Here is a 72,089-nt window from a genome sequence, read left to right as displayed (position 1 = left end):
TGTGCAACGGCCTTGTATGATGAAGCAGGGCTTTGCTTTGCGAAAAAATTTATCAATTTGAAACTTTTCTGCCCGACAGTGACTATTTACTTTGTTGGCCGCCCAGCCCCCAAAATGGAACGAAGGCCGACATTTTATTTACATTTTTTTCCTAATGGCCGGCCTGGACCGGCCGGGAATGAACCGGCCGTTCAGGAGTTGTCCCGCTTTTCCCAATGGCCAGCACGTCCCTGTTTTTGACACTGTCAGAACTCAGATGTCCCACTGCTCTTAATATTTAGGAGCAGGCAAGGCAAGAAGCACCAAGGTAGGATGGCTCCCAGCTGAAGACCCTGCAGCTGGGCACTGGCAGAGTTGCGTCAGGCAGAAACACCTTGCGGGTCCAACATCAACATGTCAATGAAACTGGTACCACGTACTGTACTTCCTCTGCAGATGGTAGGCTACCCCCTTAGTGTACACCTGGTCGTTGTAGCGATGTCCAACCCTCTGTGTAAGACAGTGCCAAAGAACAATAGCTTGTCTGAAAATTCCAGATCTGTAAGGGTCCATTTGGTTCCTAGCTATCAACCAGCCATCTTTGAGAACCACCGCTCTATTTAACCCATAAAGTAATTTTATGGGACCCTAATGGACATTTGCCTGGCAGAGTTATAGGTAAAAACACTAATCGGCCTTTTTATAGCGCCACCATGAGGCTGATTTGAAAATGTTGAAGTGGAATTTCTTCCTTGGCCTATTGGGAATGTGCATGCACAACTTGCAAAATTGCACGCAGTATTCATGATTTGAGGCATTTTGTTCAAACTGAACCAATCCTGCAAACTAATCTTGGCCAATCAGGATGGAATATCAAAAATCAGACAGATCCATGTGGATCACATAACTGTGGGGGTAATAATAATAATAATAATAATAATAAAACTTTATTTGTATAGCACCTTTCATGACATGAAATGCAGCTCAAAGCGCTTTACAGAGCAGAAAATGAAGCACAAGTGCTTAACAGAGAAAAAGTAAAATAAAAATAAAAAATACAGAATAAAAAGAAATAATTAAAATGATTACAATTAAGCAGAGAAATAACAATTTCAGAACAGTGCAGACGTCAATTAGCAGCACAGGGATTTAAACATTTAGCTAAAAGCAAGAGTAAAGAAATAGGTCTTGAGCTGTGCTTTAAAGCTATCCACAGAGGCTGCCTGTCTTAGGTGTAGTGGGAGTTTATTCCAAGCTGTCGGTCCGTAGAAGCAGAAAGCTGCTTCACCATATTTTTTATATGTCATTGTTGGCGCCTCAAGTAGGTCTGCACTAGAGGACCTGAGTGGGCGGGTTGGAACATATCTATGCAGGCAGTCATAGAGGTACGAAGGTGCCAGACCATTTAGAGCTTTATAAACAAGTAAAAGTATCTGTAGGAGTACTATCAAAAAATGAGTTTAGCAAAAATCGGCCTCATGGTGGTGCTAGAACAGGCCCATGTGAAAAATGTGGGGCACAGGTTCTGAATTGCCATCCAGGGAGTGTGTTTGCACATTTTGGCAGCGACCGGGCCAACGGCGCCGGAGATTAGCTGCTAACAGACGGACGGACGGATGCATGGACACACGGACGGACGGACAGGGTGCAAAACATAGTCTCCCCATGCCTTTGGCCTGACGGAGACAAAAACTCCTGGGGACTCGTTTCCATTGTGGTCCTCTGGGTCTATCCTTGGCCCCCTTCCCTCTACAACAACTTGTTTGGTCGACAATAGCAGAGTTCTAAGCTCACAATGCGCTGCAACGCGAGTCCAATTCCTCGTACCATTAACATATTCTGATTTTGATGCTTAATACATAACAAAATAACAGCTTAAGAAACAAACCAATACAAACCACTGATCTGTGATGTTTACAACATTGTAAATACCGTATGATCCTATGACCAGTAATTTAAGGCTCAGTACTGTTTAAAACCGAAACCAGTATAATTGGATTTTTTATAATAATTGCATTGGTTTAAATAGACTGACTAAATAGGAATTTAGAAATCTGTTTATATTTACTGAGGTGGCATTTTTATGAAGTGTCTGGACAATTCCATGGTTGTAATACAAGAGAAAACATTGACAAACACACTTCAGTTTGTTATACCTGACCACTATTCAGTTTGCCTAATCGCTGCTGACAACCAAAGGACACGCTTAGCAAACGTTTTCTTTATCTTGTGTGGTCAAATGGAATCATTGTCTGGACTCAGTAGCTTTACTAAATAGAACCAGTAATTACCCTAATGGTACTACTACTTATACTTACCAGGGTAAATATTGGTACTATTTATTTAGGTTAAATGTTGATACTAGATGGTGTGAAGTCATTCCATCATGTATGAAACAAGCCAACAAAACTCAGTTAGTCTGTGGTGACAACTATTCAGTTTGTTAAATCAGCGTTCAGCTCCTGTTGTTATGAGTCAAGCTGAACACTTGACTGAGCATTACGATAGGAATTCGCTCCATTCTGTCATTCGTTCAGCCACTAGGCCCAGGGGCGTCACAACGGGTAGGAAAGTGGGACTGAGTTACTAGGGCCCAAGGTGGAGGGGCCCTAGTAACTTTAGCTATTGAAAAAATAGCAGATATACAAGCTCACAGCGCGGCACCGAGTGCCGCGCTGCGAGCTTGTAGATCTGCTATTTTTTGAAAAGTCGTGAAAATTGTGTGCAAATCTTTGAATATGTATTTTTTAAGCGAACATTTGTAACTCAAATTTTGCTTCTGGGGGGGTCCCTGGAACTAAATATTTTGAAATGGGGGTCCGTGGCCAAATACACATCATCTTGGGGGTCCTTGACATGAAAAAGTTTGAGCACCACTGACATGGAAACATATGTTTCTTGCACACATTTTCACAATTTTTCAAAAATAGCAGATGTACAAGCTTGCAGCGCGGCACTCGGTGCCGCGCTGTGAGCTTGTATATCTGCTATTTTTCAATAGTTAACATTCATGTGGGGCCCACAGTGAATCCCTGTACCCAGGGCCCAGAATTTGGTGTGACGCCTATGACTAGGCCCCAACAGAAACCAGCAGACTCCACCATGGTGAAGTGCTACAGGTATAGGCTGTCCATGGGGCCGAGTGGAGAATGGTGGCTCTGGGCCACTGAATGGCCATATTGAGCTGTATTGTAGCTGTATTTAGATGTATTGAAGTTGCATTGAGAAGTACTGAGCCGTATTAAGATGCAGGGTAGCCGTATTGAAGCCGAATCTAAGATGCATTGAGATGCATTGAGGTTGAATTGAGATGTTTTGAGCTGTATTAAAACGTATTGAAGGTGTGTGGAGGCTGTATTGAGATGTATCAGAGCACAGCTAATTGAAGCTGAGCAGCGGGGAATGTCGAGCATTGTGGTTGAAAGGGATTCTCCGTGCTGCAGCAGCACTGCATTGTGGTTAAAAGGGGATCCTCCATGGTATTGTGGCTAAAGGAGATTGTCCACGGTGAAGCCACAAAGACCAGCAGCAACAGGAGAAAAGCCATGAGGAGCAGCAGCGCTTGAGCTGCCAGGGGTGATGTAAGTCTGTTTTTGCTCTGTGTTGTCTGGCTGAGCGCTCGGTCCCAGCGAGGGAACAGGGGTGAGATTAAATGTGTCCTAATGTGTGGCCCAGTCCAACCTCCCTATTTAATGTGTGGCCCAGTCCAACCCTCCTATTTAATGTGTGGCCCAGTCCAACCTTTCTATTGTCATTAATAAAAGCTCTTAATGCTGAGTGGCAAGACCTTTGGAAGGGGCTCCGTTTTTAGAGAATAGTACAACGTGGCCGTAGTCCGTCTGTTCTAAGCCTGTGAGTAGCTGGAGTCAGACAGCATCATGTCAGATGGTCACATGCATAGGCAACCTGCAAGGAGAGTTCAACTTGATGGCTTCTGTTGGAGCCCATCTTTCTGCTGGGATTTCTGTCAATTCTGTGGGTGTTGGCCTGTTGGTTTGTATTGTAGTTCATTTGTTCTCAGTGGTTCCTATTGATGCATATTGATTTCTGTTGATTTCTAATTCTATTATAGTGCATTGTTTTCTATTTGGTTCTACTGGTTAATGTTGGCTTAAGCATACTTCATGTAGCACAATGGTGTCACTTGCCAAAAAGAACAAATCTACAAACTATTAACGCACTGCGTAGCTTGTATCATGCAATGGAGTATATACAGTAAATTAGGCTTTAATCAGTAGTAGACCTTGGTTTATAGGTCCTCAGTGAAGCACTAGCTGTATATGTTGCATTTTATGAAGTAGGAGGCTTCATTAGTGGCATTTCTTGAAAAGGTGATTTTACTGATCTTACTGTGTTGTGTGCTCTTGCCCTAAAACTGCTGTATGGAATGCATCAAATAGTTTTAATGGGGTGCAGCTGATCTCGTTAATGACATAAAAGTTGTGTGGTGCATTAATCAGATTAAATAAAGCAATTCAGCCAAGTGTTTATGCTGCATGGACGCCAATGGCCTAGTCAGCGACTCCCCTGTTCGATTCTCTTGAATCAAGTCTCCAAATCCTGGTCAGCATTTGATTTGTGTCCAGGATCATTGCTGTTATTTGTGTAGTGAGTGGCTATGCTCACACAGTACAGTAACAGCACCCACTGAGTCCACTTGTAAATGATCTAATACAAACTGTAGAATGTTCCTGTACCTTAGGATAAATTTCCCAACTGTAGACCGAGAAACCTACATTCAAGCACCCCCAGTTTGATATGCTCTAGGACTGGGCAACAGAAGAACCCTCATTTGATTTTGTTTTGTTGCATCAAATGTTATTTTAACTCAGATCGATAACGGTCCATGTGGTTCCTAATATCAATCATTTAGCTGGGGACCCTCTGGAACCCCCTCAAGGACCCCACATTGAGAACCAGTGTGCTACTGTAGCTAGACCATTCATTCTGACTTATGTCATTGTATGATAGATTTGACAATGTTGCATCCCAAAAGATAATAATGTTACTTTTTGAATTTCAAGAAACTATCGATCTAACAACCTAAATAAAAAGCCATGGCAATAATAATAATACTGTGTTCTGATTTACACCGATTAATATTTCAATGATCTGCTTGCCCTGAAATCATAAAAACAAAACAAAAACAGCTATGAAGCCAGTGATTGAATGAATGAATGAATAATTTATTGAGTTGTTAATTGCTTTGGCAGTACTTCTGTTTGGACAGATAAAAATCCTCTGCTCACTCTTGAGGTCTGGCATCATGGTCACGTCAACAGCGTCCCTCATTTGGTTTGTTATCAGTAGCTGCAGAACAACAGTCTGTGTGACAATAAGGATGTATAATGTTAATTATTCTGTATAGAGTACTATTCATTAAGTATAGAAAAGAGAACATGTTTCTCCATGGAATTCCCCTGTTTAAGTAAAGGTGTCGAATCAAATATTCAGCGCCTCTCCCATATGAGGCTCTCTCTTCTTTTGGATTTCGCTTTCACGCTTTCTCTGTCTCCATTTCACTCTCTCTCTCTTCTGTTGTCTCTCGTTCTGTCTATCACTCTGTGCCATGTTTTGACTTGTCTTTGGAAAGGCAGAATGCCTGTTTGTCACAATGCGATCCAGGCATGATTACCATGCAAATGTATTTCATTAGGCTGTAAATGATTAACAATGTGATGGTTTTTAATTAGAATGTAAATGGTGATTATTTCTATGAAGACATCAACAGCTGTCAGAAAGGACTGTGACAGCCAACTGTTGTTTCTCTCTATCTCTCTCTGTCTCTCCCTCTCTCGTTTCTCTCTGTCCTTCCTTTCTACTCCCTTCGACTGAATGGACGGGCGCTCTTTCATTCATCTATAAACAGTTTCTCTCCTTTTCCTCTGTCTGTCCTTTTGTCCCGTCCATTGTTTGTGTTATTCCCTCCTCGTCTCTCCTTTCATCTCTCCATCTCTGCTCTTTCATTTCTGTCATTACGTCTGGGGACTTGGGGAGACCGAGGCAGGAAAATTGAGTTCACTCACACGCGCCGCACACGCACACACTCACGCACACTGAAATTGAGTTCATTCAATGAGCATCAATTACTTCTGGGGAATACGTTCTCATAATGAATTGGAACAATGGCAGGTTTGATTCTAGAGCTAGATTTATGGCAGTTATTCTTTGTTTGTGATAACCAGGAATAGTCTGGTGACCACCGGAGAGACGGGTGACAGCCGGAATGTAGACGGCACCTGGGAGCAGTATGGGTTAGCGCCCCAGCCTGTGTCTTCCGTGAGGAAGAAGCCCAACAAACCCACGGTTAGGCCTTTAGGAGGGCCATTCAAGCCGCAAACGGAGCCTGCAGCACCACCGTGGGCCAGTTGGAGCCTGCAGTACCATTGTGGCTAAAGAATCCACCACTCCTGAATAAAATGTCTGGTACTTGGAGTCTGGCCCTCCCAGTCTCGGCAGAGTAGTTCTGGAGCGGCGGATTGTATGGCCCCGTCTTTCCCTAATAGGACTGACCTGTTGTAACATCACATTGTTGACTCAATGGCCAAGACAGCCTGTTCTGGCAATCATATATGGAGATCCCTAGCCTCGGAAACCCAAGCTTATTTTGGCGATCGGAAGAAAAATAAGCCTGGGCGATCGTGTTAAAATCACTGTTGAAGGAAGTGTAGAATTTCCCTAACCAATCAGAGTGCATTGTTGACGTCATGACGCAGCAGCGTTCTCTGCGCTGAGCAGAGGAGCAGAGTGGGGTGGGGGGAGGAGAACACATGCTATTGGCCAGAGACTCCCGGAGAGCCCATCTGCCAGCATAAACTGTCCACGTTAGCTCAGAGTTGGAGATCCCTGATGTCATCAATATTACGCCCACATTTGGCAATGCCCATATATGGACGCTCTATATGGCCAAGAAAGAATTCATTTGCAAATCAAGACCGCTGACTATCATCACCTGGATATCCATTTATGAAGATCACAACACTGACTTCATCAAAACCTCTACATCTGATTCCAGATGATGTCAGGCCAACCACACTAATAGAATCCCTTTTATTCCCATCAATATTAAGCCCATATCTAGGAATGCCCATATATGGACATATTGTGTCAGTCTAACCAGTGCGGTTAACACAACACAAGTCACACTTGCAAATTAATTCCGTCCTTGTCCCTTTTATGCTCATACATGGAGATCCCTGTCCGGATGTCACGCATATCTGGGAATGCCCATATTTGGCAATGCCCATGCTGTATTTAGCTGTCCTGCTCTGACATCACAGTGATGACTCGACCAGCTCAGCAGAAGGGTATACATACCAAAGCAACCACGCGCACGCGCCCATGCGGGTGTTTTACTGGTGTAATATAAATATATATATATATATATATATATATATATATATATATATATATATATATATATATATATATATATATATATATATATATATATATACACATGAGCGTGGATGCTCATGTAATTATCAGAATACGTACTGTAGTTATTGTGTTTGGTGGTGGTGGAGGGTTGGAGCGTGGGAGGCAGAATGGACAGAAAGAAGGATATGAAAACTTTCTTTTTATTCTGTCACTTTTTGTCTCCTTTACTTATTTGATCTCTCCATCAGGAAGACAAGCAAGGTGGCTGGTGACAAGATGTTCTAATGAATAGAGTGATGCACAGCTGGGTCCCTTTACTGACCCATTTCAAATGGTCAACAAGACATCTCAAGATTCAGTTGACAAGAGTCAGCAACTGTCTACATTTGAAAGATTTCAGGCTTAAAAGTTTATGCTCTTTTTCACGGCAACACAGACAAATATGGCGGAAATATGAAGTGTAGCCTATATTAGAGGGCTGATACAGAATTACAGATGTGGGAGATGGGATAGAAGCGTGAAAGAAATCCACATACAGTACATGTGCGTTGTTCCATCAACATTTATTTGATTGGAAGTGCCCCAAACTACCGAATAACACATTAGGTGAAAAGTTGAGCCCAGCCCTTCACTGAGTGAAGAAGAGGAGATCAAATGAGAGAATGGGTGTGACCTGAATAAATAGTACGTACTGGTGTGAAACACTGTACTTGACTGTGTATTACAGCCAGATTATCATCTTTCTACCAAGCTTAAAAGTCATGCTGAGTTTTGGTAGAACCTTGGGCTGTTTAGCCACTGTACCTGGACATGATATATACTGTAAGTAAAAATGTAGTCAGTCATATACTCAGGGGCATCACAAGGGGAGACGGGGGGACGACTGAGTTACTAGGGCCCAAGGTGGATGGGCTTGGAATTATTTTATACTTTAGCTATTGAAAAATAGCAGATATACAAGCTCACAGCATGGCACGAATGCAGCGCTGCGAGCTTGTAGATCTTCTATTTTTGAAAAGTTGTGAAAATGTGTGCAAATCTTTGAATATATGTGTTTTTTAAGCGAACGTTTGTAACTCAAACTTTGCTTCTGGGGGGTCCCTGGAACAAAATATTTTGAGATAGCAGTCCGTGGCCAAATACATATAATTTTGGGGGTCCTTCACATGAAAAAGTTTGAGCACCACTGACATAGAAACATTACATAGAAGGATTTGAAATATTCAAAGACATGCACAAATTGCTTCTGTGCTTTGGGGTCGAGCATACAAAACAGACCTCAAAATCACACTTTTAGCACATACTGAAATGATGCCAAAATAAATGTGATAAATATGTATCCTGTTACTTTAAAGTGAAATGGTATTCATGTTGTCATACCATTGAAAGACGTTCTCACTTGTGTAATAAATACACAAGTGATGATGCCAGTAGGCAAGATGGGGGAAAAAAAGAATACCAGGATTACCTTTTGATTATATTGACAGAATTTGTTGCATTCATTTGCAGTATGTGCTATGTATTCATTCTTATATTGTGGCCAGGTAACAGCTCTTCTGACTCACCAGCGTCGGCAGGTTAGCATTCACCAGCGTCAGCAGGTTAGCATTTCACCAGGTTAGCATTCACCAGCGTTAGTTTTACTGAGGTCAGGGTTAAGGTTAGGTTTAGGTGTATCTCCGTCCCCCAACTTTCGTCACCTCCGCGCAGCCAATCACAAGCTTCTGCTGCCTTAACCCAGTTGCTTTTTTGATACACTCGGACTTAAAGACCTGCAAAAAACACATACTCTCAGACGCATACCACATAATACCAGCATATACAGTAGGCACCTGCCCGTATGATGATGTTCACACACTCTCATACTGTATAGAGTTCTCAAATTCTGCCCAAACCCGACCTGACCTTTTAGGACGGTTAGGGCCTGCCCCAAAATGTATGCATATTAGTAGGGCTGGTCTGGGCCTCGGGCTCAATGAAAAAAGAAAAGATACATTTTATTATTTTATTTCTTACTTGTGATAGAGTTCTCAAATTGTTCCCGAACCCGAACCAACGTTTTCGGGCCGGGTAGGGCCCAAAATGTATGCTAATTAGTCGGGCCGGGATGGGTCTCGGGCCGGCCCAGTTAAGGCTGGGCCTTAATTTTCAGGCCCGTTTTGAACTCTACTCTCATAATGAGCGGGGCTAACGTAATGATTTTGTCGTTGCTGTTGTCTCAGTGATGGAAGGTAGAAAGTTGTCATTCATCATTCTCAGAATGCCTGTTGATAATTAGAATTCCCATAATAATGCCATTTGATAAAGATAGTAATTGATAGTTGTTGCCCCAGTGTCATTAAGCAGCTATGGTTCGTCTCAAATCTAAAGGAATGAGCCTCCTTAGAAAGTATCCACCAGTCATTTGTCTTTGATGCTCTCACAAAACACCTCTCTATCTCCCCCTCTCTCTCTTCCTGGTCTCTTTCTCTTTTTTCCAGTTTATTCTCATTCCCGTCACTCTCAGTCTGTATCTTTTTCTTTGTTTTTCCACTTTCACTCTCTCTCATCTCTCCGTCTCTCCTCTGTTGCTTTCATCTTGTGGCAGGCATCAGGTCCGTTCCTCTCTCCCTCCCACATTTTCTTTTCCAGCCCTTTGTCAGGTGAACGAGGAGAGGTTGACCCCGTTCTCATTTTCAAACTGCTCACCGTCCAATGGAGGACAGAAAGGAACGACAGATTGAATGAATGAATGACAGTGCAGATGAAAAGAGTTTCCCATTCAATACCGCTCTGCTCCTGAACCCACTGATGTGTATAAAATGATTTGGGCCTCTCTGAGGCTGATTGTGTGTCTTTGTGTGTGTATGTGCGCTTCGAACTGAGTGTATTGCGTGTGTGCGTGCGTGCATGTGTGCGTGTGTGCGTGCGTGTGTGTGTGTGTGTGTGTTCTTGTACTGCTATCTTGTGAGAACCAAATGTCCTAATAAAGGTAGCAAGTTGAGGAAAATTACAGAAAATTAGGATATTTAGCTGTTCCTCACTTTTCTAGAGGCTGTTAGGGCTTGAGTTTTGGTTTGGCGGTAGAATCACGGTTTCTGTGTTGGGATGTATGCATGTAACCATAAAGTTCTGTTGAAGGTTCAACAGAAGGTGTTGAGCTCACTCATATTAAAGCTTGTATGTGTTGACACCAGTGTAAAGGCCCATTCCCACTGGGCCAGATAACAGATATCTGGAGATATTTCTCCAGATATTTTTCAATGCAAAGTGGATGGTAGATACAGATAAAAAAAATATTTGCCACAGATAAAAGTATCTGTGGCAAATATCTGTGGTAGATTTTTTTTTATCTGTATCTACCATCCACTTTGCATGGAAACATATCTGGAGAAATATCTCCAGATATCTGTTATCTGGCCCAGTGGGAATGGGCCTTTAGACTGACATACCGGTACTGTACAGTATGTAAATCTTAATGCTTCTAAACTGTATGAAATTAAATTCCTTGTTTAATTTTGTTTTCTTGTGACGATCAGATCTGGGCATCATGCATTTAGCATGTCATTCACAAGATTTACGAAGATTTTAAAAAATAGCACAAGAAATTGTATAAGCTCATAAACCATCGCACTGCAGTGGGCTGTGAGCTTGTAGATTTCCCTTATTAAAAATAAGAAGAATATAGGGTTTAAGAGGTTAACTCAAACCATACCAATGAAATATAAACCTCTCATTATATACGGCTTGCTGTTGATTATAAAAACAACCAATTAAACAATAATACAATCTTTTTCAAAGTTGCAAAACGTGTACACTACAAACTGCGATTAAAAAGAGATGAATCACAAACAAAAGCTTTGATCTGGTTTTACATTCAGTGGTTTGATAGTCTGTCAGGGATATCTGTAACAAACCACTGCTGTGTCAGAAAGATCATAATACATACTGTACTTCTGGCCAAATAGGCCTAATAACTACTGAATAGTATGCAGTAGGCATAACAGCATTTATTATACTATCTCAATTATTATGGAATACACTATCTGCACAATGCCATGCAATATGCTTACATAAAAAATAACATTAATTAAAAACAATCCCATTAATCTCAATTCTCAATACATAATCTGATAATAATGTCTATAATATGCCCCATATTTATTACACGTGTATACCATTTTACAGTTCAACGTGGGTTTGAGTTAGTTAGTTCCAACTTCCTATCAGTAGATAATGTGAGCTTTCTGACACAACGTGTTTTGGTTTTCTATGCTACAGGGAACTGTGTTCAATAATTTCGACCAGTTCTGTCATTCATGGCTGTCTAAACAGGAAAATAATCATTTGTAGATCATATAATGAGAAAATCAGATCTAGTGTACTGTAAAACATTAAGGATGTGGTTCTTCAACTTCTTAAAAACATAACTGATTATTATTTATCAATCATGGGTAAATGAACAGCAGTTTCTAGGCATTTTAAAGATGGAGTTACAAGTAAAGTGGCCCCACCTGAGAATGTCTTCACTGTTCATATGTCAGAAGAAAAGCTCATCTACAGTATAGTCAGTGTGTTTAACAGGGCTTAATGAATACAACCATGTTTTTTGTTTTGAAATCAAAACATTTTAGGTGTCTGCTTAAAAATGGGAAAGGCCAACACTAGACTAGATACTCTTGCACACAGCACATGTACTGTACATTCTTTAGTTCATGATAGTGTGTTAGAAAAGGACACCTGTTGAAGGTACTTTATGATAGAATATTTTCAGAATTGTAATTGAAATTATTTATTTTATTATAGAAACATTCCAGATTTCTGGAGAAGACAAATACTTTACAGTTTGACATAACAGATTTGTAAGACACCCTCAAATATATGTTTTTGTTTCTAAGCAACCAAAAATGTGTTTGTTTCATGTAGCATTTGTTGGTTCTCAATAGGGCGTCTTAATTTAACGTAAGCGCTTTGGATTTGTACCGAAGAGAGAAAAGTAATTTTCTCAGACAGACAGTACTCTTCAGTATAGAATCAGTGCAGTCCAGTTTACAGATCAAGTCCAGGATCTTTACAAATACCAAAACATATATATCACCAGAATCCACATTGTGTACAGAATCCGGTCCATGATTTGTTTGGAATCTGATGATGGAACAAATTCCAAGTCAGTTCACTTAATGTTTCATAAAATTATTTTCTTTATATTTCAGTGTTTATTCCTCATGTTTTAACATTATTAAACATTTCTTTTACATACAAGTGCCCAGATACAAATACAACAACATGACACAAGTTAGCAACTGAAGACAGAGGTAACAGAGGTCATTTTCCTTCCAAAACAATATTTCTATGGATACTTTACAGTTTGTTTTTTATCCATTCACCGAGTTCATCATGTCCAGAACGCATTCACCTTCCTAAAGTTGGTACCGGCTTGTCCTTCAAGGGTCAATAATCAAACAAACAAGTGTCCCAGTGCCAATACCTGCAACCCATAAAATATCTGCCAACAGTGAGTTGGAAGAAATAGGCTGTATCCCACTTGGACCAACTTGTCCGATTGACACATCTTGATAAGGGTTAAACATTTTAAATCATAATAAAATAAGGGACACTCAGGAAATAAGAGGGTTTTGGCAGCGAAGGTAGCCGTTAACTAGTCCACTTACTGTAACACGTTTACTAACCACTGGCCAGCTCTTCCTCTAATTTGGCAATGCTATTAAATTGTCTGTAGCTCAATCAATGTACCACAGATTAGTGCTATTTGTACGTTTGCCATCTGGTTCAAAATTGTCCTCATTAGCCAGGCAGAATATTAATGTGTGGTAATGGAGGTAATGTAAAGACAGACCCCCCCAACAGCTTTCATCTTGTCCAACTTCATCTTGCTTAGATGTTTCTGTGACTTGTTGTGATGCTAAAGGAAAACGTCCATAGTTCTTCAGTTCCCCTCTTGCATGTCTGACAAATTTGGCTTGAAAGTCTCTCTCACGGTAAGTGTGAGTCTTTGTCTAGACATTCAGGCTTTGGGTGAGAGGGACTTGTGCCACACATCTTGCATTTTCTCAGCCCCTGCTTTATTTTTTTGCTGTACAGTCTGTCAGCAAGTCTGACATTTTCTTCTTTACATTTTAAGCAGTTTATCTTTAAAGAGCTCAGAAGGAGTTTGAGTTCAGAATGTATTAAAGGTTGATGGCCCATAGACTGTACTCAATTAGGTTCAACCCCCAACGCTACCAATAACATCACAGCAGGAATGATGTTACAACAAACGTGGCCACTACTGGCATCACTGTAGGCGTGGCCAGTACTGTGACATGTCTCCTTCACCTGGAACTTGGACTGGAACTGAAACACCAGGGGAAATCAGACCTGAAAGAATTAGTATAATATGGGTAACACACAAAAATAAGTATGTTTTTGATCAAGACAAAATGGCATTAAATTCATATTTTTACTGCAAACTGTTTTCTGGTAAATGGATGTGTCCTTCCATGCACAACAGACACTGTACTTGCTTGATTATTTTTGTGTTGATTCATTTTATTTTAGTATGAGAAACGGCAAATCTTGTCTCCGTCCGTGTAGGGTTTTTGACATCTTTTTGGGTTTGACATCATGCTCTGACATCACTGTGATATCAAGGGAACCACACTAATAGAATCCCTTTTATGCCCATATATGGATATCCCTGATGTCATCAACATTAAGCCCATATCTAACAAGACTTCATAGGGGAATGCCCAATGCCCATATATGTAGGCCACATCGGCCACATACCACACTAACAGAATCCATATATGGCCAAGACAGCCCATATCTGTATAGCTGGTTCTACAAACAGGGATCTCCATATATGGGCATAAAAGGGATTGTATGTATGATGTCAGATGTCATAGACGTCATAGGACTTTCACATAACGAATAACTGAGTAAGCATGTTTGGGGTCTCACAGCATATCTCCATATACAGTACATTGATCTCCATATATGGGTACCAGGGGTCTCCATATATATGTAACAGGTCCGATAAACATCACTGGCCAGATGGCCAAGACATGGCGCCAGATGGCCAAGACATGGGGCGCCCTTAGGCGTCTTACAGATATTTGTACTGTAAGTCATGTAATAAGTGCTGTTAAATGTTACCTGTTGATGCAGAGGTCATTGATTGGCTGTTGAGGTGTGGCTGCATATGGGGTGGAGTGTATGTGTCATAACTCCTCCCATTTAATGTTGGACTGGTAGGCAGCATGCAGGAATAAGAGCTTTGACTTGATGCCTGAAAATGTAAATTAATATATGTCAATACTTCATTGTACGATGGAGTCACATGTCATAAAAAAGGTTGCATGTCTCCATTACGACATGTCTCCTTTCCGACACTAACTCTATACCTAACCCTAACCCTAAACCTAACCTCTATGGAAGTGTTGCCACTCCGACAATCATTGTCGGAGTGGCGACATGTCGGAATGGAGAGTGCCCCATAAAAAATTGCAGATATTAGGAATGCATCGAATGGGTATTACTATTTATTGGCCGATACCAAAACTAATTTGGGTGGTTCTGTTGACCACAGTTGGTTACGGTATTTTGAGCGGTGGTAAACCGCTCCTAAGAGTGGCTGTGCGTGTGTCTGTAGCCACTTTTCCTCAGCGTTTTGCCATAGCAATATGTGTGTGCGTAGCCATATTACATCATATTACATCACCAATTATCTGTAGCCACTATCTGTAGCCACTTTTCCTCAGCGTTTTGCCATAGCATAATGTGTGTGTGCGTAGCCATATTACATCATATTACTTCACCAATTATCTGTAGCCACTTTTCCTCAGCGTTTTGCCATAGCAATGTGTTTTCCTCAGTGTTTTGCCATAGCAATATGTGTGTGTGTAGCCATATTACATCACCAATTACATCCTAGACCTATCTGTAGCCACTTTTCCTCAGCGTTTTGCCATAGCAATGTGTTTTCCTCAGCGTTTTGCCATAGCAATGTGCGTGTGTGTGTGTGTAGCCTGTATTACATCACCAATTACCAATTGATGAAGACGTTATGCAAGCACGACCACCGCTCACTTCACATTGGGTGTGATTTTTAAATGTATATAAACTAGAATTCCTGAAAGTAAATGTACTTAATTATCTTTTCCTCTTTTTTCCCCCTGATAAACAATGACATTGGTCTCAAACAACATACTGTATATAACTGTCTGGATTTCCATGGAATTTTCTGTACACCGTCATTCGGAAGGATGCACCCAAACTGATTTTGGTGACAGTGCACTTGCACATAAGATGTTTCAAAATCGAATCGACAGATCACCATCAAAGTTGTTATTAACTGGAAGGGAAGACCACTAGTACTGTAGGGCATTCAGACTTAATTCAGACTTACTTGCATAGGCAGGCTAGTTGCCATACTAAAGCTGGGTATGGCTGGTATGCTGTAGTTGTTGGACAGAACTGATTCTGTCCTCCCCAACATGGACCCCGATGAGAAGGAAACTGAAAGGGTTGGTGAACAGAGACAGAGAAGGGACACAAATAAGATGTCACTTTTCTCAGAGATTTCCCTTAATAGCCTAAAATGGCTAATGTGTTTTGATAATTTATTTATGCTTAGGTGAAGAATTGAACAATTTGTGGTATTGCATTGAAAATACATAATTATATTTTTGCTGGTTCCAGTACCTGGTGTTGCAGGCTGTGGTAGTGGTTGGTACACATTTGTATTGAAGCTACTACTAATGGGAATGTGGTTTGAGGAGTTGGAGACCTGGCGTCGTTGATTTCTCAACTTCTCCTCTCTCCTCCACTTTGCACGTCTGTTGGAAAACCACACCTATACACAACAAAATCATGCGTGTTAATCTGAGACCTTTTCGGGTCCATTTATACTAGTCGGGCTTACATTGCTGTTCTAATACACAAACGTGCCAGCAGCCCAGCACTAATGAAACTGGCTCTGGCACATTTGTCTGGTTTCCAGTTTACATTACAATTGTACAATCTCTAAGTTAATGACACAACAAAATAATAACAATAATGGTTATTGCAACGGCTAAAACTTTGTTTGATTTTAAACTTAACAGCTTCAGTTTCAATAAGTGTCAACATTCCATCCAGTTCATTAACACTGGGCCCATACTTAAGCAGTTGAACAACTGACATAATCTAGAAGAGTTATTGATCGACCGATTGCATATTGATAGCAATAGAATAAACCTACCTGTATCCGTGCCTCTGGCAGATCTATTTTGGCAGCAAGTCGTTCTCTGGCAAAGACATCTGGATAATGAGTTCTTTCAAATTCTGAAACAAAAACACTTTGTTAGGTCATAATTAGTTTAATATGCAATTAATATGTAAATAACCCAAAGTTATAATTTAATATACTACCAAATCTTTCATATAGCAGTTTAATATGAACTCTATAGAGAAAGCTATTGTGAGATTGGTCACTGTCACATATGTTAATGTGACGCTATCTTAGGCTGCATGCAGGCAAGACAAGTTTGTTTGTATTGCAGATTTTGACAACAACGTAATTCAAAGTACTTTCACAAAACATTAAGAACAGAGAATCATTATAAAAGGGCATTTGAATACAATTACATCTCAATGGAGAGTAAAGAATAGAAAACAACAAATTAGCTGAAATAAAACATGGAAATGAGAGCAGCACAAGAAATGAATACAAAATATCTGTAAATGCTATGGCAAAAAGAACATAATTTCCGTTTGATAAAAAAAAAACTCAAATCTTTATATTACAATTGCTTCTAATTCAGGATCCAAATGTTATCATGTTCACCTTTCTCTAGCGCCTCTATCTGGTCCTGTGTGAAAGAAGTTCTGTTTCGCTGAAGTTTCCTCTTGAGCTGAAGTCTCATCTGAGTCTCTTCTGTATCTTCTCCATTAGAACTAACTGAATTAGTGTTTTCAACTCCCCCTGTCTGAGTACAATCTGGAGAGAGAGAGAGAGAGAGAGATTCAGAGACAAGAATTCCCATAGCGTATGAGCAAGTGTTAAAAAAAGTTAACTTCCTAACTTAGAAACTATTAGCAGCTGATTAATTGCTTCAAGGACCCTCATATAAGCTTCATTAATAATAGTGCTTCACAGCCCAACTCTTCTTCTGTTCATTCTTTTCAAAATGAATCCAGTTTCAATCAAGTGTTTGCAGAGTAGAGCCTTTGAGACCTCTTGAATGAAAAGAAGAGCTGCTTTGCCCTGGCTGTAACACAATGACGAGACACTTCAAGAATCAAGCGCATGGAGTGCTGCTTGTACGTAAAAATGGGTGTCCGTCTGTCCTGTGGTCTTCAGTTTGGAGTTATTGAAATACTTCTGAGGCACTAAAAAATATAATAGATTTAATCAAAGTTAAAAGACCGATGTGTTTCAGTCATTAAGGCCTTCATCAGGAGAAGTTGCCGTGATAACCATGATGATGATAACCATGAGTTATACTTCATGGTATGATGACATTGCTCGGTCAACATGTTTAACAGACACATGGAGCTGCCTCAGGACTCTCAGGATCTTGCAGTACAGTGTGTCCTCCCAAATACATACAGACCTCACCCTGCGATACAACAGGCCTGTTCCCTGTGCCTGTCAACCACCTGCTGTCAAACGCCATGAGCTTCACTGCAAAATTCACCTCACTGTTCATTTAACTGTCAGGATTTTTGATGCCCTGTATAACTCTTCAGACTTGAAAAGTCTACTCCCCAAAAATGGCCCACTGCCCAGCAGCACCCTCCTTCTTAGCAGTCACAATTCACCCTTTGTCATGTCCCGCAGGTTGTCCCGCCCCTCTTCGCACCCATTGGTTGCTGTGTCTTGGTGGGACAAAAGTCCTTTTTCTCCATCCTCTACCATTGAAATTCAGTTGCTTCTTATTGTTATTTTGTGTATTCAATTCTCATTTAAAACTTGGTTTCAGTAAAAAAGGAGCCTCTCAGGTGCAGTATAGTGATTGTGCATGCATGTTTTTAAATGTTATTATTTATCCAAAAATTACGTTTTAGCAAATTCAACATAAACAAGGCGGAACCAGGGCGGGACAAGGCAGATAGAGCCTGCTGGTTGGTCAGTCAGGGACCAATCAGAAGGCTGACAAAGGGTGGTCCACTGGTCCACCTCCATGACTCCACTAGGACATTAGAATAACTCAAAATATTGTTTTCCCCCAGCCTGGTGAAGGCGTCCGTACTCGGAACTCCACATATAGGGCAGCTGAACTCCTGATATTAGGCCCCGGCCAAACAATATTTTCATAGCCTGATTGTCAGACTGAAGTGAGACTGATTCTATGGTCTGGAGCCAGGCCATTTTCTGTTTTCTTCAAAGCACACTTTTTGCTACTACTACTCCCAAACTATTATCTCTCGACTCGAGTCATGTGATCAAGATGTATCAGTCAGATTTGTCAGATTCCATTCCAGTTGGCTACGACTGCCTTCCAAAGTTTGCAGGCCCTGGGTATGGGCAACCCGGCCTGGCGGACAATATGACATTTATTTGAATGTTTTTTTTGGGGGGGAAATTAAATGAAATGGGGGGGAGAGATGGGGAGTGACACGCGGCAAAGGTCGTCCGGAACGGGAATCGAACCGGCAACGCCACCAGGCATCCATGCCTATGTGGGCATGCCTAAGTGGCATGCGCCTGGACCAGTAGGCCAGCGGGCGCCCTCTTAAATATATTTTAAAGTATGTACTTTAGAATACTTAAGTATTCTTACAAGAAAGTACTCCTTTAACTCAAGTACAAATTTGACTGAGCAACTTTCACTTGAGTGGTTGAGTAATTAGGAGTATCTACTGTAACTTAGACTCAAGTAGTGGGGTTGAATACTTTGCCCACCACTGCATGGTAACGACTGTACTAGACCATCTTGGACTGAATCAGTGAGGGAGATGGCAGAGAGCTCCTTCACTGCGGTTCCAGTTATTCCCACACTGTGGTCTCAACCCTACTGCCCCAGAATAACACAGCTCTTCATGCCGTACAAGAGTTCAGCAGTGTGGTATGGGGGTGTACATCTCTCCCAAACGTCTGATTCAATTCAGACTCAATATTGATTCACTCAACTGACAACATTCACATCAAATGATTCACAAATGTTCCACAAAATGCAAACTGCCAAAGTAGCCACACATTAGTAAGCTTTTTTGCCCACTGGCACAACACCACAAAATATATACTGTAAATCAAAGTGATGGGATCTCCTGTAGGACACTTGGATCTTCTCATCAACAGCCTGTGATTTATTCATGTGTGTCTCTCCCATCATGAAAAATAATGGCATCCACATAGTGGATGTTATAGCTTGTAAATGAGTAAAAAACATAATAGTAAAGATCACCATGTAAGCTATGTTACATGTGGTATATTGGTATTATCCATGCTTGAGAATATGCCTGGGGTCTTGATACAAACAACAAACCATGACCTGTGCAATATCCAAACCTTTTATAAGAATGCATGGCAGTTTAGAATGGTAATCTAGCTTAGAATCATATTGGATGCAAGGCTGACTCGAGCTCCCAATAGAGTGTACATCATCTGTGGTGCTAGCCTAATTATTCATTATCCCCAGTAGATCAACAGTGACTGTGGAAAACAGAATGAAGGCATTGCTTAGTGTCACACTCAGTCAGGCGGAAACGGAGACAAATGGGACGAGACCGCACATGGCTGCTGCAATAGGCAGCCTTTTCACACACCCACACAAGCAAACGTCTGCACACACATAAGAGCGCACGCTTGCATGCACGCACGCACGCACTCACGCACGCACGCACGCACGCACGCGCACACACACACACACACACACACACACACACACACACACACACACACACACACACACACACACACACACACACACAGAACTGAATATGGTACAGGAAGGTTTTCTGGGAGAAATACAGTCAAATGTTTCATGTTTGATAATTAATAGACATATAGTAGTACTGGAGGAAGAGTGGCAGAGTAGAGGTACAGTAGTAGTAGTACACAGTAAAATAGCATAGAGTTAGTGCCAGTGATTGTTAAAGTGGTTCAGTCAGATAACTCACGAATATAATGAACCAATATAGAATGAATGGACCAATATATTTTATTATTGTAACATTTATTATTGTAACATGTGAATGCGAGTGTATATTATGTAATATTTAATGTTGGCGTTCAGGCTCTACTACATTTTCTCCCTGCTCAGCACAATTAGAAAACCATCATTAACCATTAAGAGCAGGGATATGTATATACATATATATTATATAATAACAACCCCCCCATGGGGAACAGAACTAATAGCAGAGCCCACTGGTGGTCCCGGGGTGGCGGTGGGAGCAAACAAAGCCTAACAACCAGAGGCATACTCAGAGGAACGCTGGATGAGCACAGGCTCAGGTGACCAAAATACCCGCCCAATTGGTCAGCTGATTGCCACGTCAGCGTATGACGTGTGGGTCTTGCACAACACTGAACACACCCACATAGGGCAGCACAGTGTGAACCTCTCGAGTATATCTGCCTGAACCAAACTTGAAAGCTACGCATAATTTTTAGTATTATTAGTGATTATTAGTGATTGTATTATTATTACAGGAAACAAGATTTTGTGTTATCCTTTTAGCATCATTGTAAAATCGTACTACTGTACTTTTTGCAAATTGTTAATAAAGTATTCAATCAATCAATCAATCGATTAGTAATAGTGGTAGTAGTATTTAGTACTAGTGATAGTAGTACTGTAAGAAGAAGATTTCTTACCAGAATTTGGTAGTGTTGTCCCGGGGTACCATCCTGACCGGCCTCCCCAGTTTGTCTGTCCATTGAGCATCCTGAGTTTGTCAAACATCCCATCAGCCCCAACTGTCCCCATCTGTGGTTTGTCAGTGACCAGGTTCCTCAAAACACGGTTTATTGATGACACCTAGGAACAGAGCCAATGAATGAAACCACCATCAGTTTGTTTATGATATAAGACTACAATCCAGGACTTTTTTTAAAGGAATAATGATGTACTATTTTAACCAGTATGTAAGGTAGAGTATGTTAATACAGTATAATGAGGACATCCACAGTGGTTGGGACTGGGAGGTGGTCAACCTACATTTCTATTGAGCATTTTGACCCCGGTACCAGGGTCATTGCCCCCTACAAGTTGGCAATGGCAGCACACTGCACTGGACAAGATGTGCCGCCATCTTTATTGTAGTTCAGAGTCAGACCTCTCTCTGTCAGGAGAGGACAACTATAGACCTTATTCACACTGCGGCCATCTTGGATCACATGACTTCCTGGGATAGCAGCCTGCATTACAAGCCATTGTGAACAATGGAGTGATGGACCCAAAATATGAGTTCTATTCAACCAATGTCTTTTTACCAAATTGACAAATGGGCAGATGACAACATCAACATCCCCAAAATGATTAAATAGAAGGGTACATCCACAATATTCATGGTAGTTAGGTTACACTGTTACTCTGTACAAAGACTTGCGACATTATCTGTGAATAAGGTCTATGGACATAAAACATATGGATTGTAGTTTTATTTTGACGGGGACTGGAGAAACTTACACTAGGTATATTATCATTGGTGCAGACTCCTTCTGCCAGGAGCCTATCTCTGATCTCCCAGGCGAATATGGACGGACACTCTCTCTTGTAGTGGGCGATCTTCCCCACCACCTCGGGCGTGGCCACCCTGGGTTTACTCCCCCCGATCGCCCGTGGTCGGATGGAGCCCGTTTCGTAATAACGGCCCAGAATCTTGCTCACGCAGCCGTTAGAGACCTGGACATAAAGACACAAGAGACAAATCACACACATTATTCAAGACTGGTTGCTGGTTGAATGATGTTAAGGTTGGGAGGTGTTTGGTGCTTACGTTTTCTCTCTCCCGCAGCTGAACGCTAGTGTCAGCTGGACTCTACAAAACAAGAAATAGGGCGGTAGAGCAATATGCAACTGTACACAGTAAACGTTATAATGCCAGCAATACCAATTTGTTCAGTTTTAAGGCATGATCAGCCTGCCTGTAGGCACAAGGAAGGTAGATCAAGCAAGCCAAGGAATATGTCAGTATATTATACTGTAGGCAGAAACTACAAAATACACAGAATAAATTGATTTGATAGAACTATATAAAATATACATAATATATTTCATTGTCATCACAGCAAAGGGGGGAAAAAAAGAAGAAAGGTCAGGGAGAATACAAGCTGTAGGTCTCATGCAACAGTAAATTAAAGATGAAAAGATGAACATTTAATGATTTGAAACACGAAGTCAGACGTCATTCACTGTGTAGTTATTCAGGCAGGGATTTTGGCAGGTTAAGCACACAATCTACTGTACGGAGTATACTGTAATAATAACATACCTGTAATATTCGTGATATGTCACAGGGCCGAGCCCCACTATGGGCAAGCTCCACTATCTTCTGCCTGGTGGTATCAGGTAGAGGTCTGCCATTCACAAACACACCTCCCAGCTGGTTAACTCCACTATGACCTACACACACACAAAGGGTTCCCGTTTAGCTCACTACTCACCAGCACTTGCATATGTAAATCAGGGGTCTTCAATGTTTTCAGGCCAAGAACCCCTTATTTGGGAGAGAGATGAAGCAGGGACCCCCACAACCTGTTTATAGATTCCATATAGTTTCATTGTTTGACAGCACGATCGTCAGTGTATTTTGGATTCATGTCATTTTATGTTTTCAGATATTTAACCACTTGAACCGTCAATACTTAATAAACTTGAACTCTGTACTTAGTCTGATCTTTTTCTCCTCTACACCAAAGCTTTTTGCCAAAAATAGACGATCTACAAGGCGTTGTGAGCTTGTAGATCTGCTATTTTTGGCTAAAATTCTCAGAATATGGACACTAGGTTCAAGTGGTTAATATAAAATAGGAGGGAAAAAAAACTTTTATCACTCAAAGATTTGGAGGACCCCCTGTAGTAACTCTGAGGACCCCTAGGGGTCCCGGACCCCCTGTTGAAGACCCATGATGTAAATGTTTGCAATGACTTCAGTTCAAGCATTATGGAGATATCATGGGACATCAGTAATGACGACACTTTAGGATGGGAATGACTGCAACAAACAAGCAGGAGAGGAAAGAGAAGGAAAAAAAATAGAAACACCAAATCCTCAGCAAACCATAGAAAGCCTTTACCAGATCTACGCACAAGGCAATTACTGTACCACACAATGATCTGTTATGTTATAATGAGGTGTTATTTATTATTACACAACCATCTCAATCTGTCTGTCATTTTCATACACGATGCCACTGACCTGATTATGGCACCTTCTTTGCCCAGTTAATTATTTAGATGCTCCTGTCATATCCTGTGATAATTTTGTTTTTGCATTATGTATTCTAAAAAAACATATTTTTTGCTCAGAATTTCTATCCTTTGATGACACATTTTCCTAAACATCTTCTGAAGGCATGTGATTCCAAAAATGGCACAACTCTTTACAATAATATCTGACATTGATAAATTGCTTATTTGACAGGGTGTTTATCTTCTTTAAATGTATTGTTGAGAAATGTAACAACTTATTACAGTTTTTTCAATCGCTTTGGCTGATTTAACACAACCTAGTCCCTGGGCATGTCATAATCGGCCTGTAGATCGGCTATTTTTGGTAAAAAAGGTATAAAAGAGGGGGACCAAGTATAGACCTCTGGGGGACCTGGTCAATAGGGTTTAAGCGGTTAATATTCTCTAAACTGTAAGTACATAACTGTTTTATGGAACTCCAATGCATGTCTGCAAAATTAAGTAATGCACCCAAAACGTGTAATTCATGATTCAAAAAGCCTTTACCAACACCACCAAAGTCAGATTTGTAATTATCATTGTGTGAGTCATAATGGTCAAAATGGATTTCAAATGTTTCTTATATACACGTGTTAGTCTCACGTAGTCAGACAACTATTCCACAATCTCCTAATGCTATATAGAGTCAGGAACTACACCTCCTCAAATCAGAGTAATGGAAGCTGACGTTTCCGTTAACGAAAATATACTGTATATATTTTTTTCTATTTCTATAAGCAGCAAGCTATATATGCTTAGATGATTTTAATCTATATATAATGTAAAGGGATACATTTGCGCGAATGTAAAGACGAAACAGAAGTGGGGAGGGGGCTTCACATCGCTTACTCATGTCATGATCAGAGCTTACGTTCTCCACACTAAATTGTGGGAGGCAACAGTCTGGCCACGCGAGACTATACAGGTGTCAGTGTATGTCAGCATTTCTCCAAGGCAAAGTCTAAAGGTCTGTAAAACTGAAGCAACAGTCACTTTTGTGACTCATGCTCATTCTCCAACTAATTCATGGGACAATGGATATACAAGATAGATTACCACTTGAACAGAACTGACAGTCAGCTGTACCAATTTTTCCGAATCATTCTATTGATAATATATTTTCAAAAGTGACGGGGTTGCTCCTATAGGGTCGAGCTGTTTAGAAGAGGGTCTGTGTGTTTATGTGTCCACAGCTAATCTCACAAACTGCAGGACTGATCAGCACCAAATGTCTTGTTGCACTCTTTCAGTAGGCTGAGGAAGTAACTTCTAGATTTTTACACAGAGCCGTCCATCAATGGGTTTGTCTGTTGTCTCTCTGTTTGTGGGCGCTAATCTCACAACCCCAGTGGGCTAAAACATCACATAGTGATACAGTAGCAACTTTTGTTTTATTCTTTTTGATATTTAACATTTTAAAAATATGTTTTAAAATATTTAATACTTTAATAATTACGTTTTTAAAACTTGAATTTGGGAAGTCAATGGAAAGGTGATTTGGGCTTAAACTCTGCCCAATATGAGATGCCTGAAATCACAGTACTGACTTGATAAGACTGTATAAAGGTGCTGTAAGTGATATTTCTTTGTTAAAATACGTGTTAAATAGCCTAGTCTGATAGTAGCTTAATCATTGCTAATAGATTAGCCAGAATACCAATTCCATCCAATTATCAGGAGAGAGAACTCATGCATCTGAGCTATTATTATTATACAAGATATAGGATAAACAAGTGAAAATGAAAGTGATGAAACAAAAAGTTTGAATTGAAACACTATAACAATGATAATGGGTTCTCTCTCCTGATTGGATGAAATTGGTGTCTTTACCTTAAATGTATTTTCTGTTTAATAAAGAGCTAGAGAGATTTGGAGACATGGACAGAGCTTGAGAGACATGGAGATATTGAGCAAACAAACACTCTATAGCAATGACTACTAACTATAGAGCTTAATCTTTTAACCAAATAAAATATCACTCACACCCCCTTAAACCCATCAGTCAACAGACTGGTGTCCAAGTGCCTGTTTCGCCAAGTCTTCTATCCATCTATTTCTATAAATGCAAGTGTGAGTATCTCTCCGTCGTTTTTTAGAACCATCCGACTGACTGACTTCAAACTCTGCATACTTATCACCAAGGACCCGAGGGAGTCGGTTGGATAGAACCACCAATGTAAAGCAAACATTAACCACTACAAACCAGTAAGCATGAACCACAAACCCTTTTGAGCAATAGGCAAATCTAAAAACGAACATCCAATTCAACGATGGATCAACTTTTGAATATAAAACAAACTCTATGAACACAAACATGCCGCTGTGGATCAGTGTGTGCCCAGTCTGCCCACTGGCCAATACAGCAAACAACGAAAACTAAACGATGTTTACAGAGGCCTCTTGGTGTGCTCACATCCTTGCTTTCTTTCCTTTAATCCCTACTTAGCTCCTTTCCTCCATCTACTACTTTTGAATTCTGTAGTTCCTTGCACCGTCGTCATGGCCTACAGCGATGCACAACACAGTCCTTAGTGTTAATTTAACCCAGAGGAGTGTACAAATGGAACCAAAGGGACCCGGTAAAAGTTTCTATTTGTACACTATTCTCAGTTAAATTAACAGGCCAAATCTTTGTCGCACTTCGAAAATAGCCGGCCTACAAGCTCACAACGTGACCTGATTTTGACACTATTTTGGTGCGCGATACCATTGTGCGACTGAACATAAATTAGTCATTATGAAGATACCTCACCTGCTGTCAACAAGAAGACTAAACAATATCTCAATTATGTACAGTCTGGATAAAATGCATAAACATTAGCATATGTTTACGTTCAGACACCTGCAGACACCCCCCTACAAGCTGTCATAACAGTTATTAGTTCTTGTAGCACATGGCAGGAACAAATGTTACAACCACAATATACATATTCATCCTAAATGTGTTCATACTGTATGTAATTACACAAAATCACTGGATACATAAAACAGAATTAGGAAAGAGCAACGCTAAACTAAAATCTCTGAATTATCATTTCATTAAAATGCAAGCATGTCCCTTTAAAAGTTTAAATTAGGACACTTAATTAAGAATTATTATTATTATTACAAATTTTTTAGATTTTTTAGATTTTTGTCCAAATTTCTTATTTCTTTGAACATGATATGTATTCATTTGCTTCATTTCTTGAGAAGCCTTGGTCAATGAGATGGAGGGCCATTTACATGTAAAATGTAAATGTCTTGTTTGTTTTTATTTTGTTCATGTGTGTACTGTATGCATGTTTATTTATTTGATACGTTATAAGATAGGGTGTGGTGTGACTGGGAGGGACTGTTGATGTTAATTGTTTCTTTTTGCGTAATGTGTCATATAATCCCATATGGGATGGGCCAAAGTGATGGCATGACACGGAAATAAAGATTTCATTCATATTTCCACTTCTGTGCAGGTCTTACTCTTATTTATTTATTTATACATACACTACATCCAGAGGTGGTGGTTTTATCTACAGGCTAAAGCTCTGTGCTGTGATGTTGCAGAGATTAAGCAGGGATTAATATTAAATCAATTGTCCATTGTCTGCTAATGGCCCGGGGGAAGCATATTGCAGATTCATAAACCTCTCAATGTGGTCTTGATAAATCATACAACCACCTGCCAGCCCCATCACATCACAGAGAGACAGATGCCACACAGCAATGTCCTCATTGTTAACTCTGAGAGTGTACAAATGTATGGGTCCATTTGGTTCCATTTGTACACTCTCAGAGTTAAGGCCCATTCCCACTGGGCCAGATAACAGATATCTGGAGATATTTCTCCAGATATTTCTCCATGCAAAGTGGATGGTAGATACAGATAAAAAAATGTTTTGCCACAGATAAAAGTATCTGTGGCAAATATCTGTGGTAGACTTTTTTTTTATCTGTATCCACCATCCACTTTGCATGGAAAAATATCTGGAGAAATATCTCCAGATATCTGTTATCTGGCCCAGTGGGAATGCGCCTTTACAGACCCAATAGAGTCCACTTTGTTCCTAACTATCAACCAATTTAGCTGGTTACAATTTAAACACTCTAGATGGGTTAGGACCCATTTGGTTCCGTTGGTTTACACACTCGCAAGGCTATAGCGTTAACTCTGAGGATTTTGCTGTGCATCACATCGCTGATGTTCAACATCACAGACATTGAATTATTGGGTTGGCAACCTTAGGCACGGGTGCCAAAACACTGGCACAGGGGAGTGTGATCAGACACAGTAAGTGTGAGAGAGAGGATTTTCTTTTCAAATAAAATATTTAAAAAATGTAGTCAATTAAATTAAGTCCCCTCATATTTGTATGTAAATTACATCCATTCATTCAAACTCTGAACTCTGACTGGGGAGGGAGTCGGGGAGATGGGTGCGTTTTTGCTCTAATGAGTCTAATGATCGTTACAATGTCCTGATGTGAAAGAAAATAATATAATATAATATAATATAATAAGAAGAAAATAGCTAAGATTGTTATGTATCTGGGAAATCAAAATCTGTTTTTAATATTTAATTTTGATGTGGTGTGATAATTCATTTAATTTAATGTTGATATGGCACACTGACTGTAAAAATAAAAACATGGCTGTTGATGCCGCCACCTGGTGTAGGCAGTCTTTCATTTTATCTGAACAAAGGTCAAATGAATAACAAATGTAACTTCTGTTTGAAGAATTTTCCCAAGGGTTATCGTTTGCCCTTTGTCTATCTATGGAATCACGCTTTTCTCTCTTTCGGGTGGATCATTTTCCCTGGATAGATTTTGCTCTGTCATTTCCCAGTCTGAGATCATGTTCAGCTTCTGTTTTAGGGTTGAGCATTTCCCCTTCTATAAATCTTAATCACACTGCCATTTCCCAGAGGTATATAAAGTCCAGGCTTCTCCTCTATTGACAGAGAATTAATAGACAGACATATGGAGTCAATTTGGCTTGGTCCCTCAGTGTTCTCACAAGGGAGTTGATACACACACGCATGCACGCACACACCCACATGCGTGCGCACACACGCACGCACGCACGCACGCACACACACGCACGTACGCACGCACGCACGCACGCACACACACACACACACACTCAAAGGCCTTTGGGAGCAGCTCAGAGCAAGACACAGCAACCTTCAATTTAAATTACCATCAAGTTCATTCACACCAGAACTAACAGCAATTAACTTTCAATTCAGGGAGTGGATTTCCTTCAGCTTTCAAACATCTTATCCTATATTTGATATAATCTGTAAAATCACCACAGGCTGACTTCCAGGGAGCCTATACGGGGGTTGTCATGCCTGAGATGAGAGCTCACAGGTGGATAGGAGAAGTGGAGACGGTCTGTGTCTGTTTTTTGGTGGTTCTAAAACTTCCATGATGTACATGGCACGGCCTGGGGTTCAGGCCGACTCACTGGACAGACCCCTGGGCCCTTTAATATTGAATTTATGACGATGGGATAGGAATGGGATAGATTATTATTGGTATTATTATCAGGCACCCCCAAACAATTGTGTGAAATATTATTTCTGGGTTACTGAGCATAACCGTTCCAAGTCAGAACCAATTTCAACAGCCAGGTTGGTTTTCAAGGTAAAGGTCTGTCAATTATATTTCTAATAATATTTAACAACTTGTTTACCCTAAAAAAATAAATGATTGTGCCACCATAATCACACACCAAAGACATGGGGAGGAGGAAAGGTAATTTCACAGATGTATAGTATATCGGCCAAGCACATTATACACAATTAATGTGTATACTATATCTATTGATAATACAGGAGTTGGAGGATTGGACCAAACTTAAACCTATTCATATATTTTAGAGTCTGAAAGAGAACTAAAAAGATACACACACACACACACACACACACACACACACACACACACACACACACACACACACACACACACACACACACACACACACACACACACACAGAAAGTGAGACACAGGCAGACAAAAACAGACAGAAGATAAATATCTTGAATAGTAACCTACGGTATTTTTCTTTTTTAGCAAAGGGGTTACTTGGAGCTTCAATTCGGATATTATACAATCCGCACACTCCATATACAGTATAAAGACAAATCCACTTCTTGAATTGACAGACTATAAAGTGAATTGAAAGCAAGCAAGATGGCAATATATGATCTCAGGCCATCATGTCTCTGCAAGCAAACACATCCCTACTGTTGTACACAAAATAACAAGCTCCATGCAAACTTTCATTTCAAGCAAACAAAATAACAATAATATTAATAAGTAACTGCAGTTAAAAGGTTTTCACACAATAATAATAGTAACATACATCCAAGGTCGGGTGGGAGCAGATGGCAGAAGCAGTGCATTGTGGGATTGGTATTGGAAGTAAAATAATGATGGGAATGGAAAGAGCGAGAGAGAGAGATTCATCTTAATTTGTACTCCATCATATGACAGTGTCGCTTGACCAAAATAACTCAAAAAAATTACGAGCTGCAATGCGATGTGTTGTTCGCTTATAGATCAGTTTTTTCAGGCAAGCAACATCATCATTCTAGAGTGGAGTAGAAATCTGACTTAAAGAGAAAGAGACAGACAGACATATTGACTTATTAGAAAAAGAGGAAGAAGTTCTCTCACACACCTTCATTACAGACGGCATACACCTCTTGTCCCGCAGTAAGAAAAATGAAATAATTTATTTTTCATTGTCATTCTGAACCGGTATCTAGACAACAAGTAGTTTTATGTACAATTTTAAAGCAGCCAACATTATGAGTAATGTATGCATTTTAAAGAACCCAACTTTGTTCTCTTTTGAGATGCATATATTCAGAAAGTCTCTCTGACAGATATCACGTTGTCCCCCCCCCCCCCCTCCCCCCCATTCTAAGCAAATGTATTTCCACAGAATACTACTGTATACTAACTTATAGACTCAAATAATAATAATTGAACCTTTATTAAAGTCAGTCGTCATTTTGTTTCTTTAATCAGATAGGCCTTAACATATACATATACATGCAAAGGCAGAGAGATGGTGAAGTGAGTGTTAATGCTGCATGTAGTGGCACCAGGAGAAATTTAGAGTTTTAGGTGTTTGGTGCCTTGCTCAAGGGCAATGTACGGCTCTCCTTCTATACCAGTCTACACTCTATATACTGTGTTGCTGATTCATATTTTCTAGCAACATGTTACATTACAAAGATATTTTTCTGTGGCACAGAAATGATCTGTCTAAATTATATGTTTTATATGGTATCCGTGTCATTTGCTGTGCTTCCAAACATACCTCAGCTACTGTATTAGCCCTGTTATTACCTCAAAGTGTATGAATAATAATTGTAAAATATTGTATGGGACAAATACTTTTTCACAGCTGTATAAATAGGCTAATACATACATATAGATAGATAGATAGATAGATAGATAGATAGATAGTAAAATATCGAATAATTGCTACCAATTAAGGATTTGTGACTTACTGTTTTGCATCATGGAGGCCACACCAGTCTCCCAGCTGGACCGGCTACTGTAATCTGTTTTAACAGAGAAATTAAAAGATGTGTTAGGACTGTACTGTATTATAGAATAGAGACACAACACCAACACACAGCCAAGTCTACTGTAGCTCCTCATAAGAACCCTTGGTTTTGACATAATGTATAAACCCATCACTGCAAGACAAACATGTTTTGAAGGAATCATACTTTTCTAACAGGGAAAATGAGGAACTTTCTGCCATAATTTACCAGTTCGCAAAGTGTGACTGAAAGCCATGCATAACTTTATGGATATTAGCATAAATCAGCATATGAACCAATCACAGGATAGCAACTTGGCATTGTACCACCAAGCCTGACAATGTATTTGTCTTCACAGAAAAATCCCTTTACTTTGTAAACTCTTCGAATAGAATAAATTACTGAATATGTTTTTAATTGGATATACATGATTGTATTTAAAACTATTAAAAGCTGAAATCTTAGACAGACTTAGTTTTCTGTAGGCTTAGATGAATAACATAATGTTGTCAAAGTATAAAATGGAAAAGGTAACTGTAAACATCTGCTTGAACATGGTCACTATGTTGTCTATGTCATTAGCAAGTTTACAGTTTCCTTGTTAAGGTGGAAGGTGGTTAATGTATTTATTATAAAACTATGTTTACGCATGAACACTGGATTTCTGGGAGAGAAAAAAAACTCATAATAATAATAATCCAGTTGGATACAACCCAAAGATCACTGTCAAAGAGAGAAGAGCGACTCTGAGAGGATGAATGAGACTCCTGTGTTTGGACATTGTCAATGTGTTTCTCAGCCAGCATGCAGCTTGTTTCTCAACTTTGCCCATGCAGATTTCAACACTGAGGAGACAGAAGAGTCTAACCCGACTGAAGCTTTCTGTTGGTAATCTCTCCCTGCCACACGCTGTCTGCCACGCTTGGCTGGCCAGGAAAAAGAAAGGCAGAGGACAGACTGAGCGAGGGAAAGAGAAAGAGAGGGAGGGGGGCTCTGTAAGTTTGGGCAGTTAAGTGTGTGGAGTAGACGGGGAAATGGAGGACAGGGGGGAAAAGAGAAAGAGAGTGTTGTGACAAAACGTGTGTGTGTGTGAGTGTGTGTGAGAGTGTGTGTCTGCGCGCGCGGGCATATGTGTGTGGTTGGGGGCCTGTGTGTTTGTGTGTGTGTGTGGGTGGGTGCGTGTGTGTGTGTGTGTGTGTTTGGGGATGGGGTGCACAGAAATGACAACAATGGCGTCTGTAGTGCTGTCTAGTGCAACCCCGCTGAGCGCACAGCGAGGCCCAACATCCCTCTACAACCCCTTAACAGTAGCGCCGCAATGACAGTAGTTACACAGTTAACTCAACCATTACAGCTCCACAACACTGCAACTGGCCATTGATTACAGCTCTTAGAAATTGAACACCACATTCATAATTTAAGCGCCAAACAATTTGAACATTTTGTTATTACGTCTCACTACTCTCCCAAAACATTATTCATCTGCCATGCAATTTCAGCATTAGAATGACTAATAAAATGTTGCACATGGTAGGCCTACAAGAAGCAGGTTTAGGTGTAAACATTATGGGATGAGTGTGTGTGTGCTACAGTGTTAACAATGTCTTGGCCCTGTGATCACGATTGTGGTGGTTTAAGCCTAAATTATACTTTGTTTAGTTTATACTTGATGTCTTTCGTTGTCAGCTTGAAAATCTGTCATTTTCAGTGAGCAACATGCGCAAGTATAAATTAGACTTGTCCGAGACAAGCTGAGTATGGAGAAGCTGACGCCTTAGGCCTGGTTTAGGAAGGGATGGCTGCTTGGGTGGGCAGGGTCAGTGGCAATTCTTGTCTTTGCCCCGGTGTCATGCAAGTGCCTTGATAGAGTGCAATCTCGACGGCAAATGACCCTGCTCAGCAGCAGCGCGGAGTGCGGACCACATTGCATGGGAATGAGAGGATGTGGAGCCGCATTTGACTGGGATGAACAATGTCGGCATTCTTCCAATTACAGATCTATCAGGAACTTGTTTGAGGTATTGAGCATTAGTTGCTATAGCAGGAGAAGCATCCTCCATTGGGTTTGGTTAATCAGGAGATGGTCTCCACTTGAGGGCAATGTGATGGTGCTACCCAAAATATTGAATGACTGCAGCTGGCTACAGAACACACACACACACACACACACACACACACACACACACACACACACACACACACACACACACACACACACACACACACACACACACACACCGCTTTCATACACATTTGTGTTTGTGATGGCTCCAACAAGGTATTGTCATCTACAATAGAAACTTGAGCACATGCCAGAGTTGAGTTCAACCAATAGCAAGCAACTCATGCCAAGAAAAACTGATTTATACTTTGTTGCTCGACAGAAAATGACACATTTTCAACTGAAGTGTCGTTCAACACTTTTTTTTTAAAAATAAATAACAAGTTCAATAAAATTGGTCAAAGCTGGTTTGCAACAAAGTATAAATTCTTCTACCTTCCTCCCCTCATGATCTTGTTTCTACCCTGTTTCTTCGTTCAAGACAGAGAGATTAGGGAAATAAAAGAGTTATAAATATAATGGACACCACTGACAAATGTTTCTACTTGTGCATATGATAGCTTGATAGCTTGAAAGCAGAACACAGAATTCACACTATTGACAATTTGAGCTAAAAGACAAATTTTAGCAACAGGTTTTGTTTCTGCTTTTTCCTTTTTACTGGAAAAACAGCATTAAGCAATTTAAATAGGCTTTTCCTTTAATTATAATAAATATATATATATACTTAAGTGATTCAATCATAGGATATGTACATATTACCACATAACACATACACTACAGCCATGATCCTATGCCCGCAACAGCGCTTTTCTTCCAATGAAAAGCGAGGGAATGAAAGAGAGAGACAAAGAACGAGAGGGGGGTGGGACAGAGAGTGAGATGGAGAAACAGAGTAAGAGGGAACCGGAGAGAGGGATAGAGAGAGATTTCTCTCGATAAATACCCCAGTGGTAATTGTGTGTCTGTCTAACTGTGGTGTCATTGCCTCGTTAGTTTCGGCTCGTTAAAAAACAAAAACACAAAAACACAGCAGGGAGCCCAATTTGACCAATACAGCTGACATAAAGGAGTTCTGCTGAAAACACTGATGGCAATATAAAAGAGTTTCATTCAGGACCATTCAGAACATTGATATGAAGATAAAAGAGTGCTAGAGAGAAAAAAAGAATGCTCGGGCAAAAAGAGAGGCCGCTGCAGGAAAATAGAAAGAAAATAGTCTCTATGCCCTGGACTTTCTTTGATTTTTTTTCCACTTTTGATTTTCCCTGTTTAACTATAGCCAGCTGAGGCTCAGCACTACGTGTAAGGGTCAGAGAGTTTGGTAATAAGTTATGTGTTGGTGGTAAGAGATGCCTGATTACAATGTCAAGTTGGAATTCACCCGCGTCATCATCAATAGGTGTTTACAATTTCAGACCCGTTAGAGGTGATTCTGTAGCCACCAGATAACCTGTCCTTATTTATGTACGTAGCTGTAAGTGTAACATCTAAAAATCTCAAGCACTAACTTTTACTTTTTTTACTAGATCAATATTCTGAAAATGTACCATTTATTTAGCCTCATAGTAAAGTGACCTAATTTCACTTGGATCTTTTGCATGGCATTGTATCGTATTAATGCTGCTACAATGTATACAGTAATATTCCTAAGGCCCTTTAAATGTTTAAATTTTAATACACTGTAGTGAAAACTAGATTAGTGTACTGTATTTTCTGTGTAAAGCACACTGAATTGACTTGTTGAAATGTGCTATAGAAAAGAATTGCCTTGCCTTAATATATTTTCAGCAAACTATTCCAACTTTGATCTTCAGAACAGACAGCACAATTAAAACTCAAATTTCACTCTGTAAATTTAGCAAAGATCATTAAATAAAGATCATTACGTCCCAATACAACAAACATTTTAAGAGGACAATTCACCTGTTTGTCTGGCTACTTAAATACATACAACATTACCAGCATACGGCCAAACACAACACTTTTTAAAACAAATCCAAGGACTGGACAGCTTATAGACAGTTCTTGAAATTATTGACCACAGTAGAGACAGATAAATTCAGCAATTTTAGTAGCGTACGACACCAATAACTAAATAACTTACCTTCATTACACTCATACTGGTTACACCATTATTTGTATTATTATTATTAGCAGCCTATTATTATTATTGTTAAAAATAAAAAGCACCATGCAACAGTTTAGGCCTAATTTTACCTAACTTTCCTAAAACATTAAACACTGAATACTTTGGTCGCAATAAAGCAAAGGTTTGGACATTAAATTAAAATTGTAAACATGTGTTTGGAAACTAGGCCTACTCAAAAAGGAATTTTAAAAGGTAACATGGTAGAAACATGCAGTTGTTCACAGCATATCTCAGTGCTGTTTTTTGTTTGTTTTTTACTGTTTTATCAGCAGATCTTTGGGTCTTATATCGACCTTCATCAGGACACCTCTGCTAGGTGTTAAATGTCGTCTGCAAAAGATCATCTAAAATATTACAGAAAAATATACTGTTTTAAAACACAACAGTGTATAACATGTTTAGATTAATTGGTGCTGAATCCTGATTAATCATGGGCTGCTGACCCAGATTTAATTAAGATGTTAATTAACATTAAAATGTATTGGAGCATTAATTTAATTTAAAGCAGAACATGCATGTTATCATCTTATATATTATGTGGAGTGACATTCAGTCACATTCATGTTCAAGAGCCAACATATTGTTCTCGTTATGGCCAATCAGGAAGCAACATTTTGAATAGCAAATAATATGGCCTACATATTTTTATTTTTATTTTTACTATGAAGCTCAATTATCTTATGCAGGCTGCATTTATAGTTTTTGAAAGACTGCACATGTTTAGCCTAAGTCTACTTAATCACAAAATAATGAAGAACGAAATTAGGTTTAAATTAGGACGTGTTTGTTTATCACAGATTCAAGGCCAAATCAATCTAAATATATTGGCCTAAAAAACAAACACGATTTTATTTATTTAATTAATTCGTTAGGTGCCGAGTACAACATTGCATTTTTAACGCCAACATAATTCTTGTCTTTCTTTAATTATAACAAGCAAAGGAGAAAAGTCATGCCAAAGTAGGCCTTGTATGATATTCTAAAGTCTATGGGCCTATTTTAAAGAAGACATATAGCCTAAATTTCCCTCATGGTTGCAGGCCTATTAAAAATAATAGCAAATTAGCAATAATCCAATAAATTCCTCATAGGCCTATAAGTAATAATAACCAAATGCAGCAGTGTAATAGGCCTATTATAATGGCCGTAGGTCTATGATACAAAAAATAAAAGCAATTCACCAAATGCAGAAGCTCTAGCAACCTATTACAGTGACTGATAAGGTGCATGTTGACACAAACAACCATAAAAAAGAATAGCCATAAAAAAGTAAGCGTTTGCCACTAGGCTACATGAAAAAAAAAAAAGAAAAAGAAAAGAAACAAAATATATTACAGGCCTACTGTTGGCTATATGAATAAACAGTATATAATGAAAGAGTGTGCATTATGGACAGGATTAGGCCTGTATAGCTTTTACAACTTGCAACTTGTAAAATAATGAAAACTTAAACTTCAAAGTTGTCCTACCGCATGCAGGGATTAATGTGGTTGCCATGACAACGCAGTGATGATTCTGATTCAAAACGACAACTACCCGAAAGCTAAAAACAACACAAATGTTCCCAACATTCTCTCTCGGTCCCGCTCTTTTCTCTTCTGGGCTTTTTCTTTCTCTGCTTCTCTTCTCTACTCCCTAAATTTACAAAAAATTAAATAAAAAAATATATAAATAAACGTAGCCTAAAAAAAAAGTAAAAAGGAGACGCTTCACCTCTCAGCCATTTACTCGCCGTCGTTAATTCCATTAAAAAGTTTTCATTAAAACGCACAAAAACAGCGAATTAACCCGAAATGATCAGAATGTTTCAAACGCCCACCACACGGAGGTTCACATTAATTAGTCCCGCCTCGAAGCTCCAGTTAAACTCTTCCTCTACCTGCACGAGATCAGATGAACACGACACGACGTCCCAAGCCGGCGCGCGAAGGCGGAATTAATTAACGTGCAAGGTGCGTCTTCCTTTGATCTGACCGACCATCCTCACTACTGTGTTGTTTAGTTTGACTAATGGAGAGAGAGAGAGAGGGAGGGAGAGAGGGAGGGAGATGGAGAGAGAGAGAAAGGGAGAGAGAGAGGGAGGCAGAGAGAAAGGAGAGAGAGAGAGAGAGAGAGAGAGAGAGAGAGGAGGCAAAGAAATGGGGAGACCAAAGTTAAAATTAACCTACTTCACTTGCCGAAAATAAACTTAAAAATAACTCTTGCTACGCATTTTAGGCAAGCGACATCGTTGTTAGTAGGCTACGACTCGACATGACGTCCACGTTCATCTCTCACTTCTTACCTTTCTGAGGCATGCTGTCCGCACGAGCTGCCAAAATTAACGGAGCCACAGTGAGAGAGAGAGAGAGAGAGAGAGAGAGAGAGAGAGAGAGAGAGAGAGAGAGAGAGAGAGAGAGAGAGAGATGAAGGAAAGTTTCCGGCGACCCTCCTCTCCTCTTCTTCTTCAGACGGTTTAGTTTCTCCAAGAGCTTTTCTCCTCTATTCTCTGTTTAGATGAGTTTCTCCTTGACTTGAAGAAGTGAGTCTCTCCTTGAGTGGATGCACACAGAGCCAGATCCTGTGAGGTTGGCGGTAAGTGGGGCGGTCGACAGAGAGAGGCAGGGGATGAATGAGAGAGAGAGAGAGAGAGAGAGAGAGAGAGAGAGAGAGAGAGAGAGAGAGAGAGAGAGAGAGCGAGAGAGAGAGAGAGAGAGAGAGAGAGATGTGGGAGGGGTTGAGCAAGAAAAACAGTAGTCTATTACTGTGCAGTAGGGAGACGGCGAACATGTGGGGGGGGGGTGTTGGAGACAGTGTGTGTGTGTGTGTGTGTGTGTGTGTGTGTGTGTGTGTGTGTGTGTGTGTGTGTGTGTGTGTGTGTGTGTGTGTGTGTGTGTGTGTGTGTGTGTGTGTGTGTGTGTGTGTGTGTGTGTGTGTGTGTGTGTGTGTGTGTGTGTGTGTGTGCTGGTTGATTTCTGTGTGTTTCACAGTGGGCTATTAACACACTCTGACCCCTGTCATCATTCTCAGACAGACAGACAGACACTCTCTCTCTCTCTCTCTCTCGCTCCCTCTCTCTCTTTCCTGCCTCTCTCCCACTCTCTGCCTCCTTTCCTCACATTCTCCCCTTCCTCTCACCCTACTTCTCTATTTAGGCTTATACAGACACACTCACAGTTTTGGCAGCCCCCCCCCCCTCCTCTCTCCTCTCTCTCTCTCCTCTCTCTCTCTCTCTCTTCCAGCTGCAGGATGATGTACCTAATGTATGTATCTATATAGTTAAAACATTGGCTAAAACATTGGTGACAAAATATGTGGCAGCCAAATAAATCAATCAATCAATCAATACTATATTATTATTATTATCATTATTAATATTTGTAAGATTTGTAGAGGCCCCAATTGTTGATGTGCAATCTGCAGATAATACATGCATGGGCATTGAAGTTGCTGGCAAACAATAGGCTAATAATCATTTGAGGCTGCTTGTTAGGAAAGTTATTAAATTATAAGGTAGAAGACATGACAAAAGTAAAGTAAGGCAAAAGGATTGATCTGTAGCATTTTCCTATACCTAATATCCATAAAATGATGTCTTCATTTTGAAAATTGAATTTGTGTATAATATAAAATCTAGTTGCAAATTATTTATATTGTATGGTTTAAACTAAAGTTCTACCTACCTAACAATGTGCAATACTAACCTTAATTAATAATGATGAGTCATTTAACTTCATGAAAACAGAATGTTTACTTTTCAGTTAAAATCCTGTCCATAAAGTTTAAATGTGCCTGCGTACAAAAGTGAGAGACATACCAAGACATAACAAGTAGTCTAGTAAATACTGTTTAAATGAGCTGGATCATGGTGACTGGTGAGTGCCATTCAGGTGCCCACATGACAAGAGTGTGTTAATGACTATGGAATCCAGGGTGAGAGACCCCAGATGTCGAGAGCTTCAGTGAGTCTTGACCCCTGAGTGAAAGATTACATTTACTGGTAAATATCTCCTAATGACATAATGAAGACGACAACATTTGAGTCTCTCTCAGTTGCCGCTGTCCAGGCGGATACCTTGTATGTCCCAACAGCCAGGCAACATGTTACTTTTCAGGAAATGGAAAAAATAACCAGCGTTCCAATGAATACATGCATGTGTTGATATTTTGTCACAAGCTCTTATTAATACTCTTCATTAGTTTCATTTTTATTAAACCCACAGACAGACATAAACACTTTTAGTTTCACTTTCAGAAATGTTCTAAAATAGCAGATCTACAAGCTCATAATAATGCATTACGATGGGTTGCTTTTTGAGCCTGTAGATCGACTGTTTTTGAAACATTTGCAAGACATTGTTTTATGACGAGAAAAATATAAAAACATAAAAATAGCTAGAGATGCAATGTTTCTACCCGACAGCGATGATATGGTGAGATTTTACTGTAAGACCCACATAGAACCATACATTCCATATCTACCACCATGCTAAACGGTGACTTCTCTCCATTCCGACATGTTGCCACTCTGACATTGCCTTCTTATTGTCGGAGTGGCGACACTTCCATAGAGGTTAAGTTTAGGGTAAGGGTTAGAGATAGGGTTAGTGTCGGAATGGAGACATGTTGGAATGGAGACATGTTTGCAAGCTAAACAACACACCTCGGAAACTACATGCTGGATTGCCATGAAATGTGCTAGTGTGTGCACCTTCATGCTCCCCAGATGATGACCCCTTCTGAGTTTGATTATCATGGCCTTTTAGCGTCACCCCCTGACGCGCTAACTCTAACTCTAACCTTAACCTCAGTAAAACTATGCCTAACCCTAACCCTAACCTTAACCTCAGTAAAACTATGCCTAACCCTAACCCTAACCCTAACCTTAACCTCAGTGAAACTAACGCTCTGAGTAACTAACCTGCCGACGGATGTGTAAACAAACGGCTCCGCCCAGAACTGCGGTGTGATTTCCAATAACGCCTCCCGCACCAGCATTTCCAGTTGGGTGTAAGGAGCAGCATGCCCTCTAGGGGCTGCCAGCGGTGCTTTTAGACTCTTGTTCTTCTATTCTTTATCACACTGGCATCTGGGGATCCTTTTCCACCAGAGGAGTCATTTCAGAAAAACTAGAGGGTGGCAAAAAAGCGACCATGCACTTAAGCCCTGTTAAAAGAATAGCGAAAATAGACAATATTATACAAGCTCACAACGTGTCACATTGCGAGCTGCAATTGTGGAAAATCTAAAATACCAAAATTTAAGTTGCTTGTGAATGTATGGTTGCAGACAAGAAAACACATTTTCTTTTATTTTCATTTAAAATACTAAAGACCGTTCTGTTTTTCTGAGTTTGATTGAGTTACTTTTATTTTTTCCGATCTAAAATCATATTAATCAGCAAAAAATGGGGGAAGGGCTATTTCATGAAATCCAGCGATGTAAAACACCTTCATGATTTCACATTCATGCTATCTTGGCAGAATAAGGCATTCAGTATCATTTGTTACTTGTTAGGCCAACACACGCACGCACGCACGCACGCACGCACGCACGCACGCACGCACACACACACACACACACACACACACACACACACACACACACACATCTGGACTTGGAGATTGAAACACAAGATAAATAGTATAATGACATTTAACAGTTATTTTTTGAAAGGTTGTATGTTGGTCATAATTGCTTATTGGTGGAACATAATTTCAAATGCTACCATGTCATGTCATGTCATGTTATGTCATGTCATGTTACATGTGTGTCAGACTCATGTCAGTGTTGTTCTGCTACTTTCTGTTGAGCAATGGGCCATATGAGCCATCCTTTCATGCAGTCATTAGTCACTTCAGAGTCAGCCAGACTGCCAGTTTAGACAGTAAATAAGTAAATTAGGAATCCACTGCTTTATTTCTTTCTTTCTTTCCCCCCTTTTTTAAGAACCCAGACCGGAATCATGTATTTCATTGTAGATGTGTCCATCAATTTCTCATGGTGCTCTGACAGGTGGTTGATCATGGCAGCAGCGCCCTCTAGTGGTCATGTGAAATCAAGACCTTTGGGGTTTCCACTCTACTGATGCTCCTGCAGTCTGTATGCTTGTATCTAGTAATATGGTACTATTTAATAGTCTGTGTAGACTATTAACCGTGACATTTCCATTGATTGATGTTTTGTTGCATTGATTAGTATATAAAAGAAAATCTATTGTTAACACGATTGATTTTTTAACACAGTAACAGACTAGTAGATGACGTGATAATATTCTATACAGGTTAATTGTTAAGTGTCTACTGATAACACAGTTTGACCAAGTGACTACATTAGTGAAACATAGTGTAGCTGGTGAGCTGACATTGTTACAATAGCTACAGTAAAAATGGTTTTCCTGTTAAACAACCCAAGTAACAGAATGTGCAGGCCTTTAGTGTCCAACTCTCCAATATAAAAAGCATTCTCAACTAATTTAGCAACTAAATGTAATACCAAGGAAAAGTTCCTCTAGTATGTATTTACCAAGAAAGAAATATGTTTTTCCTTCCTACAAACTGCTCCTTTAAACAATAAAAGCTGACTTGGCAGAACATTATGAACATTGTGCTATGGGTCCTGCAGCATCTTTAATAGCTGACCAGCCAACAGAAGCAGTAAATTTCACTAATGACTTTCCAATGGTCTTTAATTCTCCATTTAGGAGAAGAGGAAATGTCAGGGCCGATGGAAAGGTTAATGTGACTTTCACCCACTAATAAACACGCCTTGATCAAAGAACAATGCAATTAAAACAGCTCCAATATTCACTGGACACACTCACACAGTCACATATAGGCCCACGTGCACGCGCGTGCACAGTCTGCACACACACACACACACACACACACACACACACACACACACACACACACACACACACACACACACACACACACACACAAACGCGCGCGCACACACACACACACACACACACACACACACACACACACACACACACACACACACACAAACCACTCACACAGATATCAAAATATTGTCCCAATTAGATTTCCAATTTTGAGTTAAATGGACTAAGATAATGAAATGGTCTCTTGGAAAAGGGCATATCTTCAGAAAAGAGCGGACATGAATGATGAATTTTCAGGAAAAATAAGAAAATCTGGTGTGATTAATAGATGTGACAGATTAAAGAGGTTGAGGATTGAACTCTGGTCGTACCGGCACGCAAATTGTGTAAATGTGGTTTCTCACCCTCAGTGCAAAACTTACAAGTAAGTAGAACTCACCAGAAAAACTCCAATAACGCTTTTTCAATTAAAGCTAATTGCAACCGTAAGTTGCAGTTTACTATCAGAACCGTCACAGCTTGTCTGTGTCTGTCCGACGTCCGTACGGGTAATGCCTGACACTGTGGTTCCCTGACACATCACTGTGACATCACAGTAACAGTGATGTCAGATACTCAGAGGAGGGATCTATATGGGCATAAACAGGTGACATCACAGTGATGTCAGATACTCAAAGCAGGGATCTCCATATATGGGCATAAAAGGGATGTTAGGGATCTCCATATATGGGCATAAAAGGGATTGTATTCCAGATGATGCCCTGTTAGGCCATGTTTCCCTTAAAAACCTGCACTATCCACACTTTTCACACAGATTTAATTTCTTTGCTATAGTTACTATATCGATTTTAAATCATTGAATCGAATCGTATCGCCATGAATGAACCAATATCTTCCATGTATCATATTGTCAACCATGTATCGTGATATGTATCGAATCGCTATTAAAATGTATCGTTACACCCCTATTACGCAGGTCTCCTACTGAGCCATTAAAAAGAAGGGACTGAGGTGGAAGCAGCTGGAGAACGTGGAGAGGATGGCCCAAGACAGACCAGGATGGAAACGACTCTTCAACGGCCCTTATTTTTGTCAATGGTATGTTTTGTTGAGCTTTTGTTACACAATATTTTTTCTGACCTTTTTGAATCTTATCCCATTTTAAAATAAAAAGTGAACACTAGAACTAATAAAAACTAAACAGAAGCTAAGCCATTTCAGACAAAAATAACTATAGCAAACCCTGCTTAAAAAAACAACTAGACAGCTTTCCTTTCTTCCCTCATCCCCCCCCCCATCTTCCCTCTTTCTTTCTTCACCTGCCGTTATCCATCCCTCCCTCCCTCTATCTCTGCTTTGTTTGATGTGGACCCCTAAGTTAATACTGTTTAATATGGAATGGATATATCCTCACCCTGTATTATGTCTTTAGTGTGGATGATACCATCGTATTTGCCACGTTTTCTGTGTGCGTGCGTGCGTGCGCGCATGGTGCATGTGTGGCACTGTATGTGTGCTGTCAACCTTCCCCATCTGCCTCTACGACTGCCTGACCCCCCCCCCCCCCCTCTCTCTCTCTCTCTCACACACACACACACACACACACACACACACACACACACACACACACACACACACACACACACTTTAGTTTCACTTTAGAATAAAATAAACACATATAGCGTAAAAAAAACTAGTATGGGCTGAAAAGCTTATTCTTTGGCAGATTTGTTAGGTTTCCTATTGTTTTTTTTTGTTTGTTTTTTTAGAGGTGTTGTAAGTTGTTTAATGGTGGGAACGGTAATTATAGTGGTGCTACTTGCTTGGTATCACACTGCCATTTTAACCATTTGGAGAGGAGAGGAGAATACTTGCTGACAGCAGCCAGATAGGGGAAAGCTGCTGAGCTGTTCCACCTAGAGAGAACACACACACACACACACACACACACACACACACACACACACACACACACACACACACACACACACACACACACACACACACACACACACACACACACACACACACACACACACACACACACAGGGACTAATGGAACAGCTGTAGGCCCACTGACCCACAGAGTAGCCCGGAGAGGAAGAGGGGAGATGAAGAAAGGAAGGTGGAAGGGAACAGATGAGGAGGGAGGTGAGCAGGGGTGTCGCACCAAATTCTGGGCCCCCCTGGGTGATTTAACTATTGAAAAACAGCAGATATACAAGCTCACAGCGTGGCACCGAGCGCGCTACGAGCTTGTAGATCTGCTATTTTTGAAAAATCGTGAACATTTTTGTCTTTGAATCTTTCAAATTCTTCTAATGTTTTTTGAAAAAACTATGTTTTTTAGTTACACATGTTTGCTTTAAAAATACATATATTCAAAGATTTGCACCCATTTTCACGACTTTTCAAAAATAGCAGATCTACAAGCTCGCAGCGTGGCTTGTATATCTGCTATTTTTCATTAGCTAAACAATTAAGGCCCCTCCACCTTGGGCCCTATAACTCAGTCCCACTCCCCTCCCCCCCTTGTGACGCCCCTGGAGGTGAGGAAGGGGATATACAGTACAGGTAAAAGGGAGTTGTAGAATGTGGTTGTATCTCGGGTTGTGTTTGATGGACCCCAGCATGACTTTTTTCAGTGAGTGACACTATTGTATGATGGTGTGTATCCTTCCGGTAGGGTCATTCGCAGTTGCAGACTAGTCCATCCATATAGTCTATAACTCAATATGTTTAGCAGGTTGCCGTTCTAGACTGGGTCAAGACCGGATACTGAAACTGGAGAGTATATGTGCATGTATGTCTGTGTGCAAATTACCGTAAATAGTAGGTGGGCAAAAGCATTTCACAACGTTTTCATTATCCATACGATATATTGATTTGATGGTCATTCATGTGCTGAGATAAGTTCCTATACCCCAAAACCCATTTAAATCCCCTGTCCAATAATGCACGGGAGACAATTTCAGAATTGTCATTATATTTAAATTCACAGAAATCAGTTTCAAATAGAGCATATGTGAGTGTTGGCGAGTGCCTATGTGTGTTTCCAACAGTAAATTGCTCACTTCATTAAGGCAAGCTTCCTTTCACTCATTTAATTACCAGAGAAAAGGTTAGCGCCACAACGCAATTTACCAAATGTGATTTCTTAGCAGCTATTAACTGTGTGTGTGTGTGTGTGTGTGTGTGTGTGTGTGTGTGTGTGTGTGTGTGTGTGTGTGTGTGTGTGTGTGTCTGTGTGTGTGTGTGTGTGTGTGTGGCATGCGTGTGTGTGTGTGTGTGGCGTGCGTGCGTGCGTGCATGCGTGCATGCGTGAGCATGAGCGCACACGTGTCTGTGTGCGTGGGCCTTTATGTCTGCACGTGCATGGAGGCTTGAGGTATATGTGTCTAACTTTAGTGTGTATGTGTGTGCACTGTGTAGTCCATACAGTATATGCTGGATGTGTACTGTATACCGTATATATGTGAATTCTCTGTTATCAAGTGCCTTGACTGTCATTTATTGTTTTAGAGGATTTTCAATAAGTAATGACGGCGGGTGAGGTCTGGATTGTGTTTGCTACACTACAGTATGTGGGTAGTCATGGCGTGTGTGTGCGTGTGTGTGTGCGTGTGTGCGTGCGTGCGTGTGCGTGTGCGTGTGCGTGTGCGTGTGCGTGTGTGTGTGTGTGTGTGTGTGTGTGTGTGTGTGTGTGTGTGTGTGTGTGTGTGTGTGCGCAGGGGGCATAATGTAGGGTATCAAACATATGACAAAATGAGATGGTGGTGGGGTGTTAGACGTGCTCTGCTGGGTGGGCAGGGCAGGGGTCTTGGTTAGCGCTTGACTGCTCACCCATTATGATGTTGTACGGGGGTGGGGTCTGTCGTGGGCAGTAGTCTGTGTCTGATTGGCAATTCTTTATTGGATTTCAGATGTGTGTTGGGAGGTATAGAGGTATCTCTCTAATTTCTGAAGTGTAACATTGTAATTGCAAATACAATGGGCTCATCTTTGATACAGATGGGGGGGTAACACAGTCCGTCTTGTTATTGGCGTATTACATACCATGATCATGGGACAAAATGTGCATTATGTCAAGACTACCTGAGAGGGAAGTGAAGGGGTGTGGAGGTTGCTTTAGAAAAATGTCCTTTAACCACATGGACTCTATTGCATTCTGGGCACATCTTAATAGGTGAACACTTGGCAAAAATAGCAGATCTACAAGCTCACATAAGCTTGTAGATGACTATTTTCTTCTAAGAGATTTTGTGAGGGAAAACAGAGTATATAGAGTTTAAGTGTTTTAAAGATTCATGATAACCTGGTAACATTTTAATCATTAGCACTTTATGAAAACAATGTTGTTGGTTTTAAATTCCCGACAAATGTTACTTTCAGGGTGGCATGAATATCACAACAAGGAATCACAGCACAAGACAAAATTATACAGTATAATGCAATCACCTATATTGGATTTCTTCAATAACAGACACGTTGGTGAAAATCAGAGAGTCAGCTAAACATGTCAGCAACTTAATGGATACTATTTTGTATGATATACTGGGTTTTATGGTTCATCTTTACAATCTTAACCCAGGGGTTTATGCCTGTTATGATGTATTGCTGTCAGGTGAAAACATTGAACCTCAGTTTTCTCAAGAACTGATAGAAGGCAGCCATAACATATTCTCATTGAATATTCAATGTGTTTCATGATGGCTTGTGACATTTTCTCAGCACAAAAGCCTTTCTTTCTTTCTTTCTTTCTTTCTTTCGCAAAACGTGAGGTTTTAAGATTTCATCAGACAGCAGACTGGGCATCATGGTTTATCAGAAAGCTATCAATTCTTTATTTATAAGAGATGTGAGGTTATGGGGACATTACTTTTATTAAACTTACTATTACGTTTTATGCTCTATGCCATATATCAAAATGTTTTTTTAATGTGCCAAGCTATATTTCATATTCAGGGTTTTGACCCATGGTGGGAAACATTCTGCTCTATTTAAATGCAGATTGCTCTCTGGAAGATGAGTCACATCAGGTCACACTGAGCAAGTTAGTAATTTGATTATTGGTCCTATTACTTCAGAAATGTAGGCTGGATTACCATGTAATCACCTAGTCAATTACTGAATTAATGTACAGTAAGTCATTTTATTTTCTGAGAGCTATTTCAAAATGCTGAGTTGTATGCACTCCTCAATAAAATGAATATCAATCAATCACTTAAAGTAATATTACTAAATTATGTATAATTTTACAACTAAAGTCTTTCATTTCAAAAAGACATATTTCAGAAATGTGTCTATTCTGATAAAAACGATTACATTATTATTTATTTATTATTAAAACAATGTTTTTTTAAACAGATTTTGTATCATAAATTGTATATTGAACACACACACACACACACACACACACACACACACACACACACACACACACACACACACACACACACACACATACTGTGTATGACTATTGCCCTTAATTGGCCTTTATGCACACACAGTGCATCTCTATAGTGTATAGCCAAACACACAGACACTTCACTGTATAACATGGTGTTCAGCCCGATTATCATTGACTGTCAGGTTATCATGGTGGTAAGCTGTTGTTGATGTCATCTCGTTTGGATGGCAGATAGTTGAACAGCAATACAATATAAATACAGACATTTCACCTCTCTTCTTCCCCTAGTAGTTTCTTTCCATCACATTTTTGACACGGCATAATTCACCTCAATGTCACCACAACCCTTCACAAATATCAGTTACCCTCACCAGTCACCACCACCAACCAACACCACCACTCTTCCATTTTCAGTAGATATATGAGTTACCTGCCCCCCCAGCCTCCACCTCTCATCTTCTGCCTTCACACTTTCAAAATGTGAGTTATCCCCCTTTTCCGCTCCTCCTCTCTCTACCTGTCACAGTCTGATGAGTGATCTCTCTCCTCTCTCTAATGACTATTATCTTTAATTCACAGTCTCAATTAACGACTTACTGCAGGTCAATGATTAACAATTACCTGATAGGCACCCTGAGACACTAACGAGGCGAGGCCAGTACACAGCACATTGCTGGGAATGCCAAGATGGATAATATTTAGTTTGGGACATTTATAGTGCACAGAAGTGAAACTCATTGTACATGGATGTGTACAAATTCTTGATGCTTCAGTTGGTTAATGGTAGGACGGTGCATGCATTATCTACTCATAGTGATTAAAATAATGAAATAAACCAAAAAATGTGCATAATTCACAATGATCTACACAGGCCATGGTTAGGAGATTCAGTAGTAATATTCTAATAAACAAGGTCACTGTGGCTTTTGTAGTGTAGTCACCCCTACAGTATGTCTGTGCTATCAATGCACATTAGGCAATATTCTGACCATAGAAATTGGCATGGAAATGTCTTTGCCTGATTATCAGTTATTATTATAATTTGGGGCACCGCAAATGCCCACTTCTGTCAGCAATCAGGCCGACCCAAGTTCCAGAGGTTTCTTGGATGCTTAATAATAAAATGGTGACTCTAAAAGGCAATACAGTTTACTCTATATACTCTATATGTTAACAGGTGATCAGGGAATCCTAGATTGTTTGCTCATAGGATATTATCCATATATTATCTTGCTTATTGTATTGATGTATTATCTTGCTTATTGTAAATCGCTCTGGATTAAGAGCGTCTGTTTAATGCCTAAATTGTAAATTGTAGGATCTTGTGTCGCAGACCTGTGGTTACTGATGCAGCACAGTTATGCGTGGTCATTTTCAGAAGGACTTATCCATTTAGGACTTTATGCAAAGACTCCTGTCTAACCGTCTTTGAGAGCAAGCATGTTCATCTGTCCAGCCCATGGACAATCTGTGGTGCACTACAAGATGCAGAACGACAAGGTTACCAGCCAGGTGTCGACTGCCTCTGCCTCTGCCTCTGATGAAGCAGTCAATGAGGAGATTGGGCAGAGGGTGTATTCTGTCTCCTCCCCATTCACAAGAGGTGCTGTACTTAATAAACAGAAACAAGGCCGAAGCGGAGAACCAGGGCACATATCTGCCCAGCCCGGGATTCATTGCCATTGAACTACAGGTGGACGACACACTCGACACAGTGAGGCAACTGCCATGATCCCATCTGTCCTCTCCCAGTGATCATTGATTCAGTTTGGTCGGCTATTGGCCAAGCTGACCAGCTCTCTGGACTGTGAACTGAATGTTACAATATGCCAGGCCCTTAAACTGCAACCTGTTACCTACAGGCTGTATATCCACTTGGTGCCTCGTTGTGTAACCATTTTCGCGACCGTAGGTCGCAGTTTACTATGAAACCTGGCAGATCCTGTCTGTCAGTGAGTCTGTGGGTCAGTGGGTAACGCCTCAATGTCTATAGCTGACCTGTTGTGACATCACATTGATGACTCAATGACCAAGACATGGAGATCCCTGATGTCATCAATATTAAGCCCATATTTGGCAATGCCCAACTATGGACGCTCATACAGTATATGGACGCTCTATATGGGCAAGACAGAATTAATTTGCAAATCAAGACTGCTGACTATCATCACCTGGATATCCATGAAGATCACAACATTGACCTCATCAAACCCTGGGTATTGTTTAGATATAAGAAAATATGCAATGTGTAGGAATGATGTCAGTTTGTAAGCATTCTGTCGACCCAGTACCTGTATAATATATGATAATGATTGTGTATATCGAAATGGTTCAACCCAATGATAACTTTATTGTTTTTGGATTCTGACCTCTTCACCTGGTATTTATTGACGTATCACTTGGACGTATCATTTTGGCTCCCTGATGACAATTATCAAAGAACAATTTGTATTCAGAAAGAGCCCATGTACAAGCTCTGAATGCATTTAGGGTTTTTTATGTATTATTTTAATAGTATTTTCACCCCACAGAGAAGATAAAACATCTGCACACTGCATGATTTAAAGCTCACCAAACCTATTTTATTAATGGCGCATACATTTCGACCTTATATAGGTCTTTAAACCAGCGTGCAGATGTTTTACCTTCTCCCTTATTCTTGCCTTGATCTCCAGCACCTACAGTAAATACAGATGTGCTCACAATCTCCTAACATAACACCATTGTGCGATGAAAATAGGGCATGTGGTTAACTGTCAGTAAACCATAAACCAGAGGTCCCACACCAACATCAGGGTTACATTTTATTTTGCCAATTTAATATCATCATACAAACTCGCAATGCATTTTTCATTTTCAAGACAGCAAAAATGATCCAGTGTGCAGACTTTATTGTTTTGGGATTCTGATACCGGTATTTTAGTGAGAGGACTTGCGTGCTTTAGTGTTTGTTAATGTTTATTGACACATCATTTCTTTAGCTGCGTGATGACAATTACGAAATAAAAGACTGTAGTCAGTGCCACCAGCCTTGATAAAATCTGAAACTGTCTTGCTCCCCTTGAACTCTTTGGTTTCAACAACCTACAAGAAGAAAAGGAAGATGTTTTCAGTGTCAGTGACATTCTGCATGACTACAACTGTTCAATGTAATTTCAACGCGAACCCCTCTTTGGTTTGCACTCAGTATTCTGTTGTTGTAAAAAATGTATGTAATGTCTGTCCCTTACCTCCCATTTAGAGCTCATATGGCGAGCATCCACCACCACTGTCTGAGAGCTCTTTCCATATCCATCCCCCTTGTGGACAAGCCACACAGAGCCATCAGCCAGTGTCACTCTAGGATACATAATACACATACAGCACACACACAACAATGTGAATATGAATGTCTAAAACCTGCACAAACTGTGAGTCAGTCCGTCAGTCAGTCCGTCTGTCTGTCACACCTCACACGTCACACTATTGCCCTGCTCATATCTCCGCAACCGTTGCCCCGATCCATGCCAAATTTTGCACACACGCTCCTTGGCTGCCAAACTACAACCTCCAAGGACCCCCGGAGCTCCAGGGACCCCCAGGTCCCTGGGGGACCCCCAGATGTAAAAAAAGACCAAATGTGCAAAAATGACCAAATGACCACTCCAACATGGCTGCTCACGGGGAATTCCCGGGGACCACCGACTCCTGGTGCTCCAGAACGGATGCCAAAGTGGTGGCGCCCCCAGTGGAGGACCCCCTCCACTGCAGCTCACATAAAATGCCGTAACTCGGGCTAGGAGCGTCCGGGAGAGCCGGGGCTGGTACCTATTCGTCCGCCAAGGCAACGCGGAGACCCCACCCCTCATTTCTCACATGGCCCTCTTCTAGCGCCACCATGAGGCCGATTCTTGCAAAACACATTTTTGGACACTGCTCCTACAGATTTTGCCCTAAAATCACGCACATCGGTACACAGTATGTCTACACATTGCCCACACAACTAGGAACCAATGGCAGTTACAGCCCTCTTTGTGTGTACATGTGACCTACGGTCGCTTATCTCCCGATTAGGGAGTCTTACTGGTAATAGTAATATGGGTCAATGGTGTGATGCTCATTTTGTTGTATCCATAATGGTTTAGTTACATTTAAAAGGGACAAAATGTGAAACTAAACATAGCTTACTAGTTACTTGCATACATTATTCTCTTTGAAACATTTTATTCAAATGTTTGGAAGTATAATGGCAAAATATCAATTTGCGTATTAAACCAAAAAAACTTGAATTCAAATGTGAAATTATCAATAACACACCCTGTCAACTTTTAAATTCTTTGAGTATAGTTGGTCATGATTTTACATTAGAACTATTTAATATGGAAAGAAATGACCACCACCAAAAGTAATTTGGCAGGGGCCATGTGACAGGAATGTATATCAACAACCCCTGCTGCATGCAGAGTATAAATGTATAATGTTTTTAATTTGACATTTTTAGGGTATGGTCTGGTACTATGATGATTATAGGTTTACAATGTCAAATGTTATGACCTCAGCAAAACATTGTTAATTTGTTTTTGCTTTAAAAAGTAGGCTATAGGTAAATGTGAGGCTGTGTCATCACCACTCATTGACAGCAGCACAGCCTGTCCATGTTTGGCAGCCTTTTTTGTGACTTATTGGGGCTGGAGGTTTTACTGTAAATACTAAATAGTAATAAAGAAATTGATGGCTTTTTGTGTCTAAAAAGACATATTTAGCCCCCACCCACTGACATTCAAATCAAAATCGCTAAAATGGCTTAAACGATAGGAAGCAGTAAATTAAAACATTTTAACACTCGTCTTTTCTTTTCTCTAATTACAATCTAAAATATGAAAAAATACATATAATTGCCTATGAATTTATATGTAGAGCGTCTATTTTTATTTATTGAAAACTAAATTAATTAAAGAAATCCCTCGCCATGCTGTCGCCAGTATTGGGGCCCTTGGGTTTATAAAACCCATCAACCCTATACAAATTACGCTACTCTGTGTGTGTGTGTGTGTGTGTGTGTGTGTGTGTGTGTGTGTGTGTGTGTGTGTGTGTGTGTGTGTGTGTGTGTGTGTGTGTGTGTGTGTGTGTGTGTGTGTGTGCTGTGTGTATATGTATTTTGACAAAAAAATAGCAGATCTACAAGCTCACAACACGTTGCGTCCCAAAATGTACACAAAATCAAAGGTACAGTTTGAAAGAGACTGACCTGACTCCAGAGTGGCTTATAGGTCCAAGCTGCCGGGACATCCCTTCCAAGGGTCGCTTCATTCTTTCTGCCTTGTGCACAGCAGAGTTTAACAGCTTCCTGAGGTCTGATTTGTTTAGATCATGCTTGTAGGTGCACTTACAACCTGCAGTTAGGTCAAAAGCAACAAAGAACATACATTTGGATAAATACAAGTTACAACTGTAACTAATACTGCAGACAGTCCTGTGCAATACTTTGATCACTTTGATCTGCTATGATCTACAGTAGTAGCTGTGTGTGTGTGTGTGTGTGTGTGTGTGTGTGTGTGTGTGTGTGTGTGTGTGTGTGTGTGTGTGTGTGTGTGTGTGTGTGTGTGTGTGTGTGTGTGTGTGTGTGTGTGTGTGTGTGTGTGTGTGTGTTCATCATAAAATATATTAAAAAGCAACAACTTACCACCACCAGATGACTCCACAGCAACCACCAGCACAGATAGGAAAGTTAAGATAAGCATTTTATTGGAGAACATGGCTAGTAATCCTGTTTTACTTGAGCACACTGCTTTTTAAACTCCTGAAATGTTAGGTTTCAGTTTCAGTTACAATGCCCCTCCTCATTTTCAATGTGCGTCAGTGTTTTTTTTTTTTTTTTTTCATCAGGGCAGTGATGGGCTGAACACTTTGGGACTGGGAGGGAAGAACTTTGTGGAACGGAATATCTCCCAGGCATGTCAGATGTAAAATCCTGTTTGATATTACATAACACTGTTATGCAGAAGAGTGACTAAAAGAGCCATACATGAACACCTCAACATATTGTCAGGGAGAGGAATCGAATCATCATCATCATTTCTAAATAATTGAAATGAATACAGTATCCAACACTGTATCCCGGAACATGTGTTATGTAAGTGAATGTGATAGGCTATTCAGTGTGTTACTGTATGACTAGGCGAGGTGTTAACAATAGGTCCACACCTCTGCCTCCGACTCTCTGCAGCCTCACCAGGATCCTGTTTGTCTCTAAGTAATATTAGGTATAGCCGGAGAGCCACAGGCCCAAAATTTGAGAGGACCTGTGATGTCATAACATACTTTTTATTTTTGTTTTTTCTATTAATTTGGTCAATAAGGTACACAGAATGAGAGGCCTGCTCTGCCGGAAAAAATGCGAAAAAAAAGTCCCATCAACGTCATACAGGACATTTGGTTACAATGGAATGGAACTAGATTTTATGAGCTGGGTGGGCTGTTGATAGATTAAACAAAAATGCCTTGAGTACACACATCTTAGTCTTGTTTAATGACTATATACTTTATTGTATTGTTGTGTTACTATAGACTCGATGTTAATGCATATTTTGTTTTATTTTGTCTATAGTTTCACGGTGCTAACAGTGCCTTTCATGGTGCTTCACCACAATAAAGCAGCATCTGTTTGGAACTCTACTGTCTCATCATTCTCGTCCACTACCAATCCGGGGGGCTGTTACAGGTAGTTTGTTTTCCTGGTCAGTAAACCATAAACTAGTGACTGAGGTCCCACACCAACATCAGGGTTATATTTTATTTTTCCAATTAACATACAAACTTACATTGATTGATTGATTGATTGATTGAAGAGTTTATTACCAGTTTGCAATAGAAAAGAGTACAATTTCATAACAGAACACATTGCATTTTTTGACAGTAAAGATTATGGAAATGTTATATGACTTTGGAGCATGATCCAGTGTGGAGACGGCACACTTTGCCTGACCTCTGTCCAGCACCATGGTATTTATCAGGGCACCATTCGGCGAGCTGCGCCATGACAATTATTAACAGGGCCGTCATAGTGAGTGCCACCAGCTTTGACAAAATCTGAAACTGTCTTGCTCCCCTTGACATCTATGGTTTTAGAATCGCTCTATAAGAAGAAAAGGAAGACGTTTTCAGTATCAGTGACAAATTGACAATGAATTTCAAAATAATTAGTCATCTACCATTCATTTCCAAGTAAAATCATACAAACAAAAATACATGTATTTATTTAATTATTACCCATAATATCATGTTGTCAACCAAAGCTTTAAAACGTTTGCATTTTTATTTTGTACTGGTTTGTACTGTAAATACTGCATGGCTACAACTGAAAAAGTACTGCATGGCTCCAACTGTTCAATGTTATTTCAACATGAATGCTTCTTTGGCTTCTGTTCTTGTAAAAAGTGCATCTAATTTCTTGTCCCTTACGTCCAGTTAGAGCTCATATGGCGAGCATCCACCACCACTTACCACCTCTCCCTCCATACTTGGGTCCCTTGTGGACAAGCCACTCTGTCTTATCCTCCAGCTTCACTAGCAAGTACACATAGTCACATACATACACAACAATGTGAATGTCTGTTATTTTCTTTTCATCATGGTGAAATTAATAATAGTAATAGTAATTATGGATCAATAACCTGACACTAATTTAGTTGTGTCCATACTCCATATGGTTTGGTTACATTTAAAACAAATGTTATACTTTTCTTTAGTCTAAAATGTCTAAAATGTTTTATTCAATACTATCCATACATGGAGACGACTGGATCATCACTTAGTTCTCCATATATGGAGCTGACCTCTGCGTCTGATTCCCAGAGGATGCCCTGTTAGGCCAACCATAATAATAGAATCCATTTTATGCCCATCAATATAAAGCCCATATCTGGGAATGCCCATATATGGACATATTGTGTCAGTCTAGTGTGGTTGACGCGACACAAGTCACACATACAGGTATGGAGATCCCTGTCCCGATGTCATCAATATTAAGTGTATAGCTGGGAATGCCCATATTTGGACGCTCCTTATGGCCAAGACAGAATTCATTTGCAAATCAAGACTGCTGACTATCATCACCTGGATCTCCATACATGGAGACGACTGGATCATCGCCTAGATCTCCATATATGGAGCATTACCTCTACGTCTGACCTCACGGACTCCATATATGGATATAGCTGACCTGTTCTGAAATCACAGTTATGACTCGACCAGCTCAGCAGAAGGGTATAAATGCCAAAGCAGCCATGTGCACGCGCCCATGTGCACGCACCCATGTGCGCAACCTAGCCCTTTAGGACGAGGTCGCTTCTCGCCCTTAGGGCGTCTTACTGGTTATATGGGATAAAAAAAGCAGATTCATATTAAATACCAGCCAATATGTTTGCATAAAATTAGAACTGAATATAGAAACAGTACTGGGGACATATGATTAAATGACAGGCAACAGCCGAGAGTCAGATTCAAACTCCTTATAGCCTGCTGATCCACAGCCCCCACCCTTGCCTGTGTAATTATTGTCCATTTAGTTGATTGTCTGTAATTACTGGTTAGCTGTCAGCATCAGAGAGTCCCTCTCAGCCCCTGTGACATGATGCTGCTCATCTACTCACATGCAGCGAGACACTGGCGTTGAAGAGGGAGGGAGGATGAGGAGCTAACAGGAGAGAGAGAGAGGGGTTGGGGGTGGAGGTGGGGGAGGGCTGGGCAAGAGGAGAGAGGACTGGAGAGGACAAGAAAGCGTAGGACAGGAGCGAGTGTTGACATGTGTTTCTGTCAAAGACAGAACCTTGCTATTCACAGGGTCAAGCGGCTGCTATTTTTCCTCTGTTCTCTCTTTCTTCAAGCTGCCCATCATGTCTTTCTTCCTTCCTTTTGTCAGAGCGAGGGAAGGAGAGAGCCTTTCAGCGAGTTAATTTCCCTATCATTTAAAGTGATGAACCTAAACCTTTTTGACAAGTGCAGTAATTGCAGGGCTTCTGATCATGTTCTGAGATAAGAGTCATGTGCGTAATCTTTTTATTTTTCATGTGATCTTCCTCCACTTTTTTTTCCACAATATCACTGGTAAAAGAAAGTCCCTATCAAATCTTCCATATAGTAGGGCAGGAGAGAGGGGTCTACCAGCACCCCAATGACATGTTTTCGAAACCTGTTTTTTTTGGACCGTTATGATGTCTAGTTATGATTTCTGCTTGTTGCCGTCGCCAACTAATACCCCATGGGGTTCATTTTTAACCTTTTCTCACAACTATTCCCAATCTGAACCATACAATGGTCATAACAGAAAATGCCATAACGCTTGATGTAAACAACCTACAGGGACAAATGAACACACTTTTCTATATGATTTTGACCCAGGGAATTCATTAAAGTGGTTATTTTTTACATTTAAGCACATCTTGACCCTATTTCAGGACAGAAACGGCGAAGAATAACCCAAAAATGTTCAAAACACGTCTATACTTCTCTTTGTACGGATGAATTAAGGTGTATTCTTTTGATACCACAGGTTTTTTAGGACCCTTATGATGTCTAGTTATGATTTCTGCTTGTTGCCGTGGTCAACTAATGTCCCATGGGGTTAATTTTTAACCTTTTCTCACATATCCCCAATTAGTGTGGGGATTTAGGGGAGCAAATGCTAAATTCGTGCAATTTTGACTTAAAGCGCGAAATTTTGCACAGATGTAGCCCAGGGCTTGGTCTAATGATTTAGCTAGGGCGCCCGAGTCTGCGACCTTCGGGGTCTCCACAGCGGTCAAATCAAGTTGGGCTTCCATTGACTTTCTATACAGGAGGAAAATACCCAGAAAAAGATTTTTTTTCTGGGTATTTAAGGAGGATCTGAGGGGTCTAACTAGGGGTTTGTCATGATGCTGAATCCATTGCAGGCATTTGTTTTGCACAAAAAACATTCAGTGGGCTAGAAATGGCCTTAGAAAACAATACACGTATGGGTGAGTATTCATGTTAGTCGGAGGCCTTAGGGTTTTTTTTTCTCGTGCTAATCAGTCTAAAAGTTCAAGATTTTGCACAGATGTAGCTCAGGGCATGCTCTAATGATTTAACTAGGGCGCCCGAGTCTGCGACATTCGGGGTTGCCACAGCGGCCAAATCAAGTTGGGCTCCCATCGACTTTAGTGATGAAAAGTGATGAGTCATCACTTTTCAGAGTTGTGTGGGTGCTGTGGCGACCCCGAAGGTCGCAGACTCGGGCGCCCTAGCTAAATCATTAGAACATGCCCTGAGCTACATCTGTGCAAAATTTTGAACTTTTAGACTGATTAGCACAAGAAAAAAAAACCCTAAGGCCTCCGACTAACATGAATACTCACCCATACGTGTATTGTTTTCTGAGGCCATTTCTAGCCCACAGAATGTTTTTTGTGCAAAACAAATGCCTGCAATGGATTCAGCATCATGACAAACCCCTAGTTAGACCCCTCAGATCCTCCTTAAATACCCAGAAAAAAAATATTTTTCTGGGTATTTTCCTCCTGTATAGAAAGTCAATGGAAGCCCAACTTGATTTGACCGCTGTGGCGACCCCGAAGGTCGCAGACTCGGGCGCCCTAGCTAAATCATTAGAGCAAGCCCTGGGCTACATCTGTGCAAAATTTCGCGCTTTAAGTCAAAATTGCACGAAATTAGCATTTGCTCCCCTAAATCCCCACACTAATTGGGGATATGTGAGAAAAGGTTAAAAATGAACCCCATGGGACATTAGTTGACCACGGCAACAAGCAGAAATCATAACTAGACATCATAAGGGTCCTAAAAAGCCTGTGGTATCAAAAGAATACACCTTAATTTATCTGTACAAAGAGAAGTATAGACGTGTTTTGAACATTTTTGGGTTATTTTTCACCGTTTCTGTCCTGAAATAGGGTCAAGATGTGCATATATGTTAAAAATAACCACTTTAATGAATTCCCTGGATCAAAATCATATAGAAAAGTGTGTTCATTTGTCCCTGTAGGTTGTTTACATCAAGCGTTATGGCATTTTCTGTTATGACCATTGTATGGTTCAGATCGGGAATAGTTGTGAGAAAAGGTTAAAAATGAACCCCATGGGGTATTAGTTGGCGACGGCAACAAGCAGAAATCATAACTAGACATCATAACGGTCCAAAAAAAACAGGTTTCGAAAACATGTCATTGGGGTGCTGGTAGACCCCTCTCTCCTGCCCTACTAATAGGTTTTATATATTTTGAATTAAATGGCTTTTATGTAACTTCAACAACGCTGAAAACATATTCTAATACCATTTTTAGGTGTATCTTAATTCTAATCACATACTTAATGTCGAAAATGATTTAACTTAAAGGCAGAAGAGTGCATAATATGTACTAGGCTATATATATTACAAGGAATAATTGTTTTTATTATTGTTTTATATGATAATTATTATACTAAAAACATAGGACAATTTAATAAATATCACTCCTTTCTGCCTGCATTTCCTTTTCCTTTTTACTGTCCTAAAGCATAGAACACTATCTTTAAAGAAATGACTTCCAGGGCCAGCCATGTTGTACCAGTGCTGCTGCTGCTGCTGCTGCTGCCACATGTCAATTTCACAAATGTATAATTAATAGATAGATATGTATAATATGTTGTAATGAAGATGAACTGGTTTGAGAACAGATATATAGGAATGTGGGGAAATGTAGCACCTTTGCCAAAGAAAGATTTGTGCCCCCAACTTTTACACGTTGGACCTTGAAGGATTTGTCAGAACTGACTTCCTTCCCGAATTTCCCACATTTCATGTTGCGCAAACGTCTTCCCTCCGATCCAATTACCAAACCCTAGGGTCATTAGAGGTGTGTGGGGGAGGAGCTAAACTAATGTCTCTGTAAATCACACCAAAAAAAGCCACACACTCACCGAGCAGACAGTTAATACCATAAATTATGTTTTAATTTGAATATTAATATTTAAATGTCAGGCATGTTTTTCTGTAATGGGGATCACAGGATAATCTCCTTGATGGGGCTTTTGAACTAAAGAGCATTGGAGAGAGAGAGGGAGGGATGGAGAGGGACGATAAAGAGAGAGTGGGAGGAAGGGAGCATTAGAAGAGAACTGAGGGAAGGATAGAGGGATGGGTGAGGAGGGATGGATGAGGAGGGAGGAAGAGATCGAGGGATCGGGGTGACGCCCAGGGAGAGAAGGATTGTTGGGGAGAGAGGGAGAGAGGGGGGAGAGAGGGATAGATGAGGAGGGAGGGTGAGAGGGATGTCCCACGCAGGGGTGTCACAAGGGGTGGAAAAGTGGGACTGAGTTACTGGGGCCCAAGGTGGAGGGGCCCTAATTGTTTTATACTTTAGCTATTGAAAAATAGCGCAGCGCTGCGAGCTTGTAGATCTGCTATTTTTTGAAAAGTTGTGAAAATGTGTGCAAATCTTTGAATATATGTATTTTTTAAGCAAACATTTGTAACTAAAATGTTGCTGCTGGGGGGTCCCTGGAACTACATATTTTGAGATGGGGGTCCGTGGCCAAATACATATCATTTTGGGGGTCCTTCACGTGAAAAGGTTCAAGCACCACTGACATAGAAACAGAGGTTTTTCGAAAAACCTTATAAGGATTTGAAATATTCAAAGACTTGCACAAATGTTCACGATTTTTCACGCTGTGAGCTTGTATATCTGCTATTTTTAAATAGTTAAAGCACAAAATAATTGTGCGGGTGAATCCTTGTACCCAGGGCCCAGAATTTGGTGCGACACCCCTGCCCAGGGAGAGAAGGATTGGTGGGTAGAGAAGGAGAGAGAGGGGGGAGAGAGGGATAGATGAGGAGGGAGGGTGGGAGGGATGTCCCACGCTCAAAGCATCTTTCTCTCTTACCCTCTGCCCTCTCTCTAACCCGCAGCCTGACTGCCTTTTGTCAAGCCTGTTGTGATGATCAGACATATAAGGATGAATGGACTGAGAGCTATCACACTATTACAGACATACCTCTATGTAAAGACCAATAGAAGGGACAGATGGATGGACAGAGAGAGAGAGGGGGAATCAGAGAAAGATGAAGAGGGATGAATGGAAAGAGGGAGGAGGGAACAGAGATATCACACTATTACAGACACGTATGTAAAGACATTAATAAGACTAATAGAGAGCATACTGGACATAAATTTAATGACGGAGTCGCCGGCATCTGATCATACGTTAGCCCTAATCTGCTTCATTTCCATTCCCAGTTGAAAGATGGACAGCAATAAGAAGGCCAGATTTTTATGTCTCAACTGACGTGCAGTGCTTTAAAATATGAACACACTCACAACCGCCAATTACATTAATGCCTTTTTGCAGAACATTTGCATATGCCAGCAGCTGGGCCTGTGGCTAAATGCTTTGTGTGGACTGCAGCAGTGTTGAAGCCAATGTGTGGATTTAAAGGTGGCTGACTTCTGATAATGTCCAGAGTCAAAGCTAGCTTTAACGCTCAACTGTGTAACTTTTGAATTTTGCGGATTGGAGCCTGCATGTGGCCCCTGGTGTGACTATTCCCATGGCATTCCCCTGAACAGTGTTTGTTTCAAGTTTGGTGCCGATCGGAGCAACGGTGTGCCTCGCAAGTTCGGATGTTACGTTTGTGACATCGGCCCATCGCTGACCTATTAGGCAATTTAGATATAGGATATTAGCATTTTACGTCCCATACAATAAAAGGTTGCATTTATATGCAACAATGCAAATCCCACCCTTCCCTGACTCTCACTGCTGGAGGCTTTACTGTATCATTTGGTAGGGTCTATGTGTTAAATAAATTAATTAAAGTTAAACAAGTATGGATCTATAAATCCATAATTAAAATAAGACAAAGAGCCAAAGGACGTATATCTTAGATTGCTGTATTTTAAGAGAGCAGACAAGGAAGACAGACAGTGAGCATACCATCCTAGTGGCAGCTTTCTAAATCTCTCTCTCTTCCAAGATGGAAGAGAACATGTATATAAAGAGTACAGTTATGACAGTATAAGATCGTGGGACTCATTCATTTGTTCCCAGATCATAACAAGGAAGAAAGACAGTGACATTATAACAGTAGAAGTCGTGGGACTCATTGATTTGTTCCCAGATCATAACAAGGAAGGAAGACAGTGACACGTAGTTGGTAATTTTCCACTAGTGACATACAGTATATCATGATTTCGTAGCCAGGGCAACCAAAGTTATTATGACCTGTAATCAGTTTGCCTGAACCTACAGCATGCGACCAAAATGTGGTCTCATGCTGTAAGTTCAGTTCATAATATATAACCTTATATGGTCATATGAGCTTCATACACAAACATAGAATTATGGTATAATAATTCATATCCATCAATCTACCCTTTTAATTTTTGTATGAGGTTCATATGACCTCCACATTAAACATTTTATCAGGGTAATAATAATAATAATATGAAGACTTTAATAATATTTAGAAATTCAAATTTTCAAAAAGCACTGTAATAATATATATTTTTTTAAAGGGAACTAATAAATCCTTAAAGTTAAAGAAACTTGACACAATATTTCATCGTTTGTACAGATGAATGAAGACAGAATTAAAATTGAATAAACAAATAAAAAAAAGAATAAAGAATGAAAAAAGAAAATATGAATTAAAAAGTCCTTAAGTCCAGTGATCGGATGACGATGATGACGATGATGGTGATGATGACGGTGGGGCTTGGAGAGACGTGAGGTGAGGACATGCAGTTGCTGTGGGTTCTTCTGGGTCTCTTCTTCTTTCTCAGGTGTTTCCTACGGGGGACGAAACCTTGGCCAGTCATTTGTTCATAACAATTTAATTCTTCAGGTAGCGTTTGTACTACTACATGGCATAACTTCAACAGTGCAACAGAAACTCACCGACCAGGCACGATTTTACTCGTGCCGACGCGGTGGGATGGCATGCACTGCTGGCCTGGCCTCAGGTTGTGGTTCGTCTGCACTCCGCCTCAGTCAGGTGGTTTTCCGGTGACCCGATTCCTCCCTCCCCACACTGCAAGTCCTCTCCATCCAGTCTCCGCCTCAGCCCATGTAAACAGAAATATTTCAAATTAAGTTTAAAATTGAAATCATAAATCTTAAATCAATGAAAAACCAAATTAAATTAATCAAAAACAAATCAAAATTAAATCAAAATTAATCCTTAAACACTCCCCCGTTTTGGCCCATCAATATAGATGTGACATAGAAGTTAAATAAAATAATTTAAATTATTTAAATCAATGAAAAGGGCACTATACAGTACCAGTCGGGAATGGGGAGAGTTGCTAGACACTGTGTCTAGTACCAGTAATACGCCTTAAGGGCGAGAAGCGACCTTGTGTCCTTCCCAGCAATGGGGTCTAAAGGTTGTTATGGTAACCAGGGGACATGACATTCCAAAACAAGAGATGTATGGGTAATGAAGTTTTTAACAGTAAGAGAACAGAACAATTAAACAAAATACTTTAGACAGTAAACAATCAGAATGTTGTTGAAAACTAAGAGAGGAGGTCAAAACACTCTCGTGTTCCCAAAACAACAGATATCACACAAAAATAATGTGGCCTTGGCCCACAGTCACACACTCACACAACACAAGAGTGGGGGAGAGGGAGTGACACACACACAGACACACACACACACGTGCACGCACGCACGCACGCGCACACACACTCATGCTCACAGAGATGGGAGTCAGAGAGGGGGGGGGGGTTACTGAAGCAGCACCCACACGCACACTTCTGCTCGCACACACATACAGTAGGCTACAGTAAACTCATTCTCACAGAGAAGTCATCAAATAAATGACAATTTATACTCAGACACAGCCAGAAGCCTCTGGTAGGTTTTAAAACGTAACATTACAACATATTAAATTAATTTAGGTGTTCCTGACTCCCCCACCTGCATCGCGACTGCAGCAAGGGAGTGAGGGACAGATAGAGTAAACAGGAATTATCAATACTGTAAACACAACCATAGTCATATGGAAGGCTCTAAAATCTTAATGTTACAATAGTTTAAATTAATTTAGACATCATAATTTGAGTTAGTTATTCTTAGTCTTAAATCTTAACTTTAATTTCTCAGAGAACTTTTTTTTTAAATATTATTCATTACAGAAAACAGAACTGATCAGTAACATATAGTCTTAAAGATAAAATATTGTTTCTCAATTTCCAATGGCTGGGCCAAGCCATGAAAGTGAGAGACCTAAATAAACACAGTATTATCGGTACAGTGAACATAACAGTAACAAACTGACAAATACTGACCATTCATATGGTCCAGACAAACAAGCTATAACCACAACTGACTAGAAGTACTCGTTAAATTCAGGCTGACTAGAAGTTCTTGCCCTAGGTTATAAGCCAAACATATAATGACCATTCAACAAGATGAGTTGCAAATTCACTTGTGGGTCCAGACAAAAGACAACGACTGTACCGAAAAAGTTAAAGTCTGAAAATATTTGTCTCTGCTTCCTCATCACAACGAGAGAGCGAGACCAAACAGATAAATAGATAAAAATAGAATAGGGAGTTTGTACACACACCCTGAACCTTTCAAAGATGAAACAAAGAGTTTTACGACCATTCTATATCTATAGCAGATAAGGGTTAATTTACGACGCGTGTCAAACCAAAACATTATTAGGAGCTTTCCGACTCCTCCGACGGAGGGAGAACACATAAGTCAAAATCATCTCAATTATCATTACATTAACATCGTTAATTCAAAATTCAAAGACACGACACGTTACGGGGACTAAGTAAATATGTACTTATCTTAATAACTTAGGAATTTGACAGGCGCAGAGATCCAGGCGCAGACAGGGACCGGGGGAGTATCCAACCTCTTGTGTCCGATGGTCCAACACGGTCCGCTGCTCCCGGATGTCCACGCAGGTTCCACATTAATCCTAAACTCAGATAACACTGTTGTCCAATAAAAACCTTTGTCTGAAAATACAGCAATGTAGAGATTTTCCTGGCTGGTACTTTTTCATACGTGTTGCAACATTGTTCCACCGGGGGAGAGAGTGAACCATGGCTAAACAGCCTGAACAATGTGGTAGTAATATTTATAGTGTAACAAATAAGTGTACTGTATGTAGTCTACAAGAAAATCTCACTAGGCTACTACATTTAGATGTACCTGCTGCTGTCAATCTAACAGCTGACAACCATGGACTGTGACCTCCACTTCTCCTCTGTGTCAGCATAAAACCTGTACTAAGTGATACTATACATGGTCATTGCAACTTAACCAGTCAGCCTTATTATAAACTGTATGGTACTAGTATAGATGCTTAGATTCTATCTCCGTCTAGGGAGAGCACTTTGGTGTATAAAAGGTGTCCCATATGACACTTCAGGAGGAGTTCTGCCCAACAGGGCAAAGCTCTGGCCAGCAGGCCAGAGCTCTCTATGCTGTGTATGCTGTATGCTGTTTCTCTGATGCTGATGAATCTTCTTCAATAAATGGTTGACTTCACCCTGACTGGATATTAATATTTTTCTATCACAGTTGGCGACCACGAAGGGACCAATATTTCATCTTTACCATAGATGGATACTTGGTCAAAAGAACTCTGGGTTGAAGGAACATTTTTGGAAAGGAGATTTTTGAAAGCAGACCTAAAGCAGGTCCACCACCATGAAGAACAAAGAGGAGACCGCTACAGAAGCAACTTGCAAGCTATGCAAAACCAGCAAGAACTGACTTTCAAGCAGATCTACAAGGTCGAGACCTCACAGATTAACAATAATCTTGTGATGACTGCAGCCTGTGGTGACAAGGAGGGCAGATTGCTATTCACCAACATGGAGAGCAAGTCGGGCACCAAGAAACAACACAGACTGACAGCGGAGGTGACGAAATCGACACCATGTCGAACACCAACATGACTTTTGCCACAGTAGGAGGGGACGAAGCCAAGGAGACACACATGCGGTGTGAGAGCCACTGAACTGGAGCCCCCCAGCCCAGTGGAGATCCAACAGAAGCAGAGACATTAACCACCACAGGCCATAAGCCAAATGAAGATGGGCAGATGGAGGACAACGCCATGAAGACTACAACAATTATATGTTTGATATGAAGCTGAGTAATTTATATAGGAATAATATTAGCTAAAAGTTGAGATCTAAAATATGAGTCAACAAGGCATTTGCCACTAATGTAAGAATATTTGGTTTTATAGTCTAAACTCTGTTGTTTCAACATTGAAGAGTTGTCAGGCAGCTCCGGGAACGTGGTGACTGTCAAGGAAAACGCTTGAGTCAGACGGGAGTACATGCGGGCTCTTGATTTTGTAAAACAGAGTTTCAAAGTACAAACAAATATAGATTCACATTTACTAAATTCTAACTTTCTCATATCTCAGCGGAAAAGTTCTGTTTAAGAAAAGAAAAAAACAGTACCTGTGTAACTCAGGGTGCTATTTAATTATAGCTTCACGGGGGAACCGTGGTAGACTAGAAATACCTTGCATGATAGAAGGTGTTTGCCGTATAGAACTCGGACGTGTAATACCTTAAGTCAAAGGTGTTAGCCGTGGAACGCGGACGTATAGCTATTTAACATATAGCTATCATGTGGAAATCATGAATTAATTATTTAAATTGCTATATCAACATGTAATTGTCTGAAAGGTCTATTGATTTGGCACTCTATAAATATCCTGTTGTATGTAAATGAATAGAGTATTCATTCACAAAAAAAAAAGGATGGAATGTGGTAGTAATATTTATAGTGTAACAAATAAGTGTACTGTATGTAGTCTACAAGAAAATCTCACTAGGCTACTACATTTAGATGTACCTGCTGCTGTCAATCTAACAGCTGACAACCATGGACTGTGACCTCCACTTCTCCTCTGTGTCAGTGTAACGGGTCCCAAGCTGGGCCGGGTACCACAGTTACAGTATTGAATATGTTGGGTTCAATGCCTCTCTTGTAGCGGTCTGAAAAACAGAGGAAATGTACACAGGAATGAGGACACTGAACCATCTCTTGTGTTTCCCAAAGCTGATCTCACATTTATTCACAATTCAACATCAATAATAATAAATCACAATAAATCCATTCAATAAATCATTTCCCCATACTGCAACAATGTCTCTTTTTCACAAAGTCCTTTCTCAGGTTCAAACTACATGTAAGTATGAAATGTGTGTGTTTGTGTTTGTGTGTGTGTGTGTGTACTGTTCTTTCTTTCACAGGTCGGTAAGTATGTATGTGTGTGTGTGTGTGTGTGTGTGTGCGCGCGTGTACCAGGTGGGTAGGTATGATGTATGTGTGACTATGTGTACTGTATGTGTGACTATGTGTACTGGAGTGTGTGTCTTACAGGTGAGTATGGAGGTGAATATGGAATGTCTGATGTGTGTATGTTCTGCTGTCCCTTCAAAATACATTTGCATATACAGTATGTCCACAGTATGTCCACTTTCTCAATAACACTGTTTCCACATACAATAACCCTTTGGCTTCAATATTCCCATTAAACCTCTTAGTCATCATATCACATTGAAATACATCCAAGTGCATCTTCAGTATTTGTACTGGTCCCATATACAGTAGCTACCATTACTTAGTGCATTAGATTGACAGTGTTGAATCTGCTATAAAACCAAGGCTCAAAATCACAGTGCAGCATAAAGCCACATTATTAGCTCAAAGCTATTTTCAGTAGTTGACTATTGTCTGTTCAAAACCATTTGACATCATCACACAGGGAATAATAATTGAAAAGGAGATTAGCATATTCAAATACACTCAAACACTATAACCTCTATAAATGCACTTCTGACATGAGGCCATTAATCAATAAAGATAGTTGAAGTACCAAAATACTAAATAGAAAATATCAAATGCAAATATACTGTGTGTTCACCACCTTAGCACCAAGTGGTGAAATAAAACGAATATAACTGCATCTAAAGATTACACAACCCTTCACCAGTCATATCTCTGTCAAGTGTTCAGGCAACCAACAGTGGAAATGTCATGGATAAAACGAAACAAGCATGTTAACTTGTGCAGTACACAACAAAGCAGGCGGCAACTTCAAAGGCTTCTCAACGTGGCCGCAGCCATTATGCAACCCTGCAAGCGTTCATTTCGCGGACTTTTTCCCGACTTTTAAACTCGATATTAAACACACAAAACCTTCATAAAAACTCAGCACAGTCTCTTCACATAAACACTACATCTTATGAGTTAAGTTGGTGTTGTTTTCACGTTGTACTAACCTGAAAAACAGAGGAAATGTACACAGGAATGAGGACACTGAACCATCTCTTGTGTTTCCCAAAGCTGATCTGAAGGGGGGAGGGGAACGCACCTACACCTTATAGGAGGAACTAAGGGAAACACCTGCTGCAGACAAAGGTTCCGGCTCTCCATCTCAAGTGCACTGTGGTGGATCACTACTGATATTATTTGGCTTGTAACCATTAGAGTAATAAAAATAATAAGCATACTGGACTTAAAATAATAAAGTGCACAATCATTTTATGCCAAAATAAAAGGTTACTTCACATTTGTGAGGGTATCACACACTCCCCGACAAACAAAAGTGGCTCCTGACACTTGACCTTAATAATAGAAAACCCCAAAGTTCAAGTTTCACTCTCAACCGTGTACATAGTAAAAGAAAAAGAACACAATAAAGCATTCGAATGTCCTTAGTGTGCTGTATAGTTCGTGGCACTTTAGTACTGTTCGTGCTCGCAAGTGTGTGTACAGTCTTTGCTGTGTCTCAGTTCAGTTCAGAAACAGTGAATGGGATATGTGGTGAGTGGGAATGGGTATGGGTATTGAGTGATGGATGCGGGCATTGGGGGCTGAAAGGGAAGGGGATAGGGCTGGGGGTAGCACATCTGGGTCCACTGCATCGGATGGACTCCAACTGCATTCACGGTGGGACGGGGCTGGTAAGCTGGTTGGCCAAGAGAAGGGTAAGTAAACACATAGTTAGGCCGTCTCACCCTGGTGGAGTGTCTGGGAGGTAGTTGACCTTCAGGCTGAGGCTCTGCGATGTCTTCCTCCTCGCCGACTGCTTCAGGTATCTCTTGGTCACCGTGGTGCTGAGGCTGATCCACATCCTGTTCAGTCTCACTCTGTACTTCCTGTTCCTCTTCTGTGACGCTTTCTCTCTCTTCTGTGACGCTTTCTCTCTCTTGTTCAGGTTCAGCTTGTTCAGGTTCGACATGGACACGCTCTTCCTGGTGAGTCTCACTCTGCTCATGATTTCTTTGTTGCTCGTGGGTTACGTTTTGATCTGGGAAGTCGTCATCTGATAGGTTACAACTGCAGATACCTCTGGGCACCCGCAGCCAGTAACGGTACACACCTTCCTCTTCCTCAGAGTCACTTGCATCTGGGCTCTGTGTCTGTTCTGTAGGTTTTGGGGGTTCTTTGCGTCTCTTAGTTCTCTTGTGTGACTCACGTGTGTTGGTGACTGGGCCCTGTGGTGGCTCAAATGGCAGGTCATTCACTTGTAGTAGCAGGTTCCTATGCAGAGTGCGAGTGGGGCGGTTTCCTGTCTCAGGGGCCACTTTGTAGACAGGATTGTCTCCAACCTGCTCTTTCACAGTGTAGATGGTCTGCTCCCAGTAGGACCTTAGTTTACCAGGACCACCTCTCTCACTGAGGTTTCGCACAAGGACTCTGTCTCCAGGCTGAAGAGTCACACCTCTGCACCTCTTGTCATAGTACTTCTTTCCCTTAGAGCTGGACTGCTGACTGTTCTCGCTGGCTATTCGATATGCCTCGATCATTTTTCCTTTCCACTTTTCAGCATATCCTCTGTGGGTCTCAGCTTCTCCCTCCGCTATGAGGCCAAAGAGGAGGTCGACAGGGAGACGGGGATGATGGCCATACATCAAGTAATAAGGGGAAAAGCCTGTGGCCTCGTGCTTTGTGCAATTATATGCATGGACCACCTGGGGCAGGTGATCTTTCCAGTTAGCTTTTTCTTTCTCTCCCAGGGTCCTGAGGATCTGCAAAAGTGAGCGGTTCAGCCTCTCCACAGGGTTACCCTGGGGGTGATAGGGAGTGGTCCTGGAGTGGCCAACTCCGGCGAACTGTTTCAGGGACTTGAACAGCTCGTTTTCAAACTCCCGCCCAAGGTCATGGTGGAGTTTAGACATATAGCCAAATCTGGGGATAAAGTCATTAAACAGCTTGTCGGCGGCCGTCTTGCCAGCTTTGTTACGGGTGGGGTAGGCCTGCGCAAACCTGGTGAAGTGATCTAATACAACGAGAATGTACTCACATCCACCGCGGGAGGTTTCCAGGTGCAGGAAGTCGATACACACCAGCTCAAGGGGATAGTTTGATGTAATACTGCCCATGGGCGCTCTTTCAGGCACAGTGGGCTTTTTCTGTTTCAGACAAGGGCACTTTCTGGTGATGTATTCTTCGATTTCTCTCTTCATGAACGGCCAGTAGAAGCGCTCTCTTGCTAGAGTCAGGACTTTTTCAACACCGACATGGCCCATGTTGTTATGCAGGTAGGTGAGAGCCAGTGGTCTGTAGGTGGCGGGCAAGACCAGCTGTCTTCGACCTATGGTCTTCCTGTAGAGTAGGCCGTCCTCTATGTGTAACTTGCCCCACTCCCTCAAGAGTCTCATGGTGTCTGTGTCACAGTTCCCTTTGTTGCACTCTGTCGGTGGGGTGTTGTTCTCCTTTAACTCCATGACCTTTCCAATTGCAGGGTCTGCTCTCTGTTCTTTCACTAGCTCATCATGGCTGATCGCTTGCAGTGGTTCCATGTGGGGCTGGGTTTGGGATGTTAAGCTGAGGGCTGCTACCCAGGCAACGTCTCCCTGTTCGGCTCTGCGGGCTCCTTCCCATACAGTACACACAGCCTCGTCTGATAGCTCCTCAGAGCACGCTGTCATGAGGTTTTCAATGTCAAGGGGGCAACGAGATAGGGTGTCGGCATCGATGTTGCTCTTGCCTGGCCGATATCTGATGTCGAAACGGAAATCAGCAAGCTGTCCCACCCACCGGTGGCCTACTGCGTTGAGCTTGGCAGTACTTAGGACATATGTGAGCGGATTATTGTCCGTGAAGACAGTGAAATGAGGGGTATAGAACAAATAGTCTCTAAATTTATCACATACGGCCCATTTTAATGCCAGGAACTCAAGCTTACCGCTGTGCAGGTGGTAGTTCTGTTCCGCTGGTGTCAGTGTGCGTGACCCGTAAGCAATCACTCTCAGCTTTCCATCCTGGTGTTGATAAAGGACTGCTCCCAAGCCCTTTTGGGACGCATCTGTATGTAGGGTGAAAGGTTGATTGAAGTCTGGGTACGCCAGCACTGGGGGTTCCATCAGCGTGTCTACAAGGCGTTCCAAGATCTGCTGGTGTTTCTCCTTCCACTCAACTGGGGTGCGGGAGGACTGTTGGGGAGATTTAGTCTTCCCTCGTGAGGCTTTGGACGGGGGGGTGTCAGACTGTACCTTGAGCAGGTCATACAGGGGCTGGGCTATTCGTGAGAAATCTGGCACGTAGCTTCTGTAGTAGCTCAGGAAGCCTAGTACTTGTCTGACGTCTCCGACTGTCTTTGGTGTTCTCTGTTTCAGTACCCGCACTGCCTCCAGGTCTTTGGGATCCACTCTCACCCCGTCTGCAGACACCAACCGGCCAACATATCGAACCTCTCTGCGGAACAGTTCACATTTCTCTGGCTTCAGTTTGACGCCATGGCGCTGAAGGGCTTGGAGGACATTGCGCAGTACTTGTACATGCTCTTCAAAGGACTTAGAAAAACACAGCACATCATCAAGGTAGGGGATGCAGCATTCATCTCGGAGTGAGTCGAGCATCTCCTCCATGCTCCTTTGAAATGCTGCTGGGGCGTTCGATAACCCAAAGGGGATTCTGACCCACTCGTACAGTCCCCAGGGGGTCGTGAACGCTGTCATGTACCTTGATCCTTCAGCAATAAAGCCTTGGTGATAGGCTTTGCCCTGATCGAGTATCGAAAACCACCCGTACCCTCCCAGTGAGTCAGTGAGGTCTTGGATCCGGGGAAGGGGATGACGGTCGGGCACTGTCTTGTTGTTTAGGAGACGGTAGTCGATACACAGGCGCAAAGATCCATCCTTCTTTCTCACACATATGACAGGGGCTGCATAGGGGGACTGGGACTTGACAATCCATCCTTTCACTAATAGGTCCTGGACATATTCCTTCACTTCTTTGTAGAGTGGTTTCGGGATCGATGCGTAGGCCTTTTGCACTGGGATGTTGTCCGTGAGCCTGATCTCCATCTGTAGTGAGGGGATGCGACCGATGTCACCACTGTCCTTAGCAAAAGCCCCAGACTCCTCACAG

General features: G+C 40.9%; 2 protein-coding genes across 2 annotated transcripts; both read right to left on the bottom strand.

The window, feature by feature from the left end:
• Positions 1–13,633: 13,633 nt before the first annotated feature.
• Positions 13,634–37,778, bottom strand: LOC308294422 (paired box protein Pax-6-like; the record flags this gene model as incomplete). The annotated part of the gene is made up of 12 exons (XM_080737155.1): positions 13,634–13,716; positions 14,494–14,626; positions 15,746–15,855; positions 16,042–16,192; positions 16,580–16,662; positions 17,165–17,317; positions 21,143–21,305; positions 21,957–22,172; positions 22,762–22,892; positions 30,388–30,417; positions 31,229–31,282; positions 37,766–37,778. 12 exons carry the CDS (start codon positions 37,776–37,778, stop codon positions 13,634–13,636), a joined length of 1,320 nt encoding a protein of 439 aa, XP_080593281.1.
• A 12,900-nt stretch (positions 37,779–50,678) lies between these two features.
• On the bottom strand, positions 50,679–59,313 carry LOC308294421 (uncharacterized protein; the record flags this gene model as incomplete). Its single annotated transcript, XM_080737154.1, has 5 exons — positions 50,679–50,804; positions 50,951–51,059; positions 52,948–53,092; positions 55,203–55,265; positions 59,259–59,313. 5 exons carry the CDS (start codon positions 59,311–59,313, stop codon positions 50,679–50,681), a joined length of 498 nt encoding a protein of 165 aa, XP_080593280.1.
• Between the last annotated feature and the right edge of the window lie 12,776 nt (positions 59,314–72,089).

The sequence above is a fragment of the Nannobrachium achirus genome (assembly GCF_963921795.1).
Source record: "Nannobrachium achirus genome assembly, chromosome: 11".
Lineage (NCBI taxonomy): Eukaryota > Metazoa > Chordata > Actinopteri > Myctophiformes > Myctophidae > Nannobrachium > Nannobrachium achirus.
Note: the sequence above shows the minus strand (reverse complement) of the source record. Positions and strands in the feature narration are given on the sequence as shown.